The 72,089-nt window shown below is 42.2% G+C and overlaps 3 protein-coding genes across 3 annotated transcripts; all 3 read left to right on the top strand.

Moving 5' to 3' along the window:
* The first annotated feature begins 46,336 nt into the window (after positions 1-46,336).
* On the top strand, positions 46,337-60,041 carry csf3r (colony stimulating factor 3 receptor). Its single transcript, XM_079502994.1, has 15 exons — positions 46,337-46,465; positions 51,101-51,187; positions 52,516-52,812; positions 53,359-53,491; positions 53,833-54,008; positions 55,065-55,225; positions 55,949-56,096; positions 56,417-56,499; positions 56,612-56,822; positions 57,090-57,278; positions 57,921-58,022; positions 58,361-58,510; positions 58,624-58,764; positions 58,849-58,945; positions 59,044-60,041. Exons 2-15 carry the CDS (start codon positions 51,112-51,114, stop codon positions 59,606-59,608), a joined length of 2,529 nt encoding a protein of 842 aa, XP_079359120.1. The 5' UTR covers positions 46,337-46,465; positions 51,101-51,111; the 3' UTR covers positions 59,609-60,041.
* A 1,482-nt stretch (positions 60,042-61,523) lies between these two features.
* On the top strand, positions 61,524-68,565 carry mrps15 (mitochondrial ribosomal protein S15). The gene is made up of 8 exons (XM_079503341.1): positions 61,524-61,817; positions 64,799-64,864; positions 66,082-66,157; positions 66,832-66,880; positions 67,166-67,250; positions 67,390-67,448; positions 67,997-68,188; positions 68,306-68,565. The coding sequence occupies exons 1-8, from the start codon at positions 61,670-61,672 to the stop codon at positions 68,414-68,416; spliced, it is 786 nt and encodes a 261-aa protein (XP_079359467.1). The 5' UTR covers positions 61,524-61,669; the 3' UTR covers positions 68,417-68,565.
* Positions 68,566-69,270: 705 nt separating this feature from the next.
* LOC306924768 (cornifelin-like) lies at positions 69,271-71,099 on the top strand. Its single transcript, XM_079503402.1, has 4 exons — positions 69,271-69,491; positions 69,999-70,228; positions 70,393-70,529; positions 70,966-71,099. Exons 2-4 carry the CDS (start codon positions 70,117-70,119, stop codon positions 71,068-71,070), a joined length of 354 nt encoding a protein of 117 aa, XP_079359528.1. The 5' UTR covers positions 69,271-69,491; positions 69,999-70,116; the 3' UTR covers positions 71,071-71,099.
* Positions 71,100-72,089: the final 990 nt, after the last annotated feature.

Raw genomic sequence — 72,089 nt, 5'->3', positions numbered from 1 at the left:
AAGGAGGCTCCTCCACCAGCACATCTTCATTACCCATAACGATAAAATGCTTCACGTAATGATTGTGTTTAATCCACAAACACACAAACATTTACTCCAGCCTTTCACAGATACAGGTACGAGTTTTGTTGTAAAAACAACAACAAAGTAGAACAAAAAATGTTAAAACTTTTAACTCTTATGTGTTCACTTTTTAATTGCAACCCTGACAGATACCTTGAAATGTGTGCGTGCATGCGTGCGTGTGTGTTTATCCTCTCATGTTTTGACTCATTTAGCATTTTCTGTCAGACCATGCTCTGTCTGTCTGACTGACATGACATTCATGGACGGATGACATTATGTGCAGTCATTTCTGGAATGTTTGTGTGCCCCTGATTTCACCCTGCCTGACTGGATGCATTGCAACATTGTTTGGGTTTCTGCTTGAGCCAGGAGACTGCCTATTTCAGATTGTCAGAGAGAAATTAAAAACAAAATCTACTAGGCTATGCTTTCCCTCGCAATCTTCACTCGGCTGAAGTAAATTGCTTTCATTTTGGCTGAGCTCCCCTTTGTTATAATGTGACATGGCTACTGATTAGACAAGAGTGAGATCAATAATCTGTCGAGTTTGTGACTCCAAACCTGGGCAGGGAAATCAAGAGCAACACTTTCTCTGCCCTGTCACTGGCTGTGGTTCACATCAAAGCTCCAATGTTGGGACTTAACACCTCCCACCATGAATGGCCAAGGGGTGGTTTGGGGTTGTGATGGTATTGATGACCAACCAAGTAGCCATGGATAATGACACTTGTCGCACTCACTGACGTATTGCTTGGCCCACGCAGACAACAAAAGCACAATGCCTATTAAGTATTTTTAGTTTAATAAGTCAGTGAATACATTTTTAGTTAAATGTGAGATGCAAGGCTGATTGATTATTTTGTGGTGCAAATGTCAGATACATTTCAGTCAAGGGACTTATTTGGAATTACTATGACTCACACGTGACTTACGTGTAATACACAGTAAATATATATATATATATATATATATATATATATATATATATATATATATATATATATATATATATATATATATACAATTAAAGGCATGGGGGTTGTCGGATGGAAGCTTTGCTATTTTTCAACCACCTCCACATCCACTCTTCCGTGCAAACAAACACTTTACTTTCACTGCTGGTCACATGCTGTGATGTCAAGGGGTGCAATTATAGGACTCTGCTAAACACTGATGAAAGACACTTCATTGGTAGTCTATCATTAATGTCGCAAAAAGCCATGCACATTTATCAGTTGGCTTTTTTGTTTTTTGGACAATTACATGGACAAGCAGCACAGTAACATATTAGCATTACCTACAGCGGGGTGCCACCTCGGTGTCCTCCATGACACAGTGAATGCTTTTTTAGCTGTAGGGAATGATTCTCGCTGGCAGTCAGGCTGATAGAATGAGGCAGGTGTCCTTTTCATGTCCTCAGCACAGTTATTAATAAGTCATATTGTTTGTGAAAACCAATCATAAAGGATAACAGGCGGTAATAACTGTTGTCGCAGCTTAATTGTAGTTTTGAGATAGGAACGCATACAGGGAGAGCAATGAATGACACACACAGCCGAAACAAATTGTGTTCAGCGCCTTTGAAGATTGTCCCAATCTGTGAGGCAAAATAGAGTATAGCAGTTAGCTTATTGCCATCCAATTAGGTATATTCGTAGAGCTAAAACAAATACACAAACCTGAAAATTGTTAGTCATACATTTCCAATACCCTGTAATAATAAGGATAGGGGGGCGATAATAAATCCAACAGACGCATGCTTCCCGGATATGGCAGCCAATCACATTCCGGCTCATTTCATCTATTTATGGGAGTGTAAGAATCTCCTCAGTGCCTGCAGGGTAGGCTGTAAGTGTGCCTTGTTTAGTTCATTTAAGACTGAAAAAACCCAAGCCTTTTCACACAAACGATGACATCCAAGACTGACAGTGTATGCATGACAGCCGCGGGAAGGGGACCTTGGTAGGCACAGGTTCCCTTGCTGCTGCACAGCAGGGTTAGTGTTCTGCATGCCAGACAGGTTTCCCAGGGAATAAAGTTCAGATACTGCCGTGTCTCACACTTATCTGTTGTGTTAGTGCAGGTTGTAAATAAATGAGGCCTTCTGCATCATGATCGAAAAACACATCACTTCTCGTGATGTTGCCATTCCACAATGTGTGACGTTTGATAACGTGGACTGAACTTCCATATTTGTTCTAGATATTCTGAAATATTTCAAAAATAGCAGATCTACAAGATTTATGAGCTTGTAGCTCGGCTATTTAAAATAGTTTACAGTTTTCAAAGCAACACATCAGCATGATGGCTTTTCACATGCAGTGCTGCACATCTATAACGAGAGATTTCTGATGGAAGCCTGCGGGTGTCTGATACACAACCACTTCCGTTTGCTTTGATTGTGACGGGGAAATGGCCGCCTCCCAAAAAAAGAACTGCTCCCTCCTTACTTTGACCCACTTGTGTTGGTGTTTATCTTTGGCTCGTTGAGGGGGTGTACACTGCTACATCATAGCTTGTAGGGATTGATTCTAATCCTCATTCTCTAGAAGGGAAGGAATCCTTTTAGTTGACGCTTTAACCCAAAATGCCTTACAGTAGCATGTCGTACACTTTAGTATCACAGCCCGTGGTGGGAGGCAAACCCTTAAACCCCCATTTAGCTATACAAGACCATAACCAGAGTACCATTTAGCTATACAAGACCATAACCAGAGTACCATGTAGCCATACAAGACCATAACCAGAGTACCATGTAGCTATACAAGACCATAACCAGAGTACCATGTAGCTATACAAGACCATAACCAGAGTACCATGTAGCTATACAAGACCATAACCAGAGTACCATGTAGCTATACAAGACCATAACCAGAGTACCATTTAGCTATACAACACCATAACCAGAGTACCATGTAGCTATACAAGACCATAACCAGAGTACCATGTAGCTATACAACACCATGACCAGAGTACCATTTAGCTATACAAGACCATAACCAGAGTACCATTTAGCTATACAAGACCATAACCAGAGTACCATGTAGCTATACAAGACCATAACCAGAGTACCATTTAGCTATACAAGACCATAACCAGAGTACCATTTAGCTATACAAGACCATAACCAGAGTACCATGTAGCTATACAAGACCATAACCAGAGTACCATTTAGCTATTCAAGACCATAACCAGAGTACCATTTAGCTATACAAGACCATAACCAGAGTACCATGTAGCCATACAAGACCATAACCAGAGTACCATGTAGATATACAAGACCATAACCAGAGTACCATTTAGCTATACAACACCATAACCAGAGTACCATTAAGCTATACAAGACCATAACCACAGTACCATGTAGCTATACAAGACCATAACCAGAGTACCATTTAGCTATACAAGACCATAACCAGAGTACCATTTAGCTATACAACACCATAACCAGAGTACCATTTAGCTATACAAGACCATAACCAGAGTACCATTTAGCTATACAACACCATAACCAGAGTACCATTTAGCTATACAACACCATAACCAGAGTACCATTTAGCTATACAAGACCATAACCAGAGTACCATTTAGCTATACAAGACCATAACCAGAGTACCATTTAGCTATACAAGACCATAACCAGAGTACCATTTAGCTATACAAGACCATAACCAGAGTACCATTTAGCTATACAAGACCATAACCAGAGTACCATGTAGCTATACAAGACCATAACCAGAGTACCATTTAGCTATACAAGACCATAACCAGAGTACCATGTAGCTATACAAGACCATAACCAGAGTACCATTTAGCTATTCAAGACCATAACCAGAGTACCATTTAGCTATACAAGACCATAACCAGAGTACCATGTAGCCATACAAGACCATAACCAGAGTACCATGTAGCTATACAAGACCATAACCAGAGTACCATTTAGCTATACAACACCATAACCAGAGTACCATTAAGCTATACAAGACCATAACCACAGTACCATGTAGCTATACAAGACCATAACCAGAGTACCATTTAGCTATACAAGACCATAACCAGAGTACCATTTAGCTATACAACACCATAACCAGAGTACCATTTAGCTATACAAGACCATAACCAGAGTACCATTTAGCTATACAACACCATAACCAGAGTACCATTTAGCTATACAACACCATAACCAGAGTACCATTTAGCTATACAAGACCATAACCAGAGTACCATTTAGCTATACAAGACCATAACCAGAGTACCATTTAGCTATACAAGACCATAACCAGAGTACCATTTAGCTATACAAGACCATAACCAGAGTACCATTTAGCTATACAAGACCATAACCAGAGTACCATTTAGCTATACAAGACCATAACCAGAGTACCATGTAGCTATACAAGACCATAACCAGAGTACCATTTAGCTATACAAGACCATAACCAGAGTACCATTTAGCTATACAAGACCATAACCAGAGTACCATTTAGCTATACAAGACCATAACCAGAGTACCATTTAGCTATACAAGACCATAACCAGAGTACCATTTGGCCATACAAGACCATAACCAGAGTACCATGTAGCTATACAACACCATAACCAGAGTACCACAAGATGCTGTTTAAAAGGCATGGTTGGGATAAGTCACTCACATTGAGGAATGGCAAAAGATAAGAGCAATTCCTGTTTGCAGTGGACCCATAACAGCTATTCTCTTCTGAGCTCCTAACTTCCTCTGTCTTGGGCAGAGATAGCTGCAGGATGTATGTGACTATGGGTCTTCCCTGTGTCACCAGTTACGCTAGATCGCTGAGCCAAACAAATTCTGGTCTCTGGCAAGGTGACTTGTCGCCCGTGCATGTGCGTGCGTGCGTGTGCGCGCGCGTGTGCGTGCGTGCGTGCGTGCGTGCGTGCGTGCGTGCGTGCGTGCGTGCGTGTGTGTGTGCGTGTGTGTGTGTGTGTGTGTGTGTGTGTGTGTGTGTGTGTGTGTGTGTGTGTGTGTGTGTGTGTGTGTGTGTGTGTGTGTGTGTGTGTGTGTGTGTGTGTGTGTGTGTGCGACTGTGTGTGCGTGCGTGCGTGCCTGTAGTGCCCGTGGTCCTCGCATAACCCCCATTACACTTCATCTCTGAGATGGAGCGCACAGATCAGATGGCAGAAAGGGGCTCTTGTCTTTGTCTGCAGCCACCAACTTTATCACTGTCACCATGCACAGCTGCGCTTCTTGTCATGCGCTTATAGCTCTCTATTCTGGTCAGCTTAATGACCCACAACAGCAGCCTGTAAACCACTAATGTCTAATCTATGCTCCGTTGTGTGACAGTGTCATGCACCAAAAATAGCCGATGGTGTACGAGAATGTGACAAAGTATAATTCTGGCTTAAGGTGCCTATTATCAATCATCCGGGCTAAGTAAAGTCAGAATGTGCTAGTCAAACTCGCATTATTGTTGTACATGTGTGGGCAAGTATGGCTGTACGTGCTGTCAAGTTTGAGCCTGATGTTTTTTGTGATGCTCTTGTTGTACACTTGACAACGATGCTGACAACTGATTTGACAAACCCCATACAGTATGTATGTCTTTGAAAATAAATGATGAAAAAAAAATCCTAAGACAGTAAAACATGAAAAAAAAGAAGAATCTATTCAAAATGTAAACAAGGGAATCTTTTTTATAATAACTGTCAGTATTTTTCTTTGTTTCAATGTTAACAATGTTGGGATCCTTACCACATCAAATTTCTGTATTAATTAAAAATAGCAATATATTTAGTGTTTTTTAATTCATACAAGGAAGAGAGAATCTGAGTGAACAAGGAGTGTGCAGGGGAGATAAAGTGTAGAGACTCTTCTGCCTTCTTATCAGTATCCACTGCAGCTTTAGCACTGCCACGGCACCAGTGGGAATTGACAATAACAACTGAAATGTTTTTACCCTTCCTATTCTCCCAAAAGATGGATTTGCAGGATCTTATGGTATGAAAGCTTTTGCCGCATTCCAGTATTAAACGCTATCTGCCCACATTTAGTCAGAGAGAACGCTAAGAAACTCTAATGCATTTTCTCAACTTTAACAGGTGTCACTGAAAGGGACTCACAGGAAGGTATTTGCCAGTATTCTTGTTTAGTGTTTCATGGTTACCCCAGAGTCAAATGCCACCAGAGCAGGAGATGAGGACGAAGGATCAACAGTATAGTCACCATTTAAGGGTGGGAGAAGGAGAGAAGACTAGCCAATACAGAGAAGGAGATACCATTAATCATTATCTCCATGTATCTGTATGATAATATTTAGCTTGTCACAGGATTTTCAATTTGTGAAAGGAAATGGTGTGTACCGGTTCACGCCTGAGCTATTGTACGTACCATTACTAAAAGGCCATAATATGTTTGTATCCACAGACTGTTGAAGCCGGTACTGTACACTGTACAGTCACTGAGGAATAACGACTAGGAATATGCTTTCCGAGGATAATGCCGAGGCAGATGTGCACTGCTGAACCAGCAGGGGACTTGATTTTGGAAGTGAACGGCGCACAATATTTCTTTCCCTCATGGTGATGTGCGGATACAAGCTAAAATGTATATCCCGTACAAAACCTGCTTCAACTGGAAAATACGACAACACAACATTATGGTAAACAGCAATTGGAAAAATCCAAACGCAGCGCTTCTAAAATATATTGTAGAACTTAAAAGTGTCAGTGTTTGATGCCACCTCTCTCAGTTCAGTGAAGTGCATCTCTTTCTCAACACACACACACACACACACACACACACACACACACACACACACACACACACACACACACACACACACACACACACACACACACACACACACACACACACACACACACACACACACACACACACAGAGAGAGAGAGACAGAGAGCATGTTATTGTTGAATTAAAGTTTTAACAACAGGACATGGACATGAGCAGGGTTGTCAGTGAGTACGTTTGTTGAGCACAACCCAGACACTGGCAGAAAGTGAAAGGCTTTATTTTGTTGTGCATGAGGAACATGGCTCACAAAATAACTGCAAAAAGCTTTTTGTCATACAGTGCAGCCCCTTTACAATTTCCCTTATTCAGTCTCGATATTTCCAAATGAATCCAGATTTTCTTGACATGTCTGTTCCCTTGTTTTATAACCGGCTGTAAAGGAATGTCATGTATTTTATGGACACTCTTACACATGTCTTAAAATCTTAATAGCTGACAGAGATATAAAAGATTCATTCCAGTCAGGGGAGTTGGTGTGATCACTCAGGCATCTCCCTTTTTGGCCTGCTTGCTTGCATGGTTCCTCTTTCATCCTTTTTGTGCCGTAGCCTACAGAGCGGGATAGAGGGGTTAGGGGAGGGGTGACTAATGTATCCAGGTGGGTCATATCTCGCCTGCTGTATAATCGGCAGAATGGGATCAAATTTTGAAAGTGGAAACAGATCAAGGCGAGGATTCCACCCCCCCTGTTTAAGTAATATTGTGACCTTTAACAGGCTCAGGTTGGGCACAGGTTGCAACAAGGTTATTTGGCCCATGCTTTTAAAAAATCCCATCCTCTCAACAAAAAATATTTTATTGTGGATAGCTGTCAAGCTTGAGTGACAGGTGGATATGCTACTCAGGAGTGTGACTATATTCACTTCATGGGCAATATATATTTTATTGACTCAATGAACCTCCAGCATACAATATTCTCTCCAACACAATTGGCGGTGAGACCCAAAAATAACAAAAAAGATGGGTAGCATAAGAGTGAAATGAGGCATTCAAATGCCCCTCTGAACACAGCAGCGGGTCCAAACGGACAAGGCATGCTGCTCTCATCCCATGGAAACACAATGTAATTGCACTCCGGCAACACATTTCAGAAGAAGCTCCACAGTGCCATCAAGAGGTGTGTGAGGGAACAGCAGAGCGGACAAATGGAGAGAGCAAATGGGTACAAACCTATGCAATCAATGGTACGAGCAGAGTTGAGATGTGGACGAGGAGGAGGACACATCCCAAACTTCTTCAGTTGTGCGATTTGGGTATCAGATCAGGGCGCCAGAGGTGATGTGTGTCTCAGTGCACTCGTGCTCAGGTCCTCTTCCAGGTGCTGAGAAAGCCAGTGTGTCGTTCTGACTGCTGATTCTGCTCTCTGGGTATAACTAATCCCCCGCTGATCCTGTTTGGGGATATGTCATGCAATGAAAAAGGCATGCATGGTGTAACAGGAGAGAGGGAAAATGCGTTCCTTCCATTACAAGGCTGGCCTGACAGAAAGAAAAAAGAGCAGAGCTGCGAATTATGAAGTACAGCACTGTGACTCAGTGCTGCTGCACCACCAAAAATGTCACATTTTAAAGTGCTCGGTATGAACTGCCGTTTTTCTCTGTCCCTTACTTGCATGTTCCCAACAGGAAACGTTTTAATGCTATATATTTGCACTCATTGCTTAAACACTTGCTACACATTATTCATATTCATGTTTTGTCTGACCAGAAAGTCACATTTCACAATGTAGCTACTTCCTGACCATATAAATAAAATAAAATAAATCTGACCTACTACTGTTAACATCAGCCCCAAGGGAAATCCTCATGTTCCAACAAGTAATATCACATCAAAGAACTGTTTGGGAAAGCAGGGTAGATGGTATTTGTTCCAGATTTATTTGCAATTAAGGTTTCAGCATCCAAAATGCTAAAGGTTGGCTCCTGCTGTGACAATGCCATTTGAGAGAAAGATTTGTTTCCTTCAGCATGAAATGAATTTAGTCTCGCATGGGCAACACTGACAAAGAAATGGTAGCTAATTATACCAATGCGATAAGGTCTCAGCAGTCAACACAGACTGGCACCCAGCATACCGCCAACCAATACCATCATCTATATTCTATGCTGTTCTTTTGGAAGGATAGAGGAAGAGAGATGGGTGAGCTTGCACTATGCTATGCTATGCAAATGTAGCCATATCCAAGGGTATATGTGGATGGATATACAGTTCAGTGTGCGCATGCACTGCATGTATATTCCACTGTATGTGCAAATTATGTGTATAATTGTGTGGGTGTGGGTGTGGGTGTGCGTGTGCGTGTGCGTGTGTGTGTGTGTGTGTGTGTGTGTGTGTGTATGTGTGTGTTCGGCTCACACACATTCTTACTCAAGGGCACTATTAGGTAGGGAGAAATAGGGACAAAAAGGCTGGGGGAACCCCAAAATGTCTGAATTAATTGCCAATACCTAAAGCAAATATAACCTCAATTTCTGGACCCACATGATTACAGAGGTCACTGGAGCTCTGGCTGCACTTGTCCTCATTCTAATCTAAAATATGTGTCTGGGCTCATTGAGACTTGTTGGCATGGCACGATTAAACATTTCCACAGTACATTTGGGATATTTCCAGAAATGTTGCACAGGGCAATGTATGCACATAAATGACAAAGATTTGTCATAAAAAATAATAAAATAATAATCTCCATGTAAGTCACAAATTAAGTGATATCAGCAATGGAAACAGAACAAATTTATATTGTGAATGTGTTGTATTGTGTATACTCATAGTTTCATTGTACAGATATTCTGGGATATTAGGTTCTCAGCTTGCTTATGATCCTCGATGACTATTTCTATGTATTTGATGTATTACAGTATTACCATGTGTTGTTATTGCTTACTGTAAATCGCTCTGGACTCACACACTTCTTTTTTTCAGTGTTGGTGAATACTTGGAATCTGTGTCACTGAGGAAATTAAGAGCATTTTAACAAATTTTAGAATGCACCTGGAGTACCCTTCATGTCTTGGTATTAGTATTAAATTATTAAACTAGTTAAAAAAAGGAAACCCTGAAATTAGAACATATGTGAATTGTATTACTGTATTAAACTAGTAAAAAAAGTAGAATGTAGGTTATGCATTAAGTTAATACAATTTAAAAAAAGGTTATTTGAATATTGTTGTTCCCCTGTTCTCAATGCATGGTAGCCCAGAATCAGTATGCCAGAGACACAGACATGCATGGTCTAAAAAAACATGCACGCACGCACGCACGCACACACGCAACCACGCACGCACGCACATACACGCATACGCGCGCACGCATGCACACTACACACACACACCAATTGACAAAATAGACAATGTTGCTTATCATCACGGTAAGTTGTACAAATTACTTGTGCCGATAATTACATTCGCATTCATTCACTTGACATTACAGCTGAAGTGTTTTTTTAACCAAACAAACCAGAAATTGGTACTGGTCATTAAGCCTGAATGGCATCTAAGAATATACCGAATGCACTCTGATGAAGAAGAAGAAGAAGAAGAAGAAGAAGAAGAAGAAGAAGAATGACAAATAAGATAAGGGATAAGGCAGTGTTGACTGGAGAACCTCAGGGGACTATACTTGGTCCCCTCCTTTTTTTCTCCTCTTGCTATTCATGCGGTGTATGTGTAGAAGTGCTGCTGCTTTTATTACTATACACATGTCTTTGTGTATAAGATATTTTCATCGACATTATGAGTCAATTATATATTGATGTCTCACCCGACACACATTGAGGTTCATTCATTTCATGCTCCACGTAATTCCCCCTAGAGCACCAGCCCTGTTCTTTGTATCCCACGGTGCTATCATTGCAGAGGCCACATATTGATCTATTTTTCAAATGGCTTAGACTTATAGATAGAGGGGTCTCTTTAAAAGCAGCTAAGTAAAAATAGTAACGTAGAAACTCCAGTTGTAGTTATTATATGTTGTTTTTTATAGCAGAAATTGCCGATCTACAGCACGCAATGTAGTGCGTTACACTATATTTTTGCATGATGCTCTATGACGAAGCAGCCAAACAGGGCATTCGTTTACAAAATAAATCTCAAAACGTTGAAGTATTCAGTCAGCCTTCTCTTGGACTGATGCTGATCACCATGTTGTTGTTACATGATTTATTTATGTTGCCCACTATGGTGCATTAGAGAGGAAGCACAAACATTGTTTACTGTTTCTTGGGCAGTTGTCGGCACGCGTTCCATGATTTGTTTTTGTGAACACTGTGGTGCATAAAACTGTCTGCCTGAACACGGCAGGTGTTTCCTCAGGAGTGTCTCACATTGCTTGGGGCTAGACAACAAAGATACACAGGGAAGTAGTTCACAGAGTCGTGATGTACTCTCTACTTCCCTACTGCGGTAACTTCCAGCTGAAATTGCTATGCTGCATTAATTTCCAAACGCCTTGATGATGGCAGACCTGGTGGATAGCTGCCAATCAAGGAAAACTGATCTTTTTCTACCAAAAATGCTAATAATGAACATTAGCGTGGACATACTGTACATGCACACACTCAACCTTAATTCCATGATATAGAGAGATAGAGAAAGAGAGAGAGAGAGAGAGAGAGAGATGCTTCCAGAAATAAATTGCACAATATGGCTGCTGTGTGTTGAAATATGTTATTATCACACGTCAGTATCTGTTTTGTGCAAAAATAGACCGAATGGCCGTCATTATGTTTATCGATTTTGAGTAGGCTAATTGGTTTAAATCCGTATTGTTTGCCTGCTGATTAGGAAACATGATTGCATGGATGAGGGTTTCAGATGGTCATTATACCCCACCTCTGAATTTGTTAGGGTTTGCAACTTTGCATCGACGTGCCAGGGTCCATCTTCTTATGTCAATTAGGAGCACCGAGCTCTCTCTTTTTCTTTTATATGATCAGTACTTTATTTGGATTTCTTACAAATAAACAGAAAAAACAAACACAAGCTACAACAACAGAATACGTATGCATGGATATTATGTATGAACACAAAAACATAATATAAAACAAGGATAGACAAGATAAACAAATAAAAATACAAATGAATCAAATTAAAACTTTAAATTAGTTTACACGACCAAACACGCAGCATCATCAACCGTATCATACTGTATACTAAGAGTCAGTAAACAATCAAAAAGGCATTGCCTGACCATGGATCACATCAAGGACCTGCAACGTGACTGAGGAACACGTTCCACTTCGAATCATATTTATCTAACTGATTATTCATCTTAAAAGATAACTTCTCCAAAGCAGCCACAATACCAAGCTGAGTGAACCATACATGTAGGAGCGCCTCTCTCTTGAACAAGGCTGGGAAGGGAGGTCTGTCCATGGACCAGGACTTCCCCTAGTGTCTCTCGGATATTGACTAACCGTAAAAGCATACTCCCCTTACTGTACTACTACCAACTTACTGTTGCAAGTTGTTATCCATATATCAACAGCATCATAAATATTGCAGCCGCGCATCAACAACACACTCGCATGCGTACTGCATCATCATGATACAGTATGTGTCAGTGGATATGGCAGCGGTGTGGTTCACATCAGATAATGTTCATGGCTGATGTGCTGACAGACACAATGCAGGCCAGACCTTGTCCACATCATTCCTTCTCTTCTCTGGTCCCAGCACTCCACTGCCAGCTACAGTAACTCCTCATAAATATAGCATCAAAGGAGAAGCCTGTCGAGCTGTGTTGTGGCTTCACCTGAACACAAAGTGATCCTTAATCAATGGAGGCATCGTTCCGAGAATAAACAGAGTGGAGAAGTTGGATATGAAGCCAGGTGCAGGACGAGCTGCTGCTGATGAGAGATGCCCAGTGCCCACCGTGGCCTCAATCACTTTTACAGGCCTAACCTTCTTATGTGGCCAATTGTGCAGCTGAAAAGAATAGTCCTGGGACAGAGCGTTGAAAGATGTTTTTTTGGGGGGGGGGGGCTGTACGCTTGAGCTCACGAGTAACACAATGTCGAAAGTAAGCCTAGCCGTTCCTTATACACGGCGTGCAAGAACTAGCAAATCAATATGCCTGTCACTGCTTGTACTTTACTGTGAGGCGCTGTCCAACAAGTTGATTATCCTGAACAAGTTGAGGACAGAAGAAATCTCACCAAAATTGCTGTTTTCATTCATGTTTCATAAAAAGGTCAGGAGGGGTCACTTTAGTTACCCATGGTGAGGCTAATTATTTTAAGTGGTAATAGCTAGGCGCCCTAGCTCTCAAGCCTAAGCCAGGTGAAATGGGTCAAAAACACCAACAAAATGCTTTGCTAGGATAATATACTCTCTCTTCTCTCTCTCTCTCTCTCTCTCTCTCCCTCTCGTTATTGTAAAGACTCTCATTGTGATATTATCATGTCCCAGTGGATATGATAATTACAAAATACAGTGCAGGATGAAAGAATATCTATAAGCTATTTATCTAGAAAATAAGTATTAATAAAAAAAACAAATCAGCCCTGTGCCAACTATGCACATGTAGCTGAAGAATCCCTGGGAGGATTTGATTTTGACTATGCACAGGTGGTTCTATCAATCTTGTCTCCTGTTTACATGGTTGCCAGATGCTAGCCACTGTGACCGAGAGGAGTTTCCGCAATGCTGCACCTCAACTTAACAAATGCAAAGCAGGCTCCCATGGGCCAATTTACACTGGTTGGCACAACCCCCCAGGCTAACGCTAATTTTGCTAATGACAGTGTCAGTGCTAACTGTGACCTTGTCCAAGTACGCATTACTAATGCTGGGATGATGCTCAGAGTACAAGGACAATCTGAGAAAGTGTGGTAGGGACGCTGACAGCTATTTCTTTTCCCTGTCTTTTTTCTTCTAGTCCCATCTCTGGGGCTTGCCTTTTTCTGCGCCTCTTTGTTTACTGTAAGGGGACACACCTGGGTCCCACAGCTGTAAAACTATAAAAGCTCTATTCTTTGATGAAAATAACTTCTGTGATTCAACTTCTGTAGCAAATAAAGTTACAATCAAATGTGTATTGCCATGGTGTATGTTAATGTTCAACAGAATCTTTTTTTCCTCTGCTCCTTTTTAGTTTTTCTTGAGACAAACTAACGTTCAAGCTCCTGACTGGTGTTACTGTACCATAAAACACGTATATGAGGTTTATGTTCAGATGACATGATCTGCTATGCTCCCACTCAATGTAATTTAATTACAGTGGACCTTGGTGTGCCCAGGCAGTGCCCATGCAGAGCGGGCACGGCATGCCAGCTAGGCACATCCTGTCTTAGGTGACAGAAACATCAGACACGACAGATGGCTCATAAATCATGGAGGTATTCGCGCCCAGTGTCCATGGGAGGGCTTTCTCTGCCCGGAGAGCATAGTGAGAGCAGACCTGGAGAGGTATAGAGCAAGTGCAACAGCACAGTCTATATACGAATGAATGAATGAATGAATGAATGAATGAATGAATGAATGAATGAGCGGGTGGGTGGCTGACTGACTTGCTGGCTGGCTGACTGATTGAATGAATTTAATGCATAGTGAAGTGCTTGAAAGGTAATATGCAATATCAGATACCTGTACCTAGCAACTCCACAACTGTATGCATTCCAAGCATGTCTTGGAGTTTATAAATAATGATGAAGACAATGTATAGCTATCTGTAGCCTAATGTTTAGGACTACAGCAAAGATCAAATCATGTGGACCTGGACCTCATAGCCCAACACAAAACAAGAAAACAATCCAACATGAACAGAACAAAAACATATCAACAAGGACATACAGTACACATAAAGGATCTTCCACCATTTCAAACCCCGCTACATCAGTATACTAGTTGAAATTATTTAAATTTAAATCAAATCAAAAAGACAAAAAATCAATAAACAAAAAAATAAAATAAAAAAGACATGTATGTATTACAGTACATAGATACAGTAAATCATAATATTAAGAAAAACACATGGCTAGAGACCATTACAGAATTTGAATTTTATATCACACTAAGTACATGCTTTTGTTCATCATAAGAATTGCTGATGAAGACACCAACATCAATAGCCTGATTAATGATGAGACGACACGTCCTACAGAGAGGAAGTGAGAGGCCTGACATCATGGTGTCAGAATAACAACCGGCTCCATCTTAATGTCAGCAAAACAAAGCAGAAGACTGTGGAATACAGCAAGCTGCAGGGAGCACATGCCCTCCCCTTCACATCGACGGTACTGCAGTGGAGAGAGTGAGCAGATTCAAGTTCCTCAAGACAAGACAGAGGCTCCCCTTCCACTGCAGAATGAAGAGATACCGTCTTGCAAATGGTACCAGAGTGTCAGATCTAGCAGCCTCATGGACAGTTTCTATCCCCAGGCTATAAGACTCTTGAACTCAATGAATGACACATACCCCTTATGTCCATACATCATTGCACATACTGTACTGGCACACCAAGTATACAGTACATCCCCAGTACTTACTATTATACTGCACTGCTCACCTTACCGCTATGCATTATTTATAGCTATAGCTATATTATAGGCTACTACTTTTTGTATGCCACGTACTACAAATATATAATGCAATATTGAAACTGTTGTACTGTAAGCTACCGCCTTGCATGCTTTAAAATGTCAAGGCATGCATGCACTACTAATCTGTAACTACTTAATCAAGCCTGTTAGTTAACTTAGTTGACTATTCATTCATTGGGGGAGTAATTTCTCCTTTTGATTGCAAACTGCCATTGCCTTCCAATCAGGTCTCTCTTTTTTCTCCTTTCTTTTGCATTCAATCACTTGAAAGGGTCCTCACGCCTGTGCAAGCACCAGGCCTATAGTAGGTGACAGCATGTGTGTCGCATGAACAAGTAACAAAGGTCTATTGAAGTGGGGTTGATTTATCCTGCCCTGCATGGTGACTTTGAAAGGTGTGATTGAGCAACATTGCACACACCCTGAGTCCCAGTGCGGTTGTTAAATTATTTATGCTATTATAAAATTAAACATGTCTTGTTACTGTTTCCTCTGTACATTGTTTCCTTTTGATTACTGATGACTTATTTGATTTTTGAGCTGGGTGGACTGGAATATAAGATGAAGTGAGATGTCTTAGTGGCATATTATCGTCAAGTTTCACTTGATTCGACCTAACAAGGAGTTACAAATGGAAGGGATGTACTGAATCAAATTGTTGTGAGAGATAGAAAAGCCAGAATCCGGCTAAGGTTATTGTACCTAACGTTCTTTGATGTTTGGTCATGTGAGGTCATTTGTCAGCATTCAGATAGAGTTCAACATCAACATGAAAAACTCCTTGCCATGCTCATCCATCCATCCACCCATCTTCAACCACTTATGCATAGTCGGGTCGAGGGGGCAACAGCTCCACCAGAGAGCTCCAGATTTCCCTCTCCAGAGCAACATTAGTAACTTCCTCCTGGGGGAGGAAGGCCGTTCCAAGGCCAGTGAGTCAATGTAATCCCTCCATCTCATCCTTGGTCTGCCCAGGGATCTCGTCCCAGTGGGACGTGTCTCAAGGAGACGCTCCTAGAGACATGCCTGACCCACCTAAGCTGGCTCCTTTACAGGCGAAGAAGCTGCGACTCTACTCTGAGTCTCTCTCGAGTGACTGAACTTCTCACCCTATCTCTAAGGGAGATGCCAGCCACCCGTCGAAGAAAACTCATTTCGGGCCCCTTGTATTCGTGACTGCGCTCATCAAGTGAAATATATTGCAAAGTATCATTACAAAAACAGCCAAAGATGTTTTGATCATTATATCATCTTCGGCGTAATCAGCATTTTGTTGAAGTGTGTGGGTTCCCCTCCACCTACTCGGGTCACTAGGTAGGAAATGCAACTCTGAATGGAAAGGAAAGGAAACATGATGACAAATCCATTGATATCCAGACTCATGGCTGGATGGACAGAGGTGGATGAATTGATAAATAATACACCAGCAGACGATAAGAAAGATGGACTCCTTCTAGAATCAATACTCTTACTTACCTTGATGTTACAGAGACGGCGGGTACACAGCCACACAGTCCCACAGCACATTGCCAGCATTCTCCTGGGAGCTGTGTGTCCTTGGTGTTACAGAAAGACAAGGTGAAATATTCAGTATTAACTCCAATTGAAGCCGGGCTCTCTGTTTTTTACAGCTTAATACCACTTGTACCCCAGATGCTGTTACGTCAATTTGTGAAAAAATGCTATTTTCGTTGAATGTTTGCCTATTTTTGCAGAATGTTTGCCAAATGTTCGCCTATTATGATATGACTGAAATATGGATGCTAGCATTCATTAATTCACACACACACACGCACGCACAAGGTCTTGCAATATTTTGGAGCCATTGCATCGACCAGATTGCCCTAGCTAACCCAGACCCCATGGGTATACTGACCTCAGCAGGGTCAGACACTGTGCTATCTGCTATGGTAATTCCTTGCATACTAGGCTCCCATTTTTACTTGTTAATCGTATGGTAAACTAAACACCCCCCTCATTCCTCTGGTGAAATCTCTAGGTAAATACTGGAGATCTAAAGTTGTTTCAATTGTTTGTTTGTTTGGAATTTGCTATGCACTCATTAATGAAACATGTATAAGTGCATGGTGTCTTGGGTAAAGCGGGACTTGCAGAATTACTTTGGCTACCCCCAAAATAGGCACATTAACACTTGATGGTTTCCCTTGACAGATTAGAACTTTGAAAGATGAACATGGCCTGAAATGCATGTGCAGCAGAGAAATGTGTAAGTTTTGAGAGACCTATAATAGAATCATCACGCATCACGTTGGCGTTGATGTTTCTAATAAACACAACGTATGGTGATGTGATGCATTGTGAAATTGTGAGCTGAGCTTGTAGATCAGGGATATTCAACTAGATTAGACAGTGGGCCACAATTAGTAAAATGACTTGAAGTCGGGGGGGCAATTAAGACTGTTACAACAACACTGTGACCCCTTTTCCACCAAAAGAACTTTGGTTCTAGAACTGGTTCCGTTCTAGATGCTTGGAACCTTGGTGCTTTCACGGAAGTTCCAATTCCGAACCAACCTTTTTGGTTCTGAGCCAATTCATTTTTAGTAGAAACACTCTGAAGTCGTTCAATATTAGGCAGGAAAACATAAATGAACCGGTTCAACCCCAGCCTTTTGTTGTGTGCTATAGGTCCAATAGGACACAATAATGGACACATTATGTCGATTATGGTAACTTATCAGGGCCTTCTTCATACTGCATCCAAGCATTTTGATGTTTGATGTGTCAGTCCTTAGATTTTGATATTAAGAAAATAAGAAGGCAAGGTGAAGTGTTTAAATGTTCGCTTTGAAATTTGGCTTTGAGCACCCGAATGATAAGAGCACAATTAAGCTCTTATGTGTTTGAAGTGGATGGGTCTTCGTCACACCTGACGAAGACCCGTAAGGGTCGAAACGTTGTACTAAATAAAAATGTCCTGGGAGCAGAGACACAGTGTGCGGACAACCCTTCCTTTTCATTGTACGTATATTTATGTCCAGCACCTGTAGAATTTCTGGAGATGTGCGTGCTTCCTTTTGGTACAGTACAGTACAGTACAGTACAGTACAGTACAGTACAGTACAGTACAGTACAGTACAGTACAGTACAGTACAGTACAGTACAGTACAGTACAGTACAGATGCGGGGTGGCTCGCCTGAACCGGGCCGGCACCCTGGGCGCGTTCCTGTGGGTCTGGAAGTTCCGGGGACCCACCGGGGACCGTCACACGGAGTTGTACCACTTACTTCACACGGGTGTGATTTTTATCTATTTTTTGCTTTATCTTTAGCTATATATAATGTATTGCGTTTGGTGTGGAGACCTCTTTAGTGTTTTTATAAGAAAGATAAGGCATGGGCAAGTGAGCAAGTATTGTGCATAGTTGAAAAATAATTATCCTCACATTTCAGAATCAAGGTTCTATTGTCCTGTAAAGCTGGTCATGGAGCAGAAATCATAGCATTTGTGTTTCTGAGCATGAATCATTCCATTCAAACCATACATGTGCGCTACACCTGCTGGGGACATAGAAAGCAATCAACAACTCATTTTCTCTCATTTCAGGGTAATTAGGGAAGTCTACAGCATGTCACTTAAAGTGGCATCCTGTTGACGCCACTTTAAGGCATTTTCGTATCAAGGTCTGGTCTTATTGTTGGTCCTTGGTGCCCCCCCATCAAGAAGAACAAGTTGTCAGAGTGCTGACCTTTTTTGGTTTATTTTTTAGTTTATTCAGGTATGTGTAATTGACCACAAAAACACCCAATTTGGGATGAGAGAGGCATGAGCTTTGTAGCTCACTAACTCACTTTTTGCCTCGGTTGTAAAGTGTAAGATTTGCGTTCTGTGTTTAAATTGATTTCAGTTGCATATTGTGCGTGAGAATGGCAATGGCAATGGCAAACGTAACTCCATGCATATGATTCTCGCTTTTCCTTGTGATCTTTGCCCTGAATCTTATGTTATGCTATTGCTAATGTTGTTTATATTACCGCTCGTGTAGTGCACCCTTTGTTGCACTGGGGCCCTTCAAGGTTCAATTTTCCATCCGATTGAATAAGACCTGTCTCAAATATTTAGCTGCAGATTTACAATATTTTGTCCAGGCGTACACTTTCTGCCGACTGCTGTTTGTTGCTGCTACTGTTGTTGCTTCAAGAACATCAGGCCATCAGAGTAACTTTTAGTGCAGGTCCGTCAACAGTGTTGACATTGCCTGTCAGCACAGATAAGGCATTGCCCCACGAAGCCTTGGTTGTTCTTGGAGTAGTTTTCCGCTGCATTTGCAGTACTGTCTCCCCTCACTGCGAGGACGCCGGCCAATTAAAAACTGTAATTCTGCGTTATTCAGCAAAACCAATTGACTGTCGACTGCTGTGAGGCTACCTATAGTGTGTGTGTGTGTGTGTGTGTGTGTGTGTGTGTGTGTGTGTGTGTGTGTGTGTGCGTGTGTGTGTGCGTGTGCGTGTGCGTGCGCATGCGTGCGTATGTTGGTTGGTTGGGTGTGAGTGGTGGTTGGCTTTTCCCCTTAAAAGTTTACAGTAGATTTCCAGATGGTTGCCGGTTGTCTTTAATGCACCCTGGGCGTACAATTCACCACTGCAGTCAAATTATACTAGTCACATGACACTGAATAAACATTGATGGATGCATTTCATAGCTTTATATATCAGAAAGGTTTTACTGTAGGCCTATAGTACATCAGTATTAATAGATCTTAGAGCAATACAGAAATGGGCTTATTTGTCCTCTTTTTGAGCAAGTAACAAATTACTCACAGTATACAGGTAGTAGATATGTAGGCTGTTATTAGTCAAACCATAGTTTTTATCATGCCTGAAGAAGGTCATCAGTGCCTCTCCTTCAATAAATGCTCCTGTACGGTGCAGTTCGACAGTGTGCGGGCGTATACTTTTATTATTGATTCTACCCTCTTTAAAATGTTTATTTAAACATCACGATGACAGCTCAGTATCATTATTCACATGAAGTGCTCCGTATCCTGTTTAAATTCTTCAGGACCAAAAACAAATCTATAGAGAAATCATCAAATCATCCAGAATTTGAAGGGGGGGGGCGGGGGTTATAATTCCGTGTTTAAATTGATTTCAGTTGCATATCGCGTGCGAGTGTGAGAATGGCAGACGGCGCCAGGCCTAGTATAGTAAGCAGACAGAAGGGCTGGTTGGTGCTGACACAGACGGGTGCAGAGACGCTGTCACCAGATGAGAAGGAGCCAAGACCTGCCAAGCATACACAGACACTAAGCAAGCCCCAAATGACACGGCATATGGAGTACAGCTGAACCCCCCTTCTCCCTCCACCATCATCTGCTCTTCACTTCCTGCCACACACCAGCTCCTCTGACAAACGAGCGCTGCCGCTGAACTGGAAGGGGGGTTGGTTGGTGGGGGACAAGATTATATTTTGCTTATGTTCTGTCACACTTAAATTCTTGCTATGGAAAGTGTGTCCATCAATTGACAATGTTTCCTTCCACACGGCAGCCATTTTACTCTTAAGTCATATAAAGCCCAAAGCACACCAATGAGTCGAGACGCAACAAACCGTTTTTAGCGCATGTTGGCGCATTCAATTATTATTATTCAAGTATTTGTATTGAAGTTTGCACATTCAAGGACAGACAACAGATACATGACAACAAATACAGAACAGATACAGAACAAAACAAAACAACAACAACACCAGTACTCAACATTCATTTATAGAGTATAAAATTCTGAGATGCAATAATTGGTTCAATTCAATGGTTGCTTGTGTTACAGGCCTCACGATTGAGTGGCCTGATGGCAGAAGATAAGTCCTGTTGTACAGGGAAAATATAGACAGGAGATTTATGTTGCGTTCATCAGAGCAGGCTGCAAATCTGTCTTTATTCACAGAATCTTATTTTCATATTCTTTCTCTTTTTCTCTCTTTAAATGCAATCATCATACTCATATCACATTCAATAAACACATATTCACATTCATATTTCACAATTCACAATAAACTGTTACTGTAGAATAATACAACTTTACACATTTGGTCTTTTTGTTGTCACATTTCACCAAAATACTGTATAGAAAATACATTTGTACTGTATGTGCTCCAAAACTCACATTTATAATACTGTTACTTTAACCAGTCTCTGTACTTTACTTTTCCAGTCAATACTGTAATACTGTTTAAACCTTGGTTTGTTTACTTCTTTAGTCACAGTCTTACTGCATACAGAACGTTTTTTATAAACACACAATATCACAAAACATTCAATAAACATTTGTACATTATCACACCAAACCCTATGCTAAACTGTGGCGTTAAAACACATGTCAGTGAGCTCCGTTTTTACAGACAATAAACAAGGCCTCCATTTTAGAATCAGTCACTCACTCACTTGTACATTTCCCAAGTCTCAAACTAAACCAAAACATAACATTTCTGTATCAGTCTTAGCCCAAACAACTGAAGAAAGGCTTATGAGTCCTTTGATATAAGTTATGATGCTTTTGCACACTTTACTAACCTGTTGTACAGGGAAAATATAGACAGGAGATTTATGTTGCGTTCATCAGAGCAGGCTGCAAATCTGTCTGAAGAACGGAAGCCTCCGTGGTCCATATACCACACAAACCATGCTCACCATAGGGCGATCTCCCCCTGGTGGCGTGACTCAGTAACTACTATTAGTAGAGTTTGAACACAAAACACAACTGGAATTGGCCTCTCTCAATACAAATACATACAATTAAATAAAAACAAAACAACAATTGTGCACATACAATTGTAAGTGTCACACACTCCCCAACAAAAAATAAAATGGCTCCTGACATTTTACCATTCAAAAATACTTCATATCACCCAAAATAACAAACTTTTAGTGCAATTTCTTAACCTCTAAGTATAGGTTGGCATGTTCTGGAATACTGGACAGGGGTAAGGGGATGGCCAATATGGTGATGGTATGGGATAAGGGGTTGGGACTGGGTAATGTGTAAAAGGGTAAACTTGCATTCCCCAATGTGACATCTGTGGGGGCCCATAAACTTGTGCACTACTAACTGATGGGTGTCCCTGAACTGAAGGCTGACCTAGAGTATTGTAAGTGAAACGGGGTGCTGGCCTCCTATCCCTAATGGACCTTCTGGGTGTGTGCTCATTAGTGTCAGGGGTCAGACGGGGTCTCTCTTGTATCTCTTCTGGAACAGGCTCTTCTGCTTCACTTTCACTCGCTGTAGAAGGTGTGCGGTTGACCCTTGGCTCTCCATTTCCAACATGTTCCTCCTCTTCAATGTCACTGTTAGACTCATTGTTCTGGTTATCACCATACTGTTCCTGTTCTGTTTCTCTCTGTTCTGCGGGTGCAGCATCCATTCTGTTTCCACTCCTCAGATTATATCTTAGCTCATAGTAGGTGTTTCCATCATCATCAGAACTTGAATCACTGTCGCGTTGTGGTTCTGTCTCTCTGGCAGGTATATTTGAGCCTCTCCTCTTCTTTGCCTTTGATTTCTCCACCTCGGCAGGCAGTTCAACAGGTAGGTCGTTCACAAGATGCAACAAATTGCGATGCAGGACACGTGACTTGTTTCTATCAGTTTCTTTGACCACCTTGTAGACTGGATTGTCATTGATCTGTTCTGTCACAATATAGATGGTGTTTTCCCAATATGATCTTAACTTTCCCGGACCACCTCTTTGACTCAGGTTGCGTACGAGCACTCGATCACCTGGTTGCAGCACCACTACTCCTCTTGTGTGTTGGTCGTAGTACTTTTTACCTCGAGCACTTGACTTTTTGCTGTTTTCTGATGCTATGCGGTATGCTTCTGTCATGCGTTCTGCCCATTTCTCAGCATAGCCCCGTGAGGTCTGGGGTTCTTCACTGGTAACCATCCTGAACAACAAGTCTATTGGCAACCGTGGGTGTCTACCAAATAGCAAGAAGAAAGGTGAGTAACCAGTCGCTTCATGGCGTGTACTATTGTACGCATGTACAATCTGGGGAAGGTAATCTTTCCAACGTTCCTTTTTTTCCTCACTCAGGGTACGCAGCATCTGGAGTATCGTACGGTTAAACCGTTCGGCCGGATTTCCCTGGGGGTGGTAGGGAGTCGTCCGTGAGTGTCCCACTGTGCTCATTTGCTGTAGTGTTCGGAAGAGCTCGTTCTCGAACTCCTTTCCCTGATCGTGGTGTAACTTTGACATGTAACCATATCTGGGAATGTAATCATTAAAGATCTTCTCCGCCGCGGTTTTCCCAGACTTGTTGCGGGTCGGATAAGCCTGTGCATATCTGGTAAAGTGGTCTACCACAACGAGAATGTATTGGTATCCTCCTCTACTTGGCTCCAAGTGCATATAGTCAATGGATACAAGCTCTAGTGGTGAGCTGGTGGTTATGCTACCCATTGGTGCTCGTATGTGTGTCACTGGCTTTTTCTGCTTTATGCATTGGCACTGTCTAGTGACATAGGTTTCAATCTCACGTCTCATATACGGCCAATAAAATCTTTGCCTTGCCAAGTTGAGGACTCTTTCGGTGCCGACATGGCCCATATCATCGTGCAAGTGTTTAAGGACTAGGGGTTTAAAGCTGGCGGGCAAGACTAACTGTCGTCTCTCGGCTGTCTTCCGGTAGAGCACTCCATTTTCGATGTGTAGCCTTGTCCACTCGTGCATAATCTTCCTGCCTGTGCCCCTCACACTCCGCTTCATGTCGTCAGTCAGAGGTTTGTTCGACTCTTTCATTTTCAGAATCTCGCCAATTACTGGATCTGTTCTTTGGGCATTCTGCAGTTCAGCAAGATCAATAGGTGTCAAAGCTTCTCTGCTGCTTGGTTCGGACTGGGCACTCTGTGCTAGAGCCAGGGCAGCAATCCAGGCAACATCTCCTTGCTCACCTGCTCTGCAGCCTCCCCATGTAGCAGTGACAGCTTCTCTGGGCAGTTCCTGTGTACACTCAGTGACATATTTGTTGATGTCTAGGGGGCATCTGGACAGTGTATCGGCATCTCCATTTGCTTTGCCAGGTCTGTACCGTATGTCAAATCTAAAATCTGACAGTTCACCCACCCACCGGAATCCGACTGCATTCAATTTAGCAGTACTCATGACATACGTTAAGGGATTATTGTCTGTATAGATGGTAAAATGTGGGGCATAGTATAAGTAATCTCTAAATTTCTCACAGACGGCCCACTTGAGAGCGAGAAATTCAAGTTTTCCTGAGTGCATTCTGTAGTTTCTTTCGGCTGGGTTGAGGGTTCTTGAGCCATAGCCAATTACTCTTAGCCTCCCATTCTGGCGTTGGTACAGGACAGCTCCAAGTCCCTTATCGGATGCGTCTGTGTGGAGTACAAAAGGCAACTCGAAGTCTGGGTAGGCGAGAATAGGGGGGTTAACCAGCTGGTCAATTAGCTTACACAGGCTCTCTTGGTGCTGCTCAGTCCATTCAACTGGGGTTCTGGATGGTAACTGTGCACCCTTCCCCTTCTGAGCTTTGCGCCTATCCAGAGACTGCTGTTCTTGACCTCTCTTGTGCTGCAAGAGCTCATAGATGGGTTTTGCCACTCTGGAGAAATCTTGGACAATGGAACGATAGTAGCTCAGAAACCCAGCTATCCTCCGAATATCTCCAATGGTGGTTGGTTTTTCATTCTTCAGGGCGTACACAGCCTCCAAGTCTTTAGGATCGATGCGGATGCCCTCAGCTGAAACCAACCGGCCAACGTATCTCACTTCATGTTTAAACAGGTCACATTTTGTAGGCCTGAGTTTCACTCCGTGACTCTGCAGAGCTCTAAGGACCTTCCTCAGCCCTTCAATGTGGTCCTCAAACGTCTTGGCATAGCAAAGTATGTCATCTAAGTAAGGTATACAACACTCGTCTCGCAGGGGAGCGAGCATCTCTTCCATACTGCGTTGAAATGCAGCAGGTGCGTTGGTCAGGCCAAAGGGTATCCGCACCCACTCGAACAGACCCCAAGGGGTAATGAATGCGGTCAAGTGGCGTGACCCTTCTGCAATGAACCCCTGGTGGTACGCCTTCCCCTGATCTAGAATGGAGAACCAACTGTACCCACCCAAGGTGTCTGTGAGGTCTTGGATTCTCGGTAAGGGGTGGCGGTCTGTGACTGTGCGCTGGTTCAAGAGACGGTAATCGATGCAGAGTCTGAGTGTTCCATCTTTCTTGCGTACGCAGATGACAGGTGCTGAGTAAGGGGACTTAGACTTCACAACCCACCCTCTGGCCAGAAGATCCTCAATGTACTCCTTTACCTCCCTGTATAGTGGTTTGGGGATGGAGGCATAGGATCTCTGAACAGGGTTGTTGTCATTGAGTGTGATAGACATTTCCAAGCTCGTTATACATCCCATGTCATTGTCATCTCGTGCAAATGCTGCTGACTCCTCTCGTAACAGTTCTTTTGCAACTTTCTGCTGCTCCTCACTTAAGTGGCTTACATCAACGAGTGGGTCCCACCTCTCTGTCACACTAGCGCCCTTGTCTTGCTGAGTCTTAGCAACTTCCTGACTGTCACTGGGCTTCAGGCCACCCTCGTCAGTCTGTACTATTTTAACTACTGCCTCAATGCTTCCTAGCACTGTTCTACAGGGCAGGATCACTTCATGTTTAGTGTGGTTACCGATGGGGACTCTCACATAGGAAACTTTTGCCTGACTGATTGCAACAAGGCTGTCACCAACATCTAGCTGTTGTAACTGTGGGTTGTTCTCAGTGGGTTCAAAAAGCACAACTGGGTTGGACGTGTCAAAGGGGGTTGGAACTCTACACTTCACATGTCTGACCTGGCCTGCTGGAATGACTACGTCATACTGTCCCACTCTCAACACACTTCGACTGACTTTCTCCTCGTGGGTGAGTTTGGTCTGAATAAAGCTGACAATTGCACTGGCTTTATCATCTTGAAGATTCATTGCACCTCGCAGGAGTGCCACAAGGGTGGGTATGAGGTCTGCACCACCCTCTGGTCCCAATATCAGCTCCTCAATCACATTGAAACCGATCAGGGGGCGGTCCATGGGCACACTACTAACCAGGAAGGGCACTTGTACAGTCAGACTGGGGTCACTGTTGTCAGGGAGACTCACCATCACTCCTACCCAGCCGTCATATGGCAACGGTGATCCATTTACAGCCAGCACACTGAGAGGCTGTCGTCCTATCAGTTCAGCCAATGGACGTACTTTGTGCTCAGGGAGGTATGTCTCTACCCACTGCCGGTCGAGGAGACTCACTTGGGCACCTGTGTCAAATAAACAGTCTACTGCATAACTGTTAATGTAGAACTTAATATTACATTTCCTCCCAACTAGCTGGGCCACTCTTTCACGGATTTCAATGTCTCTGTTCATGGGTGTGGGGGTCACAAAGTTAGTTTTCACATGAGCATGACTTTCTTGTGGCAGCTCTGTCTCTGTTGGACACTGTTGTCCACTGCTGCTTAAGGCATGGGCGTTAGCAGAGGAATGGCTAGTGTTCTTGGTCTGCCCCTTTTTAAGACATCCTAATGCCCTGTGACCTGCTTCCCCACATATGAAGCAATGGTTGCATGAGCTTGAGCCTTTCTCAATACAATTTGGACATCCGTATTGCCTTGCTGTTGGTTTGGGTCTTGGCTTTGGATAAGCACACTCACAGGGTTGTCCTGGGGTCTTAACAGCTGCGAGAGATTCAACCAATTTAGTTAGCGCATCAACCTTGGCATTCAGTTCCTCGATTACATTATTCTTACTCTTTGTCTTGTTTTCCGATTGTTTTTCAGTGTCATTATTCTCGAGTTGAGCACTGTGAGCATGTGTTACTTTTTGACGAGAGCCATGTCCCAGTCTTCGCTGTCTCTCACTCTCTTCACTGCACACTTTGTTCACCTGCCTTATCAGTGACTCATCTGACACAGCATTGTCAGACAAAAGGGGTTTGAGTTCAGTGCGGATATCACTGTACTTGGGGAGAAGGCCCTGGTGAACTGTACGCAAGAACACATTCTGGACTGTGCGGGGCTCATATTCAATGTCCATGTTACCCTGTCTGGATGCAAACATGACTTTCTGCTTCAGTCCTATCATTCTGTACAGAAACTGTTGGGGACTCTCCTGTTCATACTGTTTAGTGCTCATCAACTCCTGAAATAACTCACTTCCACTCTTTTCACTCAGGTGTGAATGCATGAAGCTCTTGAGCTCACTAAGGGTTAGATCATCCTTATTAATAAGCATGTCCTTAAACTGTCCTGGCTTGACAATACGTAGAACCCCATGGATAATCTCACTCTCTGAATGCTTTGCTTTCAGCCCCCCATCAATCTGCTTACACAACCCATGGTAGCTGATGTCTGACGTGCTGTCTCCCACCTGACCCCCGTGAACTTTAAATTCTCTATGTTGCAGGAATGATAAGTCTCTAAGGGAAACCATACTGTCAGGTTGTCTGTGTGCTGGGTCTGTGGTAGAATAGTTCTGAGCTATAGTCCCTGCACTGAGGTCTGGCTGTGGTGAAACAGTGGAGGTAGGTGTGTGTTGGGCTGATGTGGTCCTATGTTCAGCTAATTTCTTGCCCAAAGCCTCATAATTATCCATTAGCATTTGGTACTCGGCTGCCTGTGGATCAGCAGACTCAGTAGGAGATGTGTCAGCACTTTTACCCCCCGTACCCTGATTAATTAATTTAGCAGGTGTAGCTATTGTGAAACGAAGAGTAATGATCTCATTAATTATATCTCTCAAAGCAAGTAAATGTGAAAGACCCTGATCCTCAGAATCAAGCAGTGTTTTACAATTCAAGTAGGTACAGATATAATCAAAACAACTCTCCTCATCACCCTCAGTTACCTTTGTAGGGTCAACATCTGATACTGGTGTGATGTTCTCGACAACATCAAAGAGTTCCGCTGCTGTCAGCTTGTGAAGCCGTTTCTTTATCTTCCATGTCAGGTCTTTCCTTGTTTCGCTTTCCGCCATGTTTCTCTCATTCAAGCAGCGTTTTACAGTTCAGTAGTCTTCGTCCAGCTCTCCGGCACGTTACATAGTTCAGTAGTCTTCGTCCAGCTCTCCGGCACGTTACACAGTTCAGTAGTCTCGTCCAGCTCTCCGGCACGTTACACAGTTCAGTAGTCTTCGTCCAGCTCTCTGGTACGTTACACAGTTCAGTACTGTAGGGCGAGGCACGCTGCACTCCTCCAGCTGGGATCCCTCTCACACGCAGTGGTCCCGTGGCTGCCTCAGTCGCATGTCTGCCGCTCCAGCATTCTGGTTCTGTGATGTTGGACGAGCTGTGCTGCACTCTTCCTGCTAGGGTCCCTCTCACACGTGGTCCCGTAGCTGCCTCAGTCGCACACCCGTCACTCCACCACGCTGGTACTCCACCACGCTGGTACTGTGATGTCTGTCCTGGGTTTGTAGGTTAGATCAGCATTCCCTTTGTTCTGGTGCTGATATCTCAGCAGTGCCTCCAAAATTCTGTTACAGGCCTCACGATTGAGTGGCCTGATGGCAGAAGATAAGTCCTGTTGTACAGGGAAAATATAGACAGGAGATTTATGTTGCGTTCATCAGAGCAGGCTGCAAATCTGTCTTTATTCACAGAATCTTATTTTCATATTCTTTCTCTTTTTCTCTCTTTAAATGCAATCATCATACTCATATCACATTCAATAAACACATATTCACATTCATATTTCACAATTCACAATAAACTGTTACTGTAGAATAATACAACTTTACACATTTGGTCTTTTTGTTGTCACATTTCACCAAAATACTGTATAGAAAATACATTTGTACTGTATGTGCTCCAAAACTCACATTTATAATACTGTTACTTTAACCAGTCTCTGTACTTTACTTTTCCAGTCAATACTGTAATACTGTTTAAACCTTGGTTTGTTTACTTCTTTAGTCACAGTCTTACTGCATACAGAACGTTTTTTATAAACACACAATATCACAAAACATTCAATAAACATTTGTACATTATCACACCAAACCCTATGCTAAACTGTGGCGTTAAAACACATGTCAGTGAGCTCCGTTTTTACAGACAATAAACAAGGCCTCCATTTTAGAATCAGTCACTCACTCACTTGTACATTTCCCAAGTCTCAAACTAAACCAAAACATAACATTTCTGTATCAGTCTTAGCCCAAACAACTGAAGAAAGGCTTATGAGTCCTTTGATATAAGTTATGATGCTTTTGCACACTTTACTAACCTGTTGTACAGGGAAAATATAGACAGGAGATTTATGTTGCGTTCATCAGAGCAGGCTGCAAATCTGTCTGAAGAACGGAAGCCTCCGTGGTCCATATACCACACAAACCATGCTCACCATAGGGCGATCTCCCCCTGGTGGCGTGACTCAGTAACTACTATTAGTAGAGTTTGAACACAAAACACAACTGGAATTGGCCTCTCTCAATACAAATACATACAATTAAATAAAAACAAAACAACAATTGTGCACATACAATTGTAAGTGTCACACTTGCAACTACATGCGTCTACTCACAACCGCTTGATTGCAAGGAGTTGCATGGTGACCCATTGGTGTGGTTTGGGCTTTACCCTAGTCTCGCGTTACCAGATTGTTGACTCATACAGTCTGGACCAACGGAAGAGCTATCATGCGTAAGCGATAAAGCGGAAGTGCAGCCTCCTCCCCACTTCCGTTTCGTCTTTACAGTCGCGCAAATTTATTCTAATATAAATATAAATCATCTAAGCATATATAGCTTGTTGCTTAGCAGAAAAGGAAATACAAAAATAAAATGTAAAGATATTTTAAAATATATTTTCGTGAACGGAAATGGCAGCTTCCTTACTCAGCTCATGGGGGCTATAGTTCCAGACTCTATATAGCATTCGGAGATTGTGGAATAGTTGTCTGGCTACGCGAGACTAGCTTTACCCCAACATGGTGAAATGGCTGCTGTGTCGATTGTTAGCCTAGCTATTCCCATATTCTGTTTAAGGTATATCTACAAAGCCTCATGAAGTCAATGAAGATGATGGGTCTTGACTCTTCAGGCCTTCTTGTGAAACATGTGAAACTTGTAAATCTGGTGAATCCAGCAAAGGCATGGGGTAGTTGAGCATGCAGAAGAGTGCAGTGTGATTGTGAACGCAATTAAGTGTATCTGTAGTGTAGACTGTGATGCATGTCTCTCTCGATGCGATCAATATTGTCCATGTAGTGTGTTCAACACCAGCTGTCCACCTCTCATTAATGAGGCAAATTAGAACCCTGACCACCTACCTCCCCCTCGTTAAAGTCGCATCCCTTGTCTGCAAAGCAAGAACAAAAAAGAGAAAAAGGAGGGAGAGCTATTTGTCTTAAGACACCTCCACTGTCATGCAGGCAAACAAACTTTTTCTATCCTGTGTCCTGGGGAGAAGTTCAAGTAATGCACCATGGCTTGAAGCTGGTGCGTGCCTGCCAAGTAGTCATTTTGAAAGTATAATAATCATAGCCATGGGTGCAAGTTGCAACTGTCAGACAGATCCGTCTTGATCACATGACTATAAAGTCCGATTTGCATGATGTTTGGTCAAAATCTGTAGGAGTAATATTAAAAAAATCTGTTTTGCAAAAACTGTTCTGCCTGGTGACGCTATGTTAGGTTTTTACTTGGCCTGCTAGGAGTATGAGTGAACAGTTTCACGGCAATTATTCTGACACACACACACACACACACACGGACGGACACAGGCGGACAGGCGGCGAAAACATTGTCTCGGCCACGCCTTCGGCCTGGCGGAGAAAACAAATTACTATGGAATCGTGCATTTCCCGTCAGTGTGTTGATTGGTTGGTCACCCCAGGCAAAGCCCTCATATATGGTGCCCAGGTCTTGTGACAGTGACATCACGTGACATCATCAGGGATGGAGATCCCTGATGTCATAGTAAATGCGACCTGCTGTCGCAGTTAAGCCCATATATGGAGATCCCTGATGTCATCAATATTGGCCAGAAACTCTACATCTGACCTCAAACCTCAAACCCTTAGATCTCCATATATGGATATATGACAGAACCTGCCCCAAAGTTATTAGTGCAGCCGCGCCCGGCAGCCGGCGAAAACTAGAGTTCTCAACAGGCCCACCTGTTCATTCAAGACAGGCTTGCTCCAAAGTTATTAGTGCAGCCGCGACTGGCAGCTGGCGAAAACTAGAGTTCTCAACAGGCCTGAAAAGTAAGGCCCGGCCCTACCTGGGCCCTCATCAAACCCTGTACACTCAAGAGAATGTCCCCGCTACCACCCTTAGATCTCCAGGCATATACTGTATGGAGCTGACCTGTTCTGACATTCCATATGTTGATCTGACCTCATCAAACCCTGTAAACTCAAGACATGCTCCTTATATGGCCAGTACAGAATTCATTCCATGTTGATCTGACCCCCCATGCCAAAGTGCCAGCACTCGCCCATTAGTCTGCCGCCAACGAGGCGGATGTGTGTACGCGACCTCAGGCGTCTTACTGGTAGTGTAAAGCTATAATCCTGTACTTCCTAAATATACAGTACGCTATACACTACAACATGAACATGAAAGTGTTCCAGTCTACAGTACAGTATGTTGCACTTCAATCATCTGTTCTATTTCTCTCTCTATTCGTTTACTATTTCTGCCAGCTGCTCTTCTACCCTAGAGTTTTGTAGTGAACCTCCCTGAGCTCTACCAAGTAGCACATGGCTGTAGGGTGTGCCCAGATGTTTGGTGGATAAAACGCCATTTTACCAGCAGGGCTGGTAAAATGCAGACTGCAGACAATCATTAAGCTGATTCGCAGGATGCCAAAGAACCATTCCAACTGTAGCCAGATCTGGACGTATCCCTGGACCAGTCACAGGTAGCCAACACATGTGTTCCTGTGACAGGGCTATTGAAGCGCTTAAACCTGCTGATTCACTCACAGAGCCCATAACATTGCCCTTTCATGGGTTTAAAATAACTACCGGTAACTACCTTTACTAAGTACTGTACATGAGTGCAATTTTGATGTACCTCTACTTCCTGTACTTCTACTCCACTCAGAAGCAAATATTGTACTTTTACTCCTCTACAAATATGTGATTTGAGATTTTTAATACAAAACAGACAGTTAGCTAAGCTTGTATGCCATTGAAAGATTGTGAAAAATAACAGTACTTTACATTGGTACTTTAAATGTATTTTGATGCCATTACTTTTGTACTTTTACTTAAAAATGCAGACCTTTTACTTGTAACAGAGTATTTTTATGTTGTGGTAAAATGTGAATACTTCTTCAACCACTGTGCTCTTTAAACAATCTAGCCCCAACCCTATTGACCTTCCTGATGCGAAACCCTTTTACTAACTGCACCCTAATCAGTCTTTTACACAGGAGCAGCTGCATGACTGGGGTAGTGCTCTGGATTGATGGCGGCTGATTTGCAAGGTGCCAAGACACCTTCAAAAGCCCACTTCATCATTTGTAGCTGCCTCCTGCATGGGAGAAGCACCAGTGCCCATCTGTTGCTCACAGGGGCGTCATTTCAGAAAAAACAAAAAGGTGGTGGCAAAACATTTTTGAAAATTAAACATGCCGCGGCGGTGCCGCGCTATGAGCTTGAGAAACAACATAGGCCTACTGTATTTTCAGATGGGGGTCGGTGGCCAATTACATGTCATTTTTGGGGTCCTTGACATAAAATAGTTTGAGAACCACTATAGAAACATAGCTTTTTCAGAAAACTGTCATGATTTAGAAGACATTTTGTAGAATCTGGCTTCAGTCCTAAATAGGTTAATACATGTATGGTTTCAGACAAGAAAACACCTCTGTATAATGTGTGCCACATGTAGATGGAGTGGGAGTGCACCCAGCGTGGATCTGAAATCTCATTATTCTGCAAAATCTTTCGACATGGGTAAAATATGCATAAAATAACTGAGGTTAGATGTGAACACTGGGGGCCCAGGAGGTGGCAATTGCCACACCCTGAGCCGGCAGATGATACCCCTACTTACTGGTACACATAAACATCATTATGCTTTGGGTTGTAGTTTTTTTCCTTTTTTTACTGCTGCAGTTGAACTCCTCTACACACCACTGAAATGGCATGTGGTCCTTTTTGGATGCCGCTAAATAGTGCCATGGCAATTGAGTAGATACTGTACATTTTTGCTTCGATAGCATTAACACTGCAAGGGACTTAAGGCACCATTATTGATTCAACAGTACTGTTTATCTGTCCATTGTACAGTGACTGGCCTGCTTGGGTTGCATGGCCTCTGTAGAACTAGACATATCTAATTAGTCCCTGCTGCTGAGCAGAGCTTTGGAAGATGGCTAGTATGGCACCACCACGGTGAAGCGGATTCAACAGCAACTAAATGAGGCCTGACAGGTGACTGTGTCCCACACTGCTATCCTTGCACACGCTAGAGCCAACAACCAGGGGCATTCGTCTGGGACATCACCGGCAATATTCGCTGACTGCTCGTCTTCCTAATTGGGATGGAATGTAAAGGCAGTAATTCCAGTGTCACTGTTAATTAAAGACACTTTGCAGGATGTTATTGTTAACTCTCCCCACCACCCCCACCGCCTTCCTTGTTTTGGAAGAAATTGAAGGAAGGGCAGCTTGCAACCAGTAGTCTGTTCTGTCAGTTTGCAGATGAGAAAGACAGATTCCCCCCCAAACAATCTTAAGTTAATTGTCGTCCAAGAATTGTAGGCTCAGCAAAGCTCAGTGCAACAGATTATTGTAATGAATAGTGTTTGAACACAAGATGAATTGGACGACTTGGTGATTTGTTCATGTGGAAACAAATATATTCACATTCATTTTCTCTGACTTTTTCCCCAGCATTTTGCTCAGAGTAACCATTCTTCTCTTACAGTACATGATCTGATCATCATGATATTGCTCTTTGTCTCCCTTGCTCACTCCCTCTGCTGATTGCTATTCAGGCATTGAGGACAACCTAAACAAAGGGTTTGATATCTGGAGACCAAGTGGGAAAAGTAGTGATTTGTATACCAGTATAACTTGTAACTATGTTAATACAACTTAACAGGGTTAATGTAAATTCAATGAGAGAGAGAGATAAATGTGAATACAGTTAGACATTTAAAACAATAATATATATAATATACTCTAGATGTAGATCTGTAGATCAGCTATTTTCAGGAAAGACACCTCCATAATGGTGTAGAGGGGTAAAAGAGCGGACCAAGTACAGAGCTGACCACAGCCAACTAAGTATTCATTTACTAAGTACAGATAGAGGGTTTAAGTGGGTAACTTGCAGGTTTCTGTTCAGTACCATTTAAATTGTACTAAATTGTACTACTATTACAGCCCTGAACCTTACTGGTAGGGATGAAGTCAGAAAAACGCACGCACGCACGCACGCACGCACGCACGCACGCACGCACGCACGCACGCACGCACGCACACACACACACACACACACACACACACAAAGCGTGAAGCACAATTAAGCACAAAACACAAAAGTACACATATTCTATACTTTAAATTCAACCACAACAAATCTGTAATCTGTCTCTTTAACTAATGCACATAATATGCATGCATGCGCACACTCACTCACTCACACACACACACACACACACACACACACACACACACACACACACACACACACACACACACACACACACACACACACACACACACACACACACACACGCGCGCACACACGCACACACACACACTTTAGATGCTCCATCAACAGACACGCTCAGGCAAATACTGTTTACTGATATAAGGATTGGGCAACATTTGAGTAATTCAATCTGCACAGTAAACACTCATAATTGGATTGTGTGCTTATGTTCTTTGATGTGAATCCTCTGAGGACTGTATATTAATTAGCCCTAATTGATTCTGATACACATTTACACAGGTTTGGAAAATTAGCCCTAAAAGAATGTCTAGCAGAGTCTTTTATTAATTAATTATACCATTAATGCGGAGGGGTCCGAGTGTGTTAACCATTTGGCAAAAAAGGGAATTAACCACTTTAACCCAGGTGTCCCTATTTTGGGCATGTTGTTATGAGGTAAACAATGTGCAAAAAAGTAGCAGATGTATACCACTCCATCGTCATACAATTAAGTACTATAAAATGCGTAGTTAACGTAGCGTTTCTTCCAATGTAAGGCCAGAGCTCACTGGTCAATGGTCATTCAGTAGCGCAGTGAGCCTCCTGTGTCTCAGAGGGGGTCACATATGGAAGTGACACTACAGACCCACAGTTCACCACAAACGAGTCCCGTGGGAGCTAACACAAGCCTGGGGAAGTGAGATCAGATCTGCCCTGATGTGGAGAGGTGGAGCACTGGCCCTGTGTAGCATGACCCCATACCCTCACCTAACTCCACACGTAGAGTGTCAGGGGAAATAAGCCCTGGCCCTTCTGCCTCATGGGATACAGTATATGGATCAGGGTATTGGCTTTCAGTGGAGAGCTATGTCAGTGCAGAGCACACAAAGACTGTGTTTTGACGAAAAAGTGTCGTGTGACATGTCGCTCAGGCACGTTGTATCGCCGAAGTATAAATTAGGCTTTAGGGCTAATACAATACATAGTAGTGTTGAGTGTGCTGGAATCTTTTGTTAAACTCTGTGTGTGTGTGTGTGTGTGTGTGTGTGTGTGTGTGTGTGTGTGTGTGTGTGTGTGTGTGTGTGTGTGTGTGCGTGTGCGCGTGTGCGTGTGCGTGTGCGTGCGTGCGTGCGTTTTTTAAGTCCAGTCATATGACAGCCATACACAGAAAGGTGAGCCCCTTGACTCAGCACACACTAACTGGTTTCACACCACCTTCAATTTCAATTCCATTACTTGCCATGCCACTTTTCAGATAATGCCAGGGCCCATTAATTACCAAAGTGTGGGTTTGGAGTAAAGGTGAACGTGCAATTACAGAATTAAATCAAGCCCCCCGTTTAGCTTGTCAGTCCTGACAGAAATAATTTGGGTGAATTATTAAATGCCTCCACTGCTGTTCCGTGCTTTATTTTACGGCTAACTGTGCAGATCAAAGATGTAGGTGCTTTTCCATCCTACTACGGTATCATGTTCATTCTTTCCTCTTCATAGACCAAACTTATAATTTCTGGTACTTTTGATCGATCCGTACAAAAAGTTACTTTAGTAGGTTTCTTAGCCCAGTGAATAAAATAGGCCAAATTTGATAAGGTCATTTTTCATTTGCAGTGATTAAAGGCAGTCATGTCTGAATTGCAGATCATTATCAGGATTTCCTGTCTAGTTAATTAGAATTTGTAATTAGATATCTGTTCAGGTACATGGAGTTCTGAGGTCATGTGTTATCTGTTCCCATGGTAACAACAGCAACTGTAGTCAGACTGACAGACTTCTCTCTAGAGCCCGAGTCCCAACCGATGCCAGAATTTTGCGTCCGATGTCGTTCCCGATTTTGGTGAGTCCTAGACCACCGAGTACAGATTTGTACCGATATTCTGTCAAACATTTTCTAACCAATTTGAAAAACGTATTCAAAGATTTTCTAAGATAACACATGTCGTCAAAAAAGTAAATAATCAATATATCAGTCCGATAACCGATATATGGGTCGGGTTCTACTTCTCTCCTAGTTCTGCTAACACATTTTCTATTGCCCATTTGCCCTTTCTGTTTTGGTCCTTGATTCAAATGATGACTCACTATGAGTTTACACAACATTTACATGGCCCGTTGTGAAAGCAAGTCCATGTTTTTCATAGTCAGTTCCAACTGACTATGACTATTGAATCTGCCCGCACAGAATACAAAACTCTGATGCTGGCATTCAAAGCAACCAAAGGCATGGCCCCCCCATATCTCACAAGTATGATCGTACCCTACAAACCCTCCCGCTCACTCAGATCAGCCAACGCAGGGAAGCTGGAGGTACCTTCACTAAAAACGCCGGGACAACGCTCCACACGTCCCAAACTCTTCTCCCTTCTGGCTCCAAAACTATGGAATGCACTTCCCATTGCAGTCAGAACTGCAGCCTCACTCCCAATCTTCCGCCGTAGTCTGAAAACCCACCTCTTCAGACTCCACCATGGCCCGTAGCACTTGCCCTAGCCTAGCCCCTTAGATAGCACATTATGTAGACTTAGATAGTATTTTAAACAGACTTATAGCTTGTTATGTAGACAGCTCTAGAATTGCACTTTATGTAGTCATAGCACTTTATAGTACACATGTATAATATATTATATAGTATAGTATGTATAGTTTACATAGATACTCCACTGTTACGTTCTTAGTTTACGCATGATTCATGATAACTACTTTTTATACATGTGATGTATGCCATGCTTTTTGTTATTGCTTAATGTAAGTCGCTCTGGATTAAGAGCGTCTGCTAAATGCCTAAATTGTAAATTGTAAATTGTAACTGTAGAGCAAAAATCACCAAAATAATGTCCTATTTGGGGGAATTCTGCTGCTGGGCAGCAGTCAAACTAATCAGCTGCAATTAAACAATTAACCAAATGGCTGACTGGATTCAGTGGTTGAGTTTTGGTCTCTATGACAACCAGCTGTCTTTACTTAGTAAATCAAGCCAGGCATATAGGCTTAAATGATTATGGTCATCATAGTTCTAGCATACTGTAGCTTCAAAAATGATTGTATCTTGGGCAATATTTGTCAGGTATTTTTTCCCACATATTGTCTTGTTCAAAGCTGTAGCTATTTAGTACACTAAATGATGTGATTATCATGTTTACTGTAGCGCCTAATTGTTTTATTTTCTGTTTCCAGTTTCGGGTTCATATTGTGACAAAACATGCCAGAGGAAAGCCTACATGGTAAACACTTTCATTGCTAATACTGCTCTCTCAAAAGTATGAAGAATTCATGGGTATCAAACTATTTAATAATTACTCTTGCAAATATGGCTGTGCTGTGGTTGTCGCACATGCATGCTGCTGCGTTAGGTTTGGAATATAATACCCAGGTGTCCATGGAGCCCCCGCTTAGTTTTCGGAATATTCTGATAACCCAGGAGAGCTGAACGTTGTCTAGCACAGTGAAATGCAACCATGGGTGAGATCCCTGAGTGACCAGACACATGGACCACAAGCGTACCTTAGACATTTACTCCACTTCTGATTGGCCATGCTCTAGTCTAGATCAAGGTCAACATTCCACCAACCAATTCCACAGCCTTCCCAGAGGACAGTTTGCTAACAGCCATGAGCCCAGTTTTGAGCAGGTCACATATGTTGACCCTTCAACAATGGCTCAAGCCCCAGACGGCTTTGACCTTGCAAATGGGGCTTCTCAAGGTCATGACAGATCCAACTAATTTGTCTACAATGAGCATGACCTTGCCACTGATGAGTCTGTCCCCATCAGACATGACATGGCTATGGGTAGATTTCCACAGCCTCAGAGCAGGGGTCACAATGCCATTCAGTGGGAGTTTGGTCTAAATGGACATGGGGGAACCATGGGGGGCCATGTCACATGGCCCAAAAACAAGAGCTGGTTCCCCTGGCTTCCCCTCAATAGCTCCAGATGTCAGCACAATGAGTATAGCTGATGCTAGTGTGTACCATGGCGCTCTTGCTCAGTCTCTGCCTAAAGACTGTAATGCCAAGCGGTTGGTTTCACTCAGCAGTGCGCTCCCAGACATCTGATAAGACCATAAAGCAGGATGAGCCACATAGAAGAGACCTGCCGTTCCTCCCCCATCAAGTTATGTCCCCATGAATAGTTTCCAATAAAATGCATTGACAATATTCCTTTTATATCAAATAAAGACACCAGTCTGCCTTAAGAATGACATTTTAAGACCTTCTGTTGTGACATCTGGGGAAGAAAATGTATGTTTCAGTAAGCTTTTCCACCTATAAATAAATGTCTCTAAATTCATATTTCATTAATATCCCTATTGTTTTTCAAATGCAACTGGCTCACGCCTCATAATTCATCTGTTCATGATAAAGTATATCAATATTTCCTCATGTAACCTACCTTGCTAATGGCTCCATGTTACTAGAGTGCCATCTATTGGTGATAATGGTAAAATGTTCTCCTGGATCATATTGCTTTACACAGGTGCTACATAACAGAAGGCCAACCAACCCTTGACAAAATCCTGTCAGCTGTTCACTATCTGTTGTTCCCAAGTGTTATGGTAATTCCTACAAATTGCATTGGCCTTGCAGTGGTGCACTGTTCTGGCAATAGCACAGGCGAAGCAGGAATATTGTAGTACATATATAAATGTGGATTTGTAAGCAGCATAGACAATGTTGAAAACGTATTTCCATTCACTAATGCCTTTTCAACAAGCGCTGGAAACACAACTGGACTTGCCTTTCACAAGATTAATTAAAGAAATGTTTCCATGGGCTTTAAACGTCAGTCCTGGCTTTCATCCGTTAATTTCTGAAAGCCATTTGAGGGTGTGAAACGGTAGACAGATAAGGTTACCCACTGATCGGCCCATAAATCAATCACGAGGAGCTGAGAGTGAGCCAGCTATGACCACTCGTCCAGAACGCATGTAAGGAAGTGACAGAACAAAGTAAAGCAATTAACTTCTTTTTTCTTTCTTTCTTTCATTTTTGGGGGGCTGTGTGGGGAGAGGGGGTAGCAGAAAAGGAAAACCATACATCATGTGTCAGGTTGGCATGGTGTGGTCAAAACTAAGGCCAGCTTTTTCAGTTTGAAGCCCACCTGCCAAGCAACTGGACCAAGCAGCTCAACTCCTCAAATAGAAATTTTATGTGCAGTAATTTACTACTTTTAAATGACCTCGTACTATGCTCCCGATCCGATTCCGATCATTTGATTTTTAGTATCTGCCGATACCGATTTTTCCCCATCCGATATTTATATTTTTATAGAACACTTATGCCATATCACAATAGTACAATATCCAAAATCACAGACAATATCCAGTATAATATCATGATATGGATATGATGTTGATACTAGGGATGGCCCGATCAAGTATTTTTGCTCCCGATCCGATTCCAATCATTTGAAAATGACATGATCGGCCCGATTTCGGATCACGTGATCAGATCGGGACAACCCTACCTCATACTATAGCTTCGGTCCCAGGCTTATCTGCGAAGAGAAAAGCCTGGTCACAACCTAAGGCAGAGCACTATCGGCAGAAGTGTGAAGATGTTTACGAAATTCTTTCGACCAATCACAACACTTGTTTCATTCATGGAGATGTAAACAGATTTGTAAAGCGTCAACATAATTTCCTTGAGCGGTACTTCCGTGGCATGCAATGATGTCACACTCACACTAGCATCTGCCAACATTCTATTACTGTTCCGTTTCGGCTGAGGTTGTTTATGTCCCATGCTAATTCCATATCTCCACACCATTCTCCCCCCTCTCTGAACTGTGCAGCAACATGGGTCATTCATTTATTGACCAGGGGTAAAGAGCAGGCAGAGTACGAAAGCTGCGTGTGGCTGTGACACGAGTGTCTCAATGTGTTCTATGGTACGAGGTCACACTGGGCAAGACCTATACGCTGTAGACGCTATAATTTATTTTTGGCGGAAGTTGCGGGATTTGAATGGCAGAGTGTGGGAGAGAAAGGTGTGGAGATGTGGAATTAGCATGGGACATAAACAACCTAAGCCGAAACGGAACAGTAATAGAATGTTGGCAGATGCTAGTGTGACATCATTGCATGCCAGCTTGTGGGTTTATCAGCGTAAACAAATGACTGACAAAAGTTTGCCTCAGTTTACAGTTTCATGATGCTGTATATCTCACCTGAACCCCTTTGTAAAAACCTCCAAAATCTCTCTCTCTCTCTCTCTCATTTTCAAATCATTTTAAAAGGACTGCTCTCTATTTTAAGCAACTGAATGGATTCATGAACACAAGCAACAAAACCGGACCGAAAATGAAAAATGGAATGTATTGCAGTTGTATGGCTCAGTAGAACCCAGTGATATCGCCCAAGGGGGCTGACAAGCCATATGAACAAGGTCATTTATTTAGCAAAACAGTACCAATTCCCTGTCTCATTTGTGTGACTCTGGCCGCATCACACTCCAGTGAATCCCTCTTCCTGCGGGATGCAATGCTGTATGGTCTCTCTGCCAAGTCACACAGAGAAGCTTGAGAAAGAGAGAGTATTTTCATGGTGCCCAGAATCCCAAACAGCACTACACAGTAAAATCCTGAATATTCTTTTATCTCTCAGAGTGCACACCACTAACCAGATGGGTCCATTTGGTCTTGGAGGAGGTTAAATGGACGGATGAACACTGAGAATTTGACTGTGTACCGTTCTCCCCCACATAACAAAATAAAGCATTAAGTCAATGGGTTTACCGTTTACACTATGTCGCCTATCACGGTAAGCAAAGAAAGTGGCTTGAGGGGGGAAGATTTATATGGACATGTAATTATGATGGTCCTACTCTCCATTAGTCTGCCGACTAGGCCGTTACTGTGTGTGTGTGTGTGTGTGTGTGTGTGTGTGTGTGTGTGTGTGTGTGTGTGTGTGTGTGTGTGTGTGTGTGTGTGTGTGTGTGTGTGTGTGTGTGTGTGTGTGTGTGTGTGTGTGTGTGTGTGTGTGTGTGTGTGTGTGTGTGCATGTGCTTGCATGTACAACACCTCGCCCTGAGAACTTGAGATAACATTCACTGCATTACCCAGGGACACTATTCACCTTCAGGGACCGAAAGCTCAGGTAAAATTTAGAGATAAAGGAGGCTTTAATAAATACTGGTCCAGGAACTGCTGGCCCAAACACACTTGTATTTTAATCTACTCCACAATAAATAAATAAATAAATAAAGATGTAACACTCCATACCAAAGGCATTTTCTCTCTGTGCTGTTTGTATGACTTGGAACAGACTCAGCAAGTCCTTATTTTGCTGAGCTCTCTCTCACAAAACAATCCCCATCATGTTTATATTTTAGACACATCCCCTATGTCCTGGCCTGTATCACATTAACGCACGCACGCACGCACGCACGCACGCACGCACGCACGCACGCACGCACGCACGCACGCACGCACGCACGCACGCACGCACGCACACACACACACACACACACACACACACACACACACACACACCATACATATCTGTTAACAACTACCTGATTCTATTCCTTAACACACATGTATGGGACATAGTGTGTTTAATAAGAGAGTATGTCCATACTCTCTGTGTGTGTGTGTGTGTGTGTGTGTGTGTGTGTGTGTGTGTGTGTGTGTGTGTGTGTGTGTGTGTGTGTGTGTGTGTGTGTGTGTGTGTGTGTGTGTGTGTGTGTGTGTGTGTGTGCGCGTGCGTGCGTGTGCACGTGCGTGCGCACGAGTGTGTGTTTTCCTAGGCTTTCTCCCTTATCCCATCCTTTACGCTGCTCTCCAGTCCTCTCTTGTCGTCCCCTTCCCACACCCAGCTCTCAGAGACCTTACTATAGCCTGCCAGCACAACTGACCTGTGGTAAGGGGGAAATCAATAGTCAATTCCATTTTGCAGCCAGCGTGTGACAGGTACTAGATAGGAGTGGATTGGGTGCATGTAGGAGCAGGGGCGTGAGTCGGAGCTTGTCTGACCCCCCCTCTCCTCTCTCTCTCTCTCTCTCTCTCTCTCTCTCTCTTTCTCCCCAACTTTGTCTCATTCTCCCTCTCTCTCTTGTAAGCCTCTGGGAGACAGCAATCTAATGCAAAAACACCAGTCCCATTTCCTACTCCTATGTGTGTGAGTCAGCTGGAGGGGACAGTGCTAGTATATAATGTCCAAACTTTTGGCATTCATTTGCGTGAAAGTTCCTGTGACAGTGATATATATATATTATAAAATGTTCAATAATGCAAAGAACCGTATATTTATTTAGTTTGTCTTGTATCTTGTAGTGAATTGTACCTTTTTTCGATGAGTGGATATGTGTGGTGTGATAAATTAAATTTAGCTAATTATTATTATTAGCTAATTATTATTACTAGGGCGGGTCTTAACACACACACACACACACACACACACACACACACACACACACACACACACACACACACACACACACACACACACACACACACACACACACACACACACACACACACACACTTTACTGTCTTATGCGATGTAACAGAAGAACAGAAGAATCTTACATAGTAATTATTGGATCATGATTGGCTGTGACTGCTGTAGGCAATTCCTTCTTGTTGTGAGAATGTTACAACTCTCCGAGAGAAAAAATCCAGACATCCAGGAACGCGCCCAGGGTGCCGGTCCGGTTCCGGCGAGCCGCCCCGCATCCGAAACGGTCGAGAAATGACAGAGTTACCGCGTGGGCGTCCCCAGGGGGTCCCTCTACTGTACTGTACTGATACACCTGAAATCATCATCAGTTAATATGTATGTGTGTATTTGGCTGCACAACAGTGACACTTGGTTTTGAAAACCAACCAAATGCAATTTCTGTGCTCAGACACAGGTAGCCAGCCAGCCACCCAGCCAGCCAGCCAGGCAGGCACACACAAAGCTACTTAAGGAAGTGGTTGCACCACTTAAAAATGGCTCTTGGAAAGTAGATACAGTATGAGTTCCCCACAGTTTCTAAGTCGAGCGGAGTTGGTCAATCAAAGCTATGGAAGCTTTGTTTCAGGGCCCTCTGTTAATTTTTACTGTTCAGTGAGATGTGGCATGTACAGTAATACCCAGTGGATGGAGAACACTTTGCTCATTGCTGCTATAGGGGGGTGGGGGGGAAAACTATATCAATGGGGTGATTATCAGTAAATGCATTTTTAATTAGTCTATTTCTCCTTGTTCTCTGTTGATTCCTATTCAACGACTTAACATGCATGCTTGTAATACTTCCACTGGCGGTGGGTGATTAGCAGTTAGTTAGCATCCATTATGTGTGTGAGGAGGATGGTATAGAGCAGTTGGTTAGCATCCATTATGTGTGTGAGGAGGATGGTATAGAGCAGTTAGTTAGCATCCATTATGTGTGTGAGGAGGATGGTATAGAGCAAGCTGAATAAAGTGAGCGAGCAGGGATACGGCGGTTAGATTAAAATCTGAGTGGGTGAGCTCACCAACTCGCCTTGCTCACAATTTTGAAACGACGGTCTCGGACAGAGAATCACTTTACGATTTAATAAGCTAATAAATGTGATGCGGCAAGTTGTTTCGAGTGCCCTTGGGGGTCAAGGCACAGTTTACAATCCCATTTAAGAGCTGGTTCTATTACCACAGCGACAAAAGTTTGGGCAGTCACTGTCTGAGACAAAAAAAAATCACATCCGTATGAAGTGAGTGGTGCAACTCCGTGTGGGGGTCCCCGGGGGTCCCCGGAAGTTCCAGACCCACAGGAACGTGGCCATTCTTGTTTGTGCAGGCTCATCATTGCAGTTAAAAGAAAACATAAAGTGCATAGTACATGACTAATCTACATGGTACAATACTGTGACTAAATTTGACTGAGGGACTGCCATTGGATTTTTTTGAATTTTCGTTTTCTCATGTCATATGAAAGCAGGGAATCATAGTCCGGGAACCGAAGGGTGATTTTTGGCTGAACGTGGTTTCGTCAGATAAAGTTTTTTTGTCAACTGATTCTTGTAGCATGGGGTCACCTCTTAATAATTCAAGAGGGTGCCCAGTGATATCCCTTGGGCATTTTTTGTTATTAGCCCCTTAATGCCCGAAACACAAAATAATCCACCCAAAATAGAGTTTTATGGTATTTCATGCAAAATACAGTGTTATGAATGTGGTCTACAGTACTTGCACGCTCTGCTTGCGCACTAGTAGGCCAGGCGGCGCCTACTTGTGTGCAACAAGCAAGTAGGCACTCGACAGAGTGCAGTTCTAGTTAATAATGCATTCATCATAAATCTACTACATTGTGCCTATCCACATCCACAAACGCATGTAGAAAGCAAATTTGATGCATTTAGACCAAGTAATTCGCATGAAATACCATAAAACTTTATTTTCAGGGATTTGTTAGTATTTCAGGCATTAAGGGGTTAATAACTAAATTTGCCCAAGGGATATCACTGGGCACCCTTTTGAATTTGTGAGAGGTGACCCCAAGCTACAAGAATCAGTTGAGAAAGAAACATTATCTGACGAAACCACGTTCAGCCCCACGGCTCCCGGACTATCATAGCTTCAAATTGACATATTGGTTGTTCAGTTTGACCCACCAGTTTTTGAGATATGGCTTATAGAGTAATGTCTTGCAGAAAACAGTGAGTTGATAAAACGGGCTTGAAAGGTTCACTTCTGTGGTCTCTAACATTACACCTAGCTACATGTTTGGGCATTTATTTCATATTTACGATTTCAGCTCTGACACTTATTTCAGACATGCTCTAGTATGTGAAGAGTCTGCCTGTGATATTTATTCATTTAAAAAAAAAAGAAGAAAAAAGTTTTTCTAATAGTCATGTAGCCTATGTGTATATATAAAGTAGTACTACTAAAACAAGAGACCAATTCAGTTCAGTCTGTGCAGTGTCACCAGACCTAGTTCTTGTTCAGCAGTCTAATTGTTGACAAGTATAGAAACTGTTCAAGAGTCTGGTGGTGCTGCTCTTGATGCTCATGTAACGTTTGCCCGGCCGTGGGCGCGGCAGTGGCTTGAACAGGCTATGTATGGCTGGGGTGATGGATGTCCCTGATAATGTTTTCAGCCTTAGCCACACAACGTCTCTCGTGATTTCCTAGAGAGGGGGAAGCTCCCCTCCCACGATGCGCTGTGCTGTTCGCACAGTGTAAGTTTGACAGCGCAACACCCTGACTCGGAGAGCCAACCTTACTTCCCAGAATGGGCCCCATGTGAGTCATGTGCATGATGTCCCCCCCCCCCCCCTTTGGTGGTGAAGTTTCACAAATTCAAAACAAGGATGTTGCTTCTTTTGTCTCTGCTGCGGTGTACATGGTCAATATATCCAGTAAGTGTCTTCGAACTTCAGTCCCATTCAGCCAGGTTGTTTCATCTGATTCTATCGCAGCTGATGAAAGTTCCTCCTAGCCCTGCCGTCTGCTGCGGCTGCTGTGTGGTGAGTGGCACGTCTTTAGTCTCCTTTAATCGTGAGATCAAGCCATTCAATGTTTCTTTCATTCTGATAAGCCCTAACAGAAAACGGTTTGAAGATAGTCTAAGCCTACTGGTTTTGTCAGGGAGGCTGCATGCTTGGCCATGATTTGCTTACAGTATGGATAGGTTATTAATAGGTAGTGAGTTATTCTATTTAAAATAAGTATTCTAGTGTAAAGTTAAATATTATCTCATTGTTGATATATTCAATGATATCTTATATATTCAAGGAAATAAGTTGAAAGTATGGAAAACATTTATTTTCTGTTCATCCACAAAAAAAACAAAAAAAAGAGGATGTGAAACATTGCAGCACCCTATACTTTTAAGTCCTATGTTTTTATTGGTGCAAAAGTTACCTTATTGAAGCTTTGAATAACTGTTGAATCACATCATCATACACCATCCAAGTACACCATAATTTCTGTATCCCTTTCCAAAATTGAGTTGAGATGGGCCAACAACAGGCAAAAAAACATTGAAGGTTTGCTGTTGCATTGTCCCATGATATTGCCAAATCCTGAAAATGGTTGTTGACCACAACAGGAAGTGAAACTATGGTGGTTGCAAAATGTTCATTGCTCAACCCCTAGCTCTAAAATCTAAATATTAAACTAGCATTATGATATCCAAAGATGAAGATGAGATCAAATTGAAAATTGAAAAATTACAATCATATAAATGATTAAAACTTGACTGAATCTAAATGCAGTTATTGAAATACATTCACAACCCCCCTCCCTCAGGGCCGATCTACAAGCTAACAACCTGCCGCATTGCAACACGTGGTGCTTGTGACCTTGTAGAGTGGCTTTCCTCTGAATGTTCACCTCAGAATAGGGATGCTAGTAATAATGATAATAATAAATAAAACTTGATTTATATAGTACCTTTCATACATAAATGCAACGCAGTGCTTTACAGAGAAATAAAAAGAGAAAAGCAAAAACATAAAATAGCATTAAAAACAATAGGCCATGGGTTCATATGGTTAATTCCCAAATGTGAAATTCGACAGCTAAATGGAGCAAACAGGATGAGTTGGTGAGCCTAGCTGAGCATTTTTCTGGGAATTCTGGGAAATTGCAAGTGTGGTTGCACCGACAATTTCAAGCTTTGAGTCTCGCATAAGTATACAGTATAATGCTGATTTATGATGACCATGTTTATACGGAATGAATAAATGAATACAAAAATAATATATTACTATAGTCTATACCACGCTAATAAATACATTTAGTCCAACTGTAGACATCTGCCCTGGGTCTGACAGAGTTAACATTTCTATTTGGCCAATACATACTGTATACAGCATACAGGGGTACAATCTATCACCAATGACTATTAGCATGAATTTACACATATCGCTAATTGGTTATGCACAGAATATCAACAGTGAACATGATATGATATATGTACAGTGTAAACCAGCCTTCAGCAGTGAGTATCTGGATGTAGTCCATCAACAGTGAATATATATATATATATATATATATATCACTGTATGAGTGAGCAGCATATAGGCCGTGTTTAAGTGCACCAGAGCAGGAGTCAATAATCCCAGAGAACAGAACAGACAGTGCAGGTCTAACATTTTCATATTGGGGTCAGACTCGGTTGTAGAGCCTGATGTAGCCTGATGTGGCACAAAGGACACTTTGGGCACAATTATGTCACTTTGTGATGTGGAGGGGGGTGATTCTGAAGCTGAGCATATTCCTCATGCCCACCAGCACATCATAGAGGAGATGAGAGAAGTTCACCGGGATAGCATCCATGAGCTAGAAAGTCCAAGAATTCAATTAATGTGAAGCCAGCCATAAAACAAGGACATTTATTCTGTTGACTACAGTGCTTGCCCTTGCAGTAGAGATGTGTTAGATCTTGCACTTCTTGTGGTGCTGCTGCCTTTGCATACATCACTGGTTCCACAACTCCTTCTGTCACCCTCCAGCTTTTCCATACAGGATTCCAAAGAACCATTTTTGTGTGTTGACGACGGTGGTACATGTTGTATAGACCAGTGGTTCTCACATGTGTTTTTGTCTCAGGTCAGATGACATAACTAGGGGTGCACATAACTGTTTTGGGGCTAGTTCTCAGAGGAGCACCTGGAGATTTTGCTTGGTGCGCACGGCGGGTGCACGTCTCTACTCTACCACAACGTTACTTTAGCCAGCAAGAGATTGCACATGAACTCTGCTGCCATGCTGAGGCGATCCAACACAGATGAAATGAACTACTCACCTAATGTCGCGGAGGTTGATGATGTGTTTAACGTCATTCCAAAGTGTGTACAATGTTTAAATGACAGATGCATGGTTTTCATATTATAAATGTATGAACTTTGGCTAAAAGCTGTATTGTGAGCTTGTAGATCAGTCATTCTTTGCCTGGTGTGTCTCGAGATTTTGACCATTGGTGAGCCTTGGTGAAAAAACATTTTGAAAACCACTGTATATACAACAAACCAATATACAACAAAGCTGTTATTGTCCTCAAATCCTCAAATGCATCATGAACCATTATGTCATTGGTTGAATGTTGCCATGCACACACCTTGGCAACACTGCCAGTTTGAAACTGCTTGGGTTTTGTAAAGCAGCAAAAACCTTCATCCTTCATTTATTTATACACACTCAGCCTGTCTTGAGGCATGGTTGGAAAAAAGACACCACCTGATGATGAAATCAAGATTACAGTTCAACAGACAACTGTGAGCCGTGAATGTTACACGACTGCAGGAAGTTTCCCAACCCTGTGGCCTCAGTTGCATGCGATTCGGCTGTGTAAAGTTTGTATGTCTGCACGCATTTCATCTTGGGATGACAGTTAAGGACATTGCATACATTCCACAAATCAGGAACTAGCCATTTCCACTATTTATGGTAACCAGTCTCCTGCACAGATGCTACAGAGTAAAATCCTCAGTGGTAATTTAACCCTGGGGAGTTACAGGTCCATTTGAATCCACATTATCTGCGGTGGTATAAAGCCCTATAATATATTATACAATTGAATAGAGAAATACAGAAATAGGTTTTTGAGTGCTACTTACTGTAAGTAGTAGAACTTGCTAGTTGCGGATTTGCGGAATGTATGCAGCTACTTGACCTCCAAATGTGTTACTGGTCGAACAAACGTTTTTTTTTTTAAATATTTGTTATATAAAGGTGGCCACTTCCATGAGATTTATTTTATACGGCATATACCATTTACTATTCCATAAACTATTAATTTATTATGTTTCTGGTATATATGACATACCTTCAAAATGTTACATTGAAACCCATGCTTGTAATCTACAATGGCGTAAATGAGTCATAATTGACGTATAATCCTACTGGGTTTCTTATAGTCTATCTGGCCCAGAAGTTCTCATCTGTTTTTGTTTTAAACGAGTGCTTCTGGGAGCAGGTTTCTTATAAATCCTTTCAGAGGAAACGACCATTCCTCTGCTTGACATATGACCAAAGTGCTATAATAGAAATGCCAGGGGCTTCTATTTGATAGCCAATCTACTGTATAAACTCACAAAGTGTGTTGTGTGTAGATCTGCTATTTCTGAGAAATTGCACTTTGAAGATGTTTGATGAAAATAGGAACTCCATGGTTAATGTAGTTAAGAGAGTATAGCCTCAATGTGGCGACTTTTCCCCCAGCAGAATAGTATACAATAACTCCTGTAATTGAATGGCTCAAGCCCAGCATATAGTGCAACCTCCGCTCTGGAAAAGTATGAATTCCCTTTACAGAGAATTGAGGTCACTTCAGGGAATGTTTACTTTGACATTTTTTATATTACATAAAATGTTCACCAAAGCTGGTGTGAATATTGCAATCCCAAAGTCCATCAGGAACCATGTCATGTGTTGCTTTATATGAATGTTGCCATATGCACACACCTTGGCAGCACTGGCAGAAAACTGGCACAGCTTGGGTTTTGGACAACAGCGTAAACCTTCATCTTCCATTTATCTACTGGTTCTCAAACATTTTCATGTCAATGACCCACAAATGGGTACATATTTGACCACAGACCCCCATTTGAATCAATGTTATGGCAAGGACCCGTAAAAGAGAAGACTTTTTTGTTAGATTCTCTCTCTTCATCTGTCAATACTGTATGTTTGAAGATAACAGTGGCGAGAGTAAATCACTTTCAAGCTGACGTGCCTATTTTGGGCATGCCGTAATGGCGGGGGGTCTTTTAAGTTTTAACATTTCAACAATCTTCAACAACGTGTTGTAGATTGTTTTAACAGGGCTTATGCGGTATACATTTTCAAAAAGTGGAACCGCCACAAAGACTCTGGGGGTCCCCGGTCCCTACTTTGAGAAATATACATTATTTATGAGTTTATTATGTAGAGTTAATCCTCACTCCGTCTGTTTTAAAAGTGATTGAAAGAACAAAGAAAAAAACATGTTGATGATGCATCTTGAAAGTGCAGCATCATCAGTCAATCCACCACAAGCCATGCGTATATCGAGGGGAATAAATGGCAATTAAAATATTGTTTTGGTGCGATGTAAAAGTATGTAATTTCACCTCCCTTATTGAGAATGATGTATTTAATTTTGGCTGTCCTAACAGGGGTTTTCATCATGGCATCGGCATGGGTATCAGCACTGGCCTTGTTGCTGCTGCTGCTGCTGCTGTCTGTGAATGCTGCAGGAAATGGTGAGCAATGCCTTTGGAATTAAACAAATGACACCTCATTTAGATAGTGTTACTTTAACTCAGTGTACAAATGTAACCAAATAAACCTGTAAAATTACTTTTGTACTCTCTCTGAGTTACACATGGTTTAGTGTTATTTTTGTACACTCTCCGAAATAATGGTATAGTCTGAAGTTACAAATGATATAACTATCTCAGACAGAGTCTGTCTGTCTGTCTGTCTGTCTGTCTGTCTGTCTGTCTGTAAATTAAGGATTTTACTTAGCCCCGTTTAGAACCTCACTGTCCACGATAGCTCCGAGAGCACCCACTGTATAGGGTCCAAGACACCTACAGATTGTACCCGAATCAGGAGTAGTACTGGCACCTGGGCGGCGGTGGCTCAGGGGTAGAGTGGCTGGATGGTGACAGCAAGGTTGGCAGTTCGAACCCGGGCTCCCCCAGAGTTAGTGTCAAAGTGTCCTTGAGCGCCCAGGCGGTGGCGTAACCGTCTGGGCACCCGACTGGTAATCCAGTCGCAGTGTGCCGCGGGTTCGACTCCCGAGCCCGACACGGCCTTTACTGCATGTCTTCCCCCATCTCTCTCCCGTTTCCTGTCAGCCTACTGTCTGTCCCTTCAAAAAAAAACAATAAAAGGCGTAAGCCGCAAAAAAAATATCTTAAAAAAAAAAAAAAAGTGTCCTTGAGCAAGACACTTAACCCCAAATTGCGCCTGATGTGCACCAACCTGCCTTGCATGGTTTCTGCCACCATCGGTGTATGAATGTGTGTGTGAATGGGTGAATGTAATATCTATGTAAAGCGCCTTGGGTAAAGGCGCTATATAAATGCACCATTTACCACCTGCCGTTGGGGAGTTCTTCCGGATTGAATGGGAAAACGTGGCACATCCTGACTTTTCAGCCCCCTCGGATGAATTTTACTTTCCGGCGAACATCTGTAGGCGTCTCGGACTATCTTTACTTTTGGATATGATCTTACGAAAAAGGTGATCTTCACTGCATTTGGACGGACTCTACCGCTGCCGGGACCCTAGTGGCGATGCGACCTCATCTCGGAGCTATCGTGGACAGTGAGGTTCCAAACGGGGGCTAGATTTTACTGAGAAGGAGGTTACACAAATGTGTTAAAATGGATTGCAAAGCCTTTTGTACAGTGAAATTATAAAAAAATATATAATTGACCAAAGCCTTAGATCCCGGTTCTAATAGATGCGTTGAAGTTCTCATTCTATCTAATGTGGAAAAACTCAAACTGCTCCTATATGTTTTTTGTGACAACACTGAAAGTCTCCTATAGTTGACAAAAGCATTTTTCCTCTCCATTAGAGAGTGACAGATTGCCATGTGCAGAGATCCAGACGTCCAGCACAGTGGTGGCCTTGGGGTCACCGGTGACAGCCACCTGCATCATCAGCGACAGCTGCCCTCTAGGCAGCGGACAGGCTGTTCGCATAGTATGGCAACTCGGCCAACATCACCTCCCCAGCAGCGCAGCCAATGACAGTGGCAGGATCTCTGGGCTTGTCATTCCTAGCTTCAATGAAACTAGGACATACCTGTCGTGCTGCGTCCAGCAGGCCTCAGGCTGTCCGATAGTGGCAGGCGTGGAGATCAGAGCTGGACGTGAGAATGATTTAATTTGCAAGATCACTTTCAGTTGGTTGAATTAGAAGATGCATCTAATCTTTCAGACACACAGACACGTGTGCACGTGCACACGCATGTACACGCGCGCAAACACACATGCACACGCACACGCACGCACGCACACACACACGTACACACATGCACACGCACACACATACAGTTTTTCCCCCACATGGAAGCTCATGGTTTTACTTTAGCAGCAAGTTCGCAATATAAAGTAATACATAAATACTCACATATCTTCTTTCAGTGCTGCTCTTTCAAATCAAAATGTCCTACTTCTTTATTCAGCTCAAGGCTTGTTCAAGTATTGGACGTAGCCTACTTTAATCTGTACCAATCTGATGTATCAGGTGTAATTATCTGTGAATTTAAAGTATGTGTATAATTTATTGGCTATATTCATAATATCGGTTTTACAGCCTTTCTTGCCAAAAGAATGCCAATACACGGCTCAAATTAAAGTGCAGCCTGCAGGTCCTTTCCCTTGGTTTTAAACTTCTAAACTCATATGTCCTTTAGGTCCGCCACCAATTCCACAGAACCTCACCTGTAGGACTAACTTGGCCAATCCCATCACCATGTCCTGTAACTGGTGCCCTGGAGATCAGGAAATACACCTACCAACAAAGTACACCCTCCACACTTATATAAGGTATGAGTTGTTTAAGGAATACTGTTAGCACACCCCTGTTCACCAAAGATTTAATTCAGTCAGCGCCTTGTTCCTGTGCCCACTCAACACTGTCTGGATGAAAATAAACACTATCCACTCATAAAAAGAAAGAAAGAAAAAAGAATAGATTGAATTCTAATTGACAGTGTCAGTACCGGGAAGGAACAAGGTATGACACATGACAGGATACGTGCTTGACTCAAACGTGTGGCATCTTCAGCTGACATGCAATGAAGTATACATAAGGCTATACACTTATTTGGTATGTATCGGAGTGCAAAGAAAGATCAAAGCAACAAACACCCCTTCATCTTTTTCAGTACATTTTCAGATGGTCAGAAGAACCGTATGTATGAGCCACCAGTAGGAGTCCACCACTACACCATCCCTCGCTCTGGCTTTGACCTCTATAATAGGATTGAAGTATACGTGAAGGTAGCGAATGCTTTAGGTGAAGCCTCGTCAGAACCCATCATTTTGGAGCCCCTGGGCGCAGGTAAGGATCAAAGCTCGTAAACAGTCAATCAATCACATGCTGGGATCAGTTTGTAAAACAAGAACCAAGGGATGAACTTAGGTTAGTTACATACTTGTTTGTATGACAAAAAGCTAAAATAGCCAATTTACAAGCTCACAACGTGTCACAATTTGATGCATTAAGAGCTTGTACATCTGCTATTTCTTACTATTATTTAATTTGGAAATATTTTGGAAAATCTGTCCAAAATATAGGGTTGCCAGCATGATTCCATTTTGTTAAAAACCATTGGTTATTAAATTGTAAAATGTGATATTATCACATTAACATAAATATCAAACATATTAGACAGTCTACATTTCCCTAAAGGAAATGCATATTTAATTCAGTCTAATGGAAGAATCAGAGATAAAATATATAAAAATTTGAAAAAGTGCTCAGGTCTCCACCAGGTCAGGTAGGCTATTGTGGGCCAGCAATGTTCGGAATTCGCCAATCGGGATGGAATATGAAAACTCTGACGGATCCTCTTGATCACTTGATTATATAAATAATGTGTAGATTGTGTCCTGATTTGCGTGATATTTGGAATACATTTGTAGGCGTAATATATATACACAGTATATATATTTGTTTTTCTTTCCTTTTTTTTCAAAAACCGGCCTCTTGGTGGCACTAATAGGTCAATTAATGTTAAAAGGGTGGCATTTGTTCCTCATGTGGGTGCAAAGTTTCACTACAATCAGATGATGCATTCATGATTTGAGGCATTTTGTTCCAAACGGAGCACTCCTACAAACTTTGGAATCCGGACACACGGATGGACGGATGGACAGGGTGCACATAACTTCGCCATGGACAATAGTAAAAATGTATGATATGGGGGGATATCAAAAGCAAAGCATGGATTTTTCATTAATTTCCTCCAGCAAATCGAACCCTGACACATTACTACAGTAATGAGGAAACCAAAACAACAAAAGCAGTGTTTCACCATTGTGTGATACAGAATGTGTGATGCAGAAGTAAACCATTGTATGAGCTCTCAAATTAAATGCAACTATTACTTTTCAGCCAAGTTTGACCCTCCAAAGATTCTGAAAGCTGAGCCTAAGCCAGCCAGGTATGGCTGCCTGTGGCTGAGCTGGATATTGTCCTCACACAAATGGGCTTTCAGCAACCTGAATCTGGAGGTGCGGCATATAACTGCTGAAAGCAACCAGTGGAGTGAGCCAGTGAGTTGCGTAGGCTTCCTTGACTCGTACACATTCCATGCACTAGACTAGTTTCACAGGGGTTTCTGTTCGGCCGAGTGAATTCCAAAGATAACATACTGTAGTAGAGTGTGTACACTTTGCACTTTGTGTGTGTGCGTGCGTGCGTGCGTGCGTGCGTGCGTGCGTGTGTGCGTGCATGCGTGATTGACTGACTGACTGACTGACTGACTGACTGTAGATTTGTTATTTTAAATTCATAATTTTCATTGTATAACCTACAGTTCAAATGTATAGCAGGTTATATACTGCCACCATGAGGCTGAGGCAAAGAAATTGAATGATTTGAGTTGAGTGACTTCCTTGATCTACTGGTAGATCACACAAGAAATATAGCACTCATCAGACAGACAGACAGACAGACAGACAGACAGACAGACAGACAGACAGACAGACAGACAGACAGACAGGCAGACAGACAGACAGACAGACAGACAGACAGACAGACAGACAGACAGACAGACAGACAGACAGACAGACAGACAGACAGACAGACAGACAGACAGACAGACAGACAGACAGACAGACAGACAGACAGACAGACAGACAGACAGGCAGGGCATAAACGTAATTTCCGGCCGCAGCAATTGGTCTGGCACAGATAATAACATCTTGGAGCAACACAATTGTCACAAAATGTCTTTGATATGTGTGTGCATGTGCGTGTTTTTGTGCATGTGTTAGATTACGTGCAACAAACCTAGACAAAGACAATGTGAGGTGTGCCGTCTGCGCCATGGGAAAGAGTACCAGGCCCAGTTGAGGATGAGATACCAGCAGAGCCCCTGGAGTGAATGGAGCAGAAGCCTTACTGGAGTCACCTTAGAAAAGGGTATGGTGGAATATATCTATTCAGTGGGGCACAGTTCAGCATACGTAACATTTTCCAATCTATTGCCCTTTCTTCCATTTCCCTGGTCTTTTCAATACATACTAAAGCCATGTTCTACATGTCCCATTACTTTTTTTTTAAGTCCTGGTTCTGCTATGTTCCCTGGCAGGGAATCTATAGGGCTGCCCTGTATGAAAAAAGTTACTACACCACTACCTCACTTCTTTCTATAGCGAGTGCAGAATTTTGTTGAGCTGTGAAATTGACAGCTAGCCTCTTTCTTTCTTTCTTTCTTTCTTTCTTTCTTTCTTTCATTCCAGCACCTACTGGACAAATTGACACTTGGATGAGGTTATCAGGGGAGCTCAGGCAAACGCATCTTAATGCACACTTGTTTTGGAAGGTACACACTCACCACACCGATGTTCAACACCTGTCACAGACTGACAGATCATTAGTCATGGTTGGGGTGGTGGTGGTTGTATGTCATCTCACTTTTTATCCTTCTGTTATAGCCTTCAAAACAATTCTGCGCCAATGGCCAAAACGTGTCCTACAGTGTCTTGCTTCAATGGCCACCAGATCAAAAGAACATTCAGGTGTGCTCTACATCGGGATATCGTTGTGATTTCCGGCTTCCAAGACCACCCGGGAAAATCTTCTTATGTGCTAGAAATGCAGCAGGAAACTCCAACCTCACTAAAGTTCCTCTACTTCAACAGAAAGGTGATTCTGCATTCAAATGCTAGAAGCATTAAACTTCACAATTGCTTTAAACATCTGGTGAAATCCAATGAAAATAATAGATACAGGATGTTAAAGTTCCACTGAGTAGCCTGATATTGTATACAAAAACATGAATTGATCAAGTTTGGACAGGTTGAACATTAAACCAATAACACTAACATGTTTAAGTAAGGTTGGGTTTGTTTAGAAAATGCTACAGGCATTTTCTACAATGCACTGTGTGAGTAATGTTTTTCGTGCTCCCAGCTCGTGCTGCATTATTGGACGTTACAGTCCTTCCTCATGATGACAGAAGCCTGCTGGTTCAGTGGAAAACCCAGGCCTCCTTTGGCATCACTGATTTTGTGGTGGAATGGAGACCTTTGTTAAAAACGGACCCCTCCCTCACCTTCTTTGATCTGGCTGACAGAAACCAGTCAAGCCTCTTAATAACCGGTAAATATTTAAGTTATAGTACTAAGTATTAGGGTCTATTTTTGAGGGGCGCTAGACCCTCCTATGCCCAGCTTTGTGTGTTTGTGTGTACCACATTTGTGATGATTTGATTGATTGATTTCCCAGTTTTGTGTGTTTGTGTGTATCACATAGGCCCCTTTTCCACCAGGGTTGAACCGGCCCGGTTCTTAGTCCATGAGCCAGAGCTCCAAAATTAGAATGTTAATTATGAATTGAGTGGGCAAAACCATACCTATATTAAATTGTTTATAGAGCCAATATAAGTAAATTAATATATGATAACCCTTCCACAGTAGTAGCTATTTTATATTTGATGCATATTTTCCTATATAATGCCTAATTTGCATATTTAAATGTACAATTTCAGAAAACTTGTAATACGTAGTAAGTAGTAAGTAATCAACTGGGGAAGTTTCATGGTGATAACTATTAATTATTTCTTTACCGTAGTATTCACCTATCTTTTTTTTTTTTTTTTTGTCCTTGATCTTGATCTACACATATCTGATAGTTTTAAACAGCCAATCTTGTTAAATAACTATTTCTTCTTGTCCATATTCTGCCCATACATACACTCATGGGCACTGATCCACTCCAACCTTGTCACTCGCTTTGCTATAGGCAGCTTTGAGCCCTACAAGCCCTATCGGATCTCTGTATATCCGAGGTATAAGGATGGGATAGGCCTTCCTCTGACTGTTAATGCCTACTCGAGACAAAAGGGTAAGTCACTAAAGACATAGAGGTGATCACATAAAAGCACGGGAAAGGGTGTGGGGGGTGGGTTATTTCTTCTTTGAAGAAGGAAGAAATCCTGCCTCCAGCATGAAAATCTTTTCAGTACCTCGTCCCAATCCCCGATTGATTGTTATACACTAACGCCCTCTTGTGGATTTAAAGTGAATAACCTCTTTCAACATCAACCAGCAGAGAGGTCTCAAAACAAAATTCAGCTGTATCCCTAAAATGTGTTCTCAAACTGAAAACAATGCTTCAGCAGTGTGCTGATTTAATGCTCATAATCCACAACCACACGTACTCATGAACGTCCCTTTTTACAGCCCCATCCATGGTACCAGAGATAAGAACCAAAGAGGTGGACTGGTGGTCTTCTGTTGAGCTTACTTGGGATGAAATTCCGTTGGGCCAAAGGAATGGAATCATTAGTAGTTATAGGGTATTCTTTTGGGATGACAAAGAACACAAAAAAGGTGGAGGAAACAACCCTTATTATGGATCATTTCAAATATCCTGTTGTATGTTTTATGGATTAAACTGATATGTTACTGAATGTTATTTTTATTTTATTTTAATTGTTTTTCAGTTTGTGAAGCTGACCTGGAAAAGAGAATGGTAGTGCTGAAAGAGCTTAACACTGCATCATTGTACACAGCGTTCATCATGGTTAGCACAGGTGGTGGAAGTATGAATGGGTCGACAATTACTTTCAAAGCGCCACAAATGGGTCAGTATGATCACTGGATTTCTATGGAATATAGCCTACAGCACATTTATATTGCACACCTTTCATTTGTTTTTTCCCTTTCAGATGCAGCCACTCTTTCGATTATTGTAGCCGTGTGCGTGTTTGGATTAATGTTGTTGATCACTATCCCCATCATGATTTGTTTCTTAAATAACAAACGGTGAGAACTTATTTCTAAACTCCTATGCTGTGCACTGTGTGGTGTGCTGTGCTGCATCATTTGTACTCATTAGGAATAATTAAATTTCTCCTCTGCAGGCTAAAGGTGCATTTTTGGCCTTTGATTCCTGACCCAGCTAACAGCAGCATCAGGCCTTGGGTACCAGAATCTATAACTTTGCAGGATGCGCCCCCTCTCCAGGACAATCAAGAGACCGATCCAGTGTACCTCTCCCATCTGAGTCTCCTGGAAATGCCTAAGCAGCTAGATAAGAAAGGTGATGTGTGCTGGGTAGACAGTGGTGCAGAGGACACCAGTGACCTGGGAGAGTCTATTTGTGGTTCCCCAATCAGCTCTGGGTACTCTAGGTCAAACAGTGATTCAGTCCCATATGCCACTGTGATAGTTTCTGTTCCAAGCCAGCCAGCCGACCACCCTCATGCCTATTTGCGTTCTGAGTCCACACAGCCCCTTTTGGATTCTGATGAACCCTTAAGCCCAATGAGCTACCAGAACATGACCACTGATGAAATGCCCATGCAACAGTATTTCTTTGGAGAATGTCACAATGCTAACCAAACAAATAGAGAATCAGCTACTGTTTGGGATGACTTTCCTTTGCTCAGAGCATTAGTCATGACTGATGCTCAAAGTGAACTTTAATAAGGATACTTTATAAACCTCAAACCCTAAATGGTTTGACAAAGGTGCTAACTGCGGCTGTGGCTCAGGAGGTAGAGCAGGTCGTCCAATGATCCATGGGTCGGCGGTTCGAATCCCGGCTCCTCCTGTCTACATGTCGAAGTGTCCTTGGGCAAGACACTGAACCCCAAATTGCTCCCGATGTGCTGGTTGTTACCTTGCATGGCTTCCGCCGCCATCGGTGTATGAATGTGTGTGTGAAAGGGTGAATGTAATGCACAATCTATGTAAAGCGCCTTGGATAAAGGCGCTATATAAATGCACCATTTACCATTTAACGGCTAATGCTGAAATTGCATGTGAATTAGATGTTGAATGATTTGATTTTGATAATGCGCAAAATGTCTGCTATGCATATTTGTCATCTTTTACACTGTGAAGATACATATTAATACCTCTAATAAAATGTATTTTTTGTCACAATGTTGTGTTCACTCAGTCAGCCAGCAAAATAGCATGGGGCCACAGCACAGTTCCCATCAGGGTAGTCTACTCTACTGTATGGCCCAGCCGCCCAGTGGTTCTCAAAATGACCCCCAGGGATCCTTGAGGGGTTCCAACAAAATGATTCAATAGCGTCAAAATCAGATCATCATCATCGGGTATTTGGAAATCTACACAACACGTCACGATGAGATGCGCTATGGCCCGGGCTTGTAGATCTGCTAATCTTGAACTTGTTTTATATATATCCTTTTTTTTCTAAAAAACACTTTTGTATAGTGTCCCTGGCTCTTTTCAGGCTGGTATCCGCGGCCAAATACATATCAATTTGGGGGACATGTTTGAGAACCACTGCACTGCCATTGAATCAACTTAGCACATGAGTCTTCTTTTTAATAGTGCTGTATTCAATCAAGACCTAAAGCAAGACCAAGTCATGGCCAAGACCGAGAACGAACAAGGCCAGACTGAGAATGAGGAGGATCGAGACCGAGGACGGAGGGAGGTCCAAGTCCAGAAGACTGAGACTGCATGCGATATGAAATATTTTTTATCGCCTACTATTCTAACCATAGTCTACTGTTTGTGTTAGTCTGAGCATCTGACATCATATCATAGCTCAAAATGTACACCATTTTCACCACTTCCTAACCCTATTCCTGAAGTAATTTGACTAATTTCTAAAATGGAAAAGATTATTATTTACGAATCAAAGTAAAATACTGTATTTTAAATACGTATATCCTACATAATTTACAGTAACAGAGGGCAATATTTGACCTGATGCACTGCAATAATAATGTAGCCTAATGCTTAGCCTGTTATAATCAGTCCATGTACAGTACATCTTAGTCTGTGTACTGGAACTTGAGATACAGTGTAGGCCTACTTGATGTATTGTGTACTGCCTGTACTGTAGCCTACTTTATGGATAGGCTACGAGAGACATCTCAGCGCCAGCAAGGTCAGCCTTGCTGCATTAGTCATTATCATGTCACGTTTCTATGTCTCATATCTTGTTGTTACGTCATTATGATCCAGCACTATATATGTTCCTGTTTGTGTAATAAACTTTGTCTCGTGTCCCGTTATTTGTTTCTCCCGAGCCCGCCGCCGCAGTCGTCGTACCAAAGGAATACTTCAACCGGATTATCACACACCACCCAGCCTGCACATACCTGTCTGTCAGAACCAGACGAGGGTCCAGTAATTAGATTTCACAGCAATAACTAGGCCTACTATACTGCTGCTATCCAAAATAATAATCTTATTTTTAATATATAATTCGACATATTGAATGGCACATTTAATCCTAGGATGAATAATGAAATCGATGTCGATACAAAGTTTTGGAAACCTGCATCCATCAACCGATTCTAGCATCGATAGCAGAGCCTAGACTAGAGCATTCAGCTGTCACATTCTCCTGGTCCTATATCTATTAGTTAGGTCTAGTCAACATGGCGATCCCCTTGTAGGTGACAACCATAGCGCTACAACAACCGACAGGTGGTATTGCCTGCTATATTATTATTTTGATCGCTGCAATTCTTGAAATACCCAATTACTTTAGCAGCCATGTTCACGGCAGGCATGGCTTTACGAACCGCTCTGAAATCGTCGTCTGCAGTTTTTGGGGAGAGCAGAGTTTTAATGTCCAGCCTGATGGGAACATGCTCCGCTCCTTCATGCACCTCGGCATTAATGTCGAGGCATGACCGAACTGGTAAGACGTTTATTTTAGCTACACAACACATTATGTTCATATATTATAGTGTGCTCATGTACACTTTTCAGCTAGCCTTGGATCAAGACTATTTATTCTGGTCTGATTTGTAACACTCGATTTACGGCATTAGAGCTATGGACTAGCTAGCCCCTCTCAGGACCCTCTGTAAAGTTTGTTTACTTTACATAGGGTCCCTATGCATCTATCACACGAAATGGTATACAGACGAATACCTTCGGAAAAGGCCGTGCTGCGGCCTTTTGGTGGTGGTGAGATGTTTCAAAAGAAGCATATATCGGCTATAGAGCACCGAAGTCCTGACGTCACTGCCCTCTACTGTCAGTAGAGGGCGTCAGTCCACAGGTTCATGTACTTTTTATTTGCATTGTAATCTCCATAGGGGGATTTTAGATCGCCTCATATAAGAACTGTGTTTGATCCATGCTTCATATGGATATGAAGCATCGACTGAAGGTGGAAATGTACAAATATACCTAGCCGCAATTTGCAACTCTAGATTTTTTTACAATGGGATGAATCTAGAGTTGCAATACCCTCCATTGACTCCCCACTCATCATTTTGCGTTTGCGATCTGCTGGTCTTAAACGACGTTAAACTCACCAACATTGCAGCTGTAGTCCAAGCTTGAATTTTGCTCTTTCAATCTGCAAAGCTTGTTTTTCATAAAAATCCCCCGTAGACATGTTATGAGCTACTTTCTGTCCAAAATATTCCACAAGTGATATTCCGATCCGCCATTTTGGAATTCTGCGACGGGCCGTAAAACAAGACGTGAGGGGGAGAGCTTGTTTAATAGAATCTTACCTGCACAGGTAAGACACCCAAAGAAGAGGCCGACGCAGCGCGACGCCCCGTCACGCACGGCCTTCTATTAAACAAGCTCTCCCCCTCACGTCTTGTTTTACGGCCCGTCGCAGAATTCCAAAATGGCGGATCGGAATATCACTTGTGGAATATTTTGGACAGAAAGTAGCTCATAACATGTCTACGGGGGATTTTTATGAAAAACAAGCTTTGCAGATTGAAAGAGCAAAATTCAAGCTTGGACTACAGCTACAATGTTGGTGAGTTTAACGTCGTTTAAGACCAGCAGATCGCAAACGCAAAATGATGAGTGGGGAGTCAATGGAGGGTATTGCAACTCTAGATTCATCCCATTGTAAAAAAATCTAGAGTTGCAAATTGCGGCTACCCAAAGAGTAACAAAATAAGCATTAGAAACGAGTCAAACAACCCAGAGACTACATTTCCGGGTAGGGGGGGTGGCTGCATCTGCCCGTCGCACAACAGAAACTGAATGTCAATTACGTTTATTTTTATTTTTATTTTATTGATATTTAATGTTTCGTGGTTAGTACGAGTCGAGTCACCACCAGCTGAGCTTACGTCAACGAGGAATCTCAGGAACGCAATGTGTTGACAGCTGGGCGTGACGTATATTAGCAGTGACATTGCCTTCATATGTAGTTTCAAGGCTTTTGCGGCCACATTAATTCCATTTTCTCCAGAAACTAGCTGTATCAAATATGAATGGACATCATTAACGACGCACAGCCACTCCCCTGAGAGAAAGGCCGGGGTGGTCGGTTTATTTTTCAAACACAGTTCTTATATGAAGCGACCTAAAATCGCCCTATGGAGATTTCAATGCAAATAAAAGAGAGGGAGAGAGAGAGGGGGGGGGGATTTGCACCACTCAGTTCACACGGGTGTGATTTTTAATCTTTGTTTGACCGTTTTGGCTGCTGTGAAATTCTCTCTTCCTTCCTTCCTTGACTTCCTTATTGACATCCCATTGTACCGCCTCTGGCTAGCTGCGCGTCCCTACGTTCCTGCCTCTGATCTGCTCTGTCTCAGGCTCTCAGCTAGCCAGCCCCGGTGCTGGAGGCGGTACAATGGGATGTCAATAAGGAAGTCAAGGAAGAGAGAATTTCACAGCAGCCAAAACGGTCAAACAAAGATTAAACATACTTAACGGCTTCTGCACCAAATTAAAATTCGCTGACGTTTCCGTTGTCTCCTATAGCCGATATATGCTCACCACCACCAAAAGGCCGCAGCACGGCCTTTTCCGAAGGTATGTATACCATTTCGCGTGGGATAGATGCATAGGGACCCTATGTAAAGTAAACAAACTTTACAGAGGGTTCTGAGAGGGGCTAAGCTATGGACCAGAGCTAGTCTTGTTTCAAGGCTGGACCGCTACGCTGATAGTTTTACATAGGTGATTTACCTTATCCCATTTCAATTATGTTTTAGAGAGAACATCCAAACGGGATCTCAAAAATGTTGACGGGTGCAGGACAAAAATATACATACAGGAAGAAGGTAGGAAGTCTGCACACCGTTCTTTAAGCTCCCAGTAGTTTATTATAGGATATCAGGAATAAACGTTTCGACCCCTCCGGGTCTTCAAGACACATGGAAATTAGTGGTCCTATGACCCCTCCGGGTCTTCATCAGGAATGATCCCGATGATGACCCGGAGGGGTCGAAACGTTGATTCCTGATATCCTATAATAAACTACTGAGAGCTTAAATAATGGTGTGCGGACTTCCTACCTTCTTCAATTATGTTTTAGAGGCCATGACATTTGATACTTGAAAATATGTGTTATAGGATGTACTTTAGTTTTTAATGCATTTTTAGTCTTGAATGTGTCAGTGTCATGGTTTACTATTTATTAATTATCTCAGAAAGGGAACTGAAACTGAAATGCAGCTCTATGCATGTCTGTGTTATGCTAGAGCACCAACATAATCTGCTGTGATTTTGAAACCACCAGAACATTTGTTTTTGCACATGTACGTTAAATGCATGAGTACCGCCTGCGTACCGCGGCGCCACAGCTGTAATAATAATCTTAGTTTTCTCATATTTAACTCAATTTAAAAAAAATAAAGTTTTGTTAATTAGCAAAACTAACAGAAGGATTGTTAACCCATCCCCCCTCAGCTTGTGGAAGCTTTGCCATTCAGCCAGTGAGACATTATGCCCGACCTGCTAGGAAGAAGAAGCAAGGTACAGTATACTATGTGTAATTCATACTCTATCGATTGATTGATTACTTTATTAGACAAAAAATGTAAACGGCACAACTTGAAGGACCACTTCACCACTTTTCAACATCTCTTCATATAATTGGTCCTCACTAATGTTCATGATTAGACACATCTCATAGGAAGGCTGTGGGCAGTTCAGACACCCGTCCACCAGTCCACCAGTGACAATATCGTTAGGCAGATGTTTTGAAATATATTTAGATTTTTATTATCGTGAGAACGATGGCTTCCATTTTTGCATTGCAACTTTTCAGGAAAATAAAGCATGCCGTTTCTATTAGCTTGGATTCCCCATCGATGATGTCACTGGTGGACGGGTTTCTGAACTGCCCACAGCCCTCCAATGAGACATAGACTCAGTAGAAAATAATTGTGGTATTTTATCATGATCATTAGTGACTGAGGACCAATTATATGAAGATAGGTTGAAAAGAGGTGAAGGTACAGTTAGACATTTGGGTCGATAACACAAAAAAGTCCTGGAGACTATTGTTTCCATTGTGGTCCTATGTATTCAATTAATCAACCTCCCCCTGTGGACTCCTGAAATATGGATGCATTTTAGGCCTGTTTTGAAGGAAGCCAGTGATAGTCCATAGTATGACAATGTTGCATGGTACATGGCTATGATGATGGCTTTCTCGCACACAAATTAGCCCACAGTATGACAATGTTGCTTCGTTTCCATATTCCGGGGGAATATTAGCCATGAATACCAGTGATCTGTTTTTGGCTAACAGTGTTGGTTAAAGTGGCAGGCTGTACACTGAAAAGTATAATACTGCCCCCCACAGGCAAGAGTTTTTAATGTCCCAAATCTCAAAGCCAAAATGGAAGCTACAGAATCCAAGCAGATGGTTAACGCTGTAGGGTGAAAGCCATCATAGTACATTTTATACCATGTAACATTGGACAGTTGTTTAAACACCCCCCCCCCCCCCCCCCCCCACACACACACACACACACACACACACATAAGTAATCCAGCCTGCCATGAAGATGTTTTACTGATCATTGTGACCCAAAAACATATATCTACAGTACAATTTTATCAATATCACCCAGCCAAGTAGGTTTTACTAAGTTTGCAAAGTGGATTGCATAGATAAGCAAACCTCATGTTGTCTGGTTACTGATACAATCACAGACACACACCTTTTTTTTTTTCTTCTACAGTCGCTGAGAGCCAGCTCAGTGATCTACCCCCAACCATGTTGAAGAAAGAATATGCTGCTGTTCCCCTCGCTCAAACGTACGGGGGGGGGGGGTGGTGGTGGTGGTGTGTGTGTGTGTGTGTGTGTGTGTGTGTGTGTGTGTGTGTGTGTGTGTGTGTGTGTGTGTGTGTGTGTGTGTGTGTGTGTGTGTGTGTGTGTGTGTGTGTGTGTGTGTGTGTGTGTGTGTGTGTGTGTGTGTGTGTGTGTGTGTGTGTGTGTGTGTGTGTGTGTGTGTGAATGGTAACTGGTGCATTTAAATAGCACCTTTATCCAAGGCGCTTTACAGAGATTGTGCATTACATTCACCCATTCACACACACATTCATACACCGATGGCAGCGGAAACCATGCAAGGCACCAACTAGCACATCGGGAGCAATTAGGGGTTCAGTGTCTTGCTCAAGGACACTTCGACAGTAACTCTGGGGGAGCCCGGGTTCGAACTGGCAACCTTGCGGTTACCATCCAGGCACTCTACCCCTGAGCTGTGTGTGTGTGTGTGTGTGTGTGTGTGTGTGTGTGTGTGTGTGTGTGTGTGTGTGTGTGTGTGTGTGTGTGTGTGTGTGTGTGTGTGTGTGTGTGTGTGTGTGTGTGTGTGTGTGTGTGTGTGTGTGTGTGTGTGTGTGTGTGTGTGTGTGTGTGTGTGTGTGTGTGTGTGTGTGTGTGGAGACACTGACTCCTGTTCTAAAGCTGATGTGCTTTGTGTTCATAGGACTGATGACATTGTCCAAAGACTGCTTAATTTGGAATTGGCAAGCCATGTATGTTTCTTTTCCTCCTATCATATTTAATAGTTTCATGACAATTATCAGATTTCTTCTAAGCCTATAATGAAACACTGATACGCCATTCTTTAAAAATATAAAGTATATTGTCTCTGTCAGGTGGAAACCTTGTATGTCAAAAACCTTTTATTATGCTTTTATTATTATTAATTGTTTTTTGAAAATAGACCATCTACAAGCTCATGCATGTTGTGAGATGAGGTTTCTGCCCCAAATTGCTGTGACGGCTCAATGTAGTTACTAATTTCCATGTGTCTTCAGAGTGAGAAACTCAAGCTGAAAAGGGACCAACTGATTGCAAAAGTCCAGATGGATGAAAGTGACTGCAGCTCACCACAAGTGAAGGGTGGGTTCCCTTAAAAATATGTATTGCCACGTCATGATCTGCTTTTGGGGGTCAAATAAAACAACCCACGCTGTGTTTGTTGGATTCAATTCCTCTTTGGATGGAAACCCTCTTCACTTTATTGTTTGTTTTGTTTCAGTGGCCATTTTGACTACAAGGATCAGAAACTATCAAGAGCACTTACAAAAGCATAACAAGGTATGTTAAGCAAGTTAATTCTGTGTGTTTTTCTGTTTTAGGTTGCAATGAGTCCCCTTCATCCTGTGTATGTGCATCTTCTTATTAGTGACGCAAACGACATTTCAAGACAAAGTGTTCCATCATGTTGCAATACAGTGAAGTAGCACAACAGATTTGGTACAAGAATATCTTTCTACATTTCCTTTTCTCACTGTGGTGTGAGGCTAGTGTGTGTGCGCAACAGGATATCCTGTGTACAACCCCTCAAGAAATGAGTACATACCATGGTCATGCTGGGAAGTTTCCACACCCAGTTTTACATTCATATTGCATATGAATTTGAAATTGTCATGACTTTACCTCGCTCATGGGTTTTCATTACTTTCATAAAGGCCTTGAATTGATCTGGAACATGAATGATCAGCATCAGCATTTTTTTTTTGCAATAACCCCTCACCTACACCTACTTGTCCCTAAGTTAAACCTATTTCTCCTCACCATTTGTTACTTTCAATTAATTTGGGTACTACCTCCATTGATTCCGTTCAAATGAAATGTAATTCCAGGACATGGCGAATAAGAGACGCATGCTTATGGCCATTGACCGCAGGACAAAGCTTTTGAAGAACCTTAGGTTGGTTAACTACAATGCCTTTGAGAATGTGTGCCAGCAGCTGGGCATCACCTACACCTTCCCTCCAGAGTATTACAGACGCATCACCCGCCACTGGCTGGCCAAAAAGGCTCTTTGCGTCAAGGTAGTCAACACATATGGCAATTCATGCTGTTATGCATTCTGTGTTTGTGGATTTTGATATGTCACCTGGTGCATATTGACTAAAATATTTCATATTGGATTCATGTGTCTTTCTTAGGTCTTTCAAGAGGTGCAGAAACTAAAAGCAGAAAAAAAGTTGAAGATGAAGCAATCTGTCGCCAGCACACACAGAGAGGCGTCAGAGAAAACCCAACAAAACTCACTATAGAGGAGAATGTGGATTGGAATGTTTGTGTTTGTATGGGTGATTGTTTCTATGGAATATTAGTGTTCATCAAGAAAAATCACCATGTTCATGTTTCTGTCCAAATGGGGTAATAAAAATAAATAGAAATAAAGAAGCTTTATTGATGGTAATTGTTTCGTTTTTTCTAGTATTTATATTAAAATGATGTAGTAGTAGTGAGACTAGTGACTATGTTGATTATTATGACCTTTAAGGTTAAGATTTACTTAAAGACAGTGATGAGATGTGGCAATGACTATTTTGTGTCATTTTCAACCAGTGGTCCCCAGCTAAATGACAGAGTTGGTAACCAAATGGACTTCTTTACAAGAAGTCTACACAATTAGAGAATGTAGAGTAATTGTAATTTTGATCAACGTGTGCCTGTTTTCTCTCCTATGGTACCACATCAATACAGCATAGAATTGTGGACAACCACAAATCTCATCTCGTGGACCCTGGCTCAAATGCTGAATAAATAATGGACCTTGGCATGAAAAGGGTTGAAAACCACTGATCTCTGTCAAACCTAATGCACACATGGCTTTGTGCTTTCTGGGTGGACCTGCACAAGTTTTTCTTTTGATTGATTGAAATATTTATTAACAGTTTGCAGAATTACAGTACATTTCAAGCACAAACTCAATACAAAGACTGTTAACTGAGTGAACGACCCAATTAAGCATTACACTTGTTTACAAGAGGGTCCACCATGTTCAATTCATCAAAATATATGCGTTCACTTCCCTAACACTTAACTGAACTGACATTCTGTACGTGTGGGACATTCACTGAGCTGACATTCTGTGTGGGATGTTCTTTCACTTCTTGACGTATGCAAGATTAGTCTTAGACGAACTAGTCATAAGACAACTACTAAATAAACCAAATTTTGTCCCCATCTGAGCCTCTGCGGTGAAGATTGTTGTCATCCTCGGAAGTAGCTCTTCAAACCACAAGCTTTTCACAAATTAAAGGTGTCATAACTTCCTGTGTGATATACGTGTGTGATCCCTATGGTGTGATCTGAAGTAGTGCAGACTAAAAGACTTCTCTGGTGAGTGATAGTCTTTTCTCATGTTTCAAGAGTTAATTTATTTGTAAATACCTTAATTGTGTTAGTTTAATGTAATAAGAGTGCAAATGTAATGAGTCTTGAATGAACAGTGAGAATGTGAGTTTATGTCTGCAAACTAGACATGAGAAACAAATGGGCAACTAATTGAAAGGGTGACTAGACTATTGAAAAGGATCTGCTGACTGGTTGTGATACTATTTACAGTTGATGTAAATTATGTTTTAGAATCACAATAAGTAATAATGTATTTGTGTGCAGGCATATTCACACGCCAATATTTAATTATTAATTTAATTGTTTTTAACAAATTTCAACAAATGAACTGCTCCGGGAATCCATTGGTACCTCTTGCTTCCTGTGAGTGGAAACTTTACCCACATAAAAGATTGGTTAATGTCATGTAGACAGAGCTTTGGATTTCCTTCACACAAAAGAAGACTTGCAAGAGAGAGCTTGCAAAATGCTGTTTTTTTCTTCTTTAAATAGAAGTGAAGTGACACATCAACCGTTGACCGAGGAAACTTTGTTCTGTTCCAGTGTGTACAACTACACGTGATCTTCTCTAGGTGGCTGATACTGAGCAAGTGAATCCATCAAACAAAAAATGTCTAATCCAGCAATCACTCACCAACCAGGTGCTGGCTCATATGGGACAAATGTTCAAACAGGAGAATGGTCTACTGGCCTGTGCTCCTGTTGCAGTGACGGCGTTGTCTGTGAGTAGATACCATTTCCCCCTCCAAAGCTAATTGCCTATAATCCAGCATTATTTGATGTAAACAACCCAAGTACTATACACACAGCTGTGAGTGAGTTTTTCATACTGTGCAAATGCTGTTTTCTCTGTATTTTACAACAAAGTGTACTTTGTTTCATGCAGTTGCCCTGGGATGCCTCTGTCCAATAGCACTAAGCTGCTACACAGCACATAAATATGGTGAGCACTGCTGCCTGGGTATGGTGCCAGGAGGCATGACAGCAATGAGGACTCACATGAGGTTGACATATGGTATTCAGGTATGTGGTACTCCCATCAGACAATGTTACTACCTACTGGGGATTTGCATGTGTCCCCTGAAATGTGTATCATAGAGCACACCTGTTTGCTTAGGAGGGACAACCACTGCAGTTGTGTTAGATTGGTCAAACTAAATATATATTCACAAAATAATGAAGTTACACAGTGTAGCTTTAATGCCTCACACTAATGAGAATAATGGAAATGAATATACCTATTCTCTATCTGATTATTAATCACTTTTAAATCTGCTGTAATGATATGATTGCAGTCTGTCCACAAAGTTGTGAAAGACAGGAATATATTTCACTATCAACATGTTTATGAAATGCTGTGTTTTCCTTCTTTGCTGAGATGTTTGAATTGCAACATTTTATGACCAAGCTAGGAGCTTGTGGTTGTGTATAACGTTGTCCTAATATTTTACTTTGGCAGGGGACAGTGTGCAACGATGCCTTGATGACCTGTTGCTGTGGGTTCTTCGAAGTGTGTAGAATGGCAAGAGAAATCCGCATCAGGAATGGAGAAGTTTCATCTTAACGGCATGCCTATCACGAATATACTATAAACTGAATTGATGTTTTAATTTAAAGTGATAACATAATTCATACAAAAGTGTCTTATACGGTGTATAAGTAACTTATACACCTTTTAATTGTCCTCACTTGCATTAATGTAAAATATATTATATTGTGTTTGTGTATGAATTAATGACACATTATGCAGTTTATTTTAAGCATATTATTCATGGACATGGTGATATTGAAACACTGTTAGAATAGTCACTCGTATTGTCACTTTTTCAAAGTGAAATTAAATTTGTTTTGCTGGAAATGCACTGAAACCACAACGAGGACCCCTGCTGGGGTCCACAGACCCCAGATTGAACCACCACCCCGCCCCTACAGTTAGGCATAGCGCACGGGAACCTGATTGGTTCTTTTCTTCGTGGCCTGGCAACCAGAAGAAGCTTACTGACCCTCTAAGCATCCGACACCATTGTACCCATTGTACCGTCAACGCTCGTCAACATCAAGATTACCTTACTAAGCAGTTAACATCCGTTCGAATTACTTCAAAATAAGAGTCTATAACGCATCAAACGTTTGTAGTTGTTTGGAACCGTGCAAAATGCCTGAAAAACATATTTTGTTCATGCTGTTGTCGGACATTCTTGAATGTGTTCTATTGGGGAATATGGAAACAAGTCCCCTGGAGCATTTATGTGTAATCCTTTAGTTTTAGCATAAACTTTGCATGTGCTACCTGGCTGTAGGCTACTGTTATCAATAATGTTATGTTAATGAAGTATGCAATTAATCAACATGTAATCAATATGCTTGTCATTTAAAATAATTATATGAGGTAAAAGTTGGCTTGTGCAAATGTGTAATAAATGGAAGATATTGCTTCAAACAGTTTAAATTGGCAGGCAGAGTGGGTACCCTCATTGGCGCTGGAGGACACACATGTCGGACACCAAAGGGACACATCTTTGAGTTGAAATGTATATATTTCCATTGGAATTTGTATAGAGGGTTGATTGAAATTTGTATTTC

The sequence above is a fragment of the Electrona antarctica genome (assembly GCF_951216825.1).
Source record: "Electrona antarctica genome assembly, chromosome: 6".
Lineage (NCBI taxonomy): Eukaryota > Metazoa > Chordata > Actinopteri > Myctophiformes > Myctophidae > Electrona > Electrona antarctica.
Note: the sequence above shows the minus strand (reverse complement) of the source record. Positions and strands in the feature narration are given on the sequence as shown.

Coding starts and splice junctions, on each gene's coding strand:
- csf3r (XM_079502994.1), top strand. CDS start 51,112: ATGGCATCGGCATGGGTATCAGCACTGGCCTTGTTGCTGCTGCTGCTG. Junction 53,492..53,832: donor ACCCTCCACACTTATATAAG/GTATGAGTTGTT, acceptor CATCTTTTTCAG/TACATTTTCAGATGGTCAGA. Junction 58,511..58,623: donor TGACAAAGAACACAAAAAAG/GTGGAGGAAACA, acceptor ATTGTTTTTCAG/TTTGTGAAGCTGACCTGGAA.
- mrps15 (XM_079503341.1), top strand. CDS start 61,670: ATGTTCACGGCAGGCATGGCTTTACGAACCGCTCTGAAATCGTCGTCT. Junction 66,881..67,165: donor ATTTGGAATTGGCAAGCCAT/GTATGTTTCTTT, acceptor ATGTGTCTTCAG/AGTGAGAAACTCAAGCTGAA. Junction 67,449..67,996: donor ACTTACAAAAGCATAACAAG/GTATGTTAAGCA, acceptor ATGTAATTCCAG/GACATGGCGAATAAGAGACG.
- LOC306924768 (XM_079503402.1), top strand. CDS start 70,117: ATGTCTAATCCAGCAATCACTCACCAACCAGGTGCTGGCTCATATGGG. Junction 70,229..70,392: donor TTGCAGTGACGGCGTTGTCT/GTGAGTAGATAC, acceptor TGTTTCATGCAG/TTGCCCTGGGATGCCTCTGT. Junction 70,530..70,965: donor GGTTGACATATGGTATTCAG/GTATGTGGTACT, acceptor TTACTTTGGCAG/GGGACAGTGTGCAACGATGC.